This window comes from Coturnix japonica, chromosome 13 (assembly GCF_054131305.1).
Source record: "Coturnix japonica strain WE chromosome 13, WE-NBRP24, whole genome shotgun sequence".
Taxonomy (NCBI): Eukaryota; Metazoa; Chordata; class Aves; order Galliformes; family Phasianidae; genus Coturnix; species Coturnix japonica.
Window position 1 is genome coordinate 4,328,401 of NC_140675.1, and position 71,133 is coordinate 4,399,533.

At 46.1% G+C, this 71,133-nt stretch overlaps 2 protein-coding genes and 2 long non-coding RNA genes across 4 annotated transcripts; all 4 read left to right on the top strand.

Annotated features, from left to right (window-relative positions):
• The first annotated feature begins 20,711 nt into the window (after positions 1–20,711).
• Positions 20,712–33,659, top strand: LOC146758641 (myosin-binding protein C, fast-type-like). The gene is made up of 3 exons (XM_085514897.1): positions 20,712–20,733; positions 31,495–31,770; positions 33,412–33,659. The coding sequence occupies exons 1-3, from the start codon at positions 20,712–20,714 to the stop codon at positions 33,657–33,659; spliced, it is 546 nt and encodes a 181-aa protein (XP_085371023.1).
• A 2,060-nt stretch (positions 33,660–35,719) lies between these two features.
• Positions 35,720–41,725, top strand: LOC146758642 (uncharacterized). The gene is made up of 2 exons (XR_014934039.1): positions 35,720–35,868; positions 38,757–41,725. It is a non-coding gene; the product is annotated as an uncharacterized LOC146758642 (long non-coding RNA).
• Positions 41,726–44,788: 3,063 nt separating this feature from the next.
• On the top strand, positions 44,789–51,161 carry LOC146758643 (obscurin-like protein 1). Its single transcript, XM_085514598.1, has 4 exons — positions 44,789–45,061; positions 46,965–47,213; positions 47,437–47,549; positions 50,689–51,161. Exons 1-4 carry the CDS (start codon positions 45,037–45,039, stop codon positions 50,722–50,724), a joined length of 423 nt encoding a protein of 140 aa, XP_085370724.1. The 5' UTR covers positions 44,789–45,036; the 3' UTR covers positions 50,725–51,161.
• An 11,264-nt stretch (positions 51,162–62,425) lies between these two features.
• On the top strand, positions 62,426–67,524 carry LOC146758644 (uncharacterized). The gene is made up of 5 exons (XR_014934029.1): positions 62,426–62,845; positions 63,367–64,612; positions 65,758–65,916; positions 66,182–66,324; positions 66,807–67,524. It is a non-coding gene; the product is annotated as an uncharacterized LOC146758644 (long non-coding RNA).
• The last annotated feature ends 3,609 nt before the right edge of the window (positions 67,525–71,133 follow it).

Here is a 71,133-nt window from a genome sequence, read left to right on the forward strand (position 1 = left end):
ACATCTCAACCACAGAAATATAAAGCCTTGGTGGACACTGGTGCACAGTGCACCCTAATGCCCTCAAGTCACCAAGGGACACAACCAATATATATCCATGGAGTGACTGGGGGTTCTCAAGAATTGACTATGTTGGAGGCCGAAATAAGCCTCACTGGTAAAAACTGGCAAAAACACCCTATTGTGACTGGTCCAGAGGCTCCATGTATACTGGGAATCGATTACCTTAGGATGGGACATTTTAAGGATCCCAAGGGGTATCGATGGGCCTTTGGGATAGCTGCTGTTAACACAAACGGTGTTAAGCAGCTGTCAACTTTACCTGGTCTGTCAGATGATCCTTCTGCTGTGGGGTTGCTCCAGGTAAAAGACCAAGTGGTACCAATTGCCACCAAAGTGGTTCACAGACGGCAGTACCGCACCAATAGGGACTCATTGCTCCCCATTCACAAGCTAATTCGCCAATTAGAAAATCAGGGAGTGATTAGCAAAACTCACTCGCCTTTTAACAGCCCCATATGGCCAGTGCGTAAAACCAGTGGGGAATGGAGGCTGACGGTAGATTACCGTGGCCTGAATGAAGTCACACCTCCATTAAGTGCTGCTGTACCAGACATGCTAGAACTCCAGTATGAATTGGAGTCAAAAGAAGCTAGGTGGTATGCCACCATTGACATTGCTAATGCCTTCTTTTCCATCCCATTGGCTGCAAAATGTAGGCCACAGTTTGCTTTTACCTGGAGAGGTATTCAGTATACCTGGAACCGTTTACCTCAAGGGTGGAAGCACAGCCCAACAATTTGCCATGGATTGATCCAAGCTGTCTTGGAACAGGGTAATGCTCCTGAGCACTTGCAGTATATTGATGACATTGTAGTGTGGGGCCATACAGCAGCAGAGGTTTTCCAGAAAGGAAAACATATAATCCAAATTCTTTTGCAAGCTGGTTTTGCCATTAAGAGCAGCAAGGTGAAGGGGCCTGCCCAGGAAATCCAGTTCTTAGGTATAAAATGGCAAGATGGACGTCGTCACATCCCAGCAGATGTGATTGACAAAATCACTGCTATGTCTCCGCCCACAAATAAAACAGAGACCCAATCTTTTCTGGGAGTAGTGGGCTTTTGGAGAATGCATGTCCCAAACTACAGCCACATAGTGAGCCCCCTCTATCAGGTAACACGGAAGAAGAATAATTTCTCATGGGGTCCTGAGCAGCAGCAGGCTTTTGAGCAGATAAAACAAGAAATAGCCCGTGCCGTGGCCTTGGGGCCAGTACGGACGGGACAGGATGTGAAGAACATCCTCTACACTGCTGCTGGAGAGAAAGGTCCCACTTGGAGTTTGTGGCAAAGAGCCTCAGGAGAGACCCGAGGCCGACCCCTAGGATTCTGGAGTCGAGCATATAAAGGGTCTGAGGAGCGCTACACTCCGACTGAGAAGGAGATCTTAGCCGTGTATGAGGGGGTTCGGGCTGCTTCTGAAGTAGTTGGGACAGAGGTTCAGCTTCTTCTAGCACCTCACTTGCCAGTAATAAACTGGATGTTTAAAGGACAGGTTCCCTCCACCCATCATGCTACTGATGCCACTTGGAGTAAGTGGATTTCATTAATTACTCAACGAGCTCGAATGGGAAAACTCAGCCGTCCTGGAATTCTAGAAGTGATCATGGACTGGCCTGAGAGTAAAAAAATTGAAAAACCACCTACAGAAGAGGTATCACGTGCTAAAGAGGCACCACCATACAATGAGCTACCAGAAAACGAAAAGAAATTTGCCCTATTCACAGATGGATCATGTCGTATTGTAGGGAAGCATCGCAGATGGAAAGCTGCTGTATGGAGCCCCACACGACAAGTTGCAGAGGCCACTGAAGGTAAAGGAGAATCAAGTCAATTCGCAGAGGTAAAGGCTGTTCAGCTGGCTTTAGATGTAGCTGAACGGGAGAGGTGGCCAATGCTTCATCTTTATACTGATTCATGGATGGTGGCAAATGCCTTATGGGGGTGGTTGCAACAGTGGGAAGATGATAATTGGCAACGAAAGGGTAAACCTGTTTGGGCTGCTGAACTGTGGAAAGACATTGCTGCCCGAATAAGGAACATTGTTGTAAAGGTGCGCCATGTAGATGCTCATGTGCCTAAAAGTAAGGCTACTGAAGAACATAAAAATAACCATCAGGTTGATCGAGCTGCCAAAATTGAGGTGGCTCAAATAGACTTGGATTGGCAGAACAAGGGTGAATTATTCCTAGCTCGGTGGGCCCACGAGACTTCAGGTCATCAAGGAAGGGATGCGACATACAAGTGGGCCAGAGACCGAGGGGTGGACTTAACTATGGACGCTATTGCTCAAGTTATTCATGACTGTGAAACATGCGCCATAATTAAACAAGCCAAGAGGATGAAACCTTTTTGGGGGGAAGGGCGATGGCAAAAGTATAAATATGGAGAGGCATGGCAGGTTGATTATATCACCTTGCCACGATCTCGCAATGGTAAGCGTTATGTACTCACCATGGTGGAAGCAACCACTGGGTGGCTTGAAACATACGCAGTACCCCATGCTACCGCCCGAAGCACCATATTAGGGTTGGAAAAGCAAATCCTGTGGCGGCATGGCACTCCAGAAAGAATTGAATCAGATAATGGGACTCATTTCAAAAATTCTCTTGTAACCACTTGGGCCAAAAATCATGGCATTGAGTGGATTTACCATATTCCCTATCATGCACCAGCTTCTGGTAAGATTGAACGATTCAATGGGTTGTTGAAAACTATGTTGAAAGCAATGGGTGGTGGAACGTACAAAAACTGGGAGAACCATTTAGCAGAAGCCACCTGGTTGGTCAACACTCGAGGATCTAGTAATCGTAATGGTCCTAACCAATCCAGCTCCCTACGTACCGTGGAGGGACATAAGGTTCCTGTAGTACACATAAAAAGTGTGTTGGGAAAAACAGTTTGGGTCCTTCCAGCGTCTGGAAAGGGCAAACCTCTCCGGGGTACTGTCTTTGCCCAGGGACCTGGGTGCACGTGGTGGGTGATGGACAAAAATGGGAATGTCCAATGTGTACCACAAGGGAATTTGATGTTGGGGGAGTGCAGCCAATGATTTTTCCTGTAGATATATAGGTAGAGTCTCAGAAAATATTTCAATTAGTAGGTACAGAATAGTTCAATTAGGTATAGGACTTAAGATAGAGTGGATTAATGTTAAGGAAACACTTTTCTCTATATACCTTAATTAGGCATTCTGTAAGCAAGTTTTCCATCTGGACTCTATATCCTGCACTGGCCATGCATGTGTAGAGCACACATGGAAAGAAGTATAAGTCAAAAGGGAATCTGCTGTGGTGGCTGGGAAAGGATGAGTGCACCTTGATGTGGGGGACGCCCTACTAGCACTGCCTTTCCCCTCTACCGCTGACGTGTTTTCCTTTTCTGGCAGTTTTGCCATTTTCTCAAAATTAATAAATAGTAGGTTAGGTTATAGAGTTTTGTTCTCAACTTAGGGATTTGTATGGAATAAATATAAATTGTTGAGGAAAATAAGGTTGTTGATTATTCACAATTATACATATGAGTGTGTATGTATGTATAAACATAATGTAATGATGTAGAATAAGGGGTGGAATGTCATGGTTTAATAATTTTGTAATTTTTGCTATCAGTATTCCACATCATAACATCATTTAAAGCATGAATAATTTTACTGAATCTGCAACTTACAGAAGAAGACTACATCTCCCAGGGAACAACACGATGGGTCACGGGACCTGGACTCTATATTAACTCTGTCGCAGAACAGACTGATCTCTCTTTCGAGTTCTGGCGTTCAGGGGAGTGTGTGGGAGCCTTCACCGTCTCGCCTAAATTTCACAGTAGGCCTCTCGGTTACGGGACTCATTCTCTCTCTTATTTTGTCTGATTCGTTAGCTCAATTTTCAATTATATTATATTATATTTTATTATCCTGTATTTCGATATAGTATTTAGTAAATAAGTGTGCCTCCTTAGATCGTTGCCGCTGTTTTCTTTTCCTAATTAACCTTTTCCTTTCGGCCCAGGGCCCCTCCGGGGCCCACGGCCCCCTGTCACGGACGCAGGTGGATTTTTAGTTCAAACCGTGACATTGTGCTTTATTGACCCCCGGATCCAGTACATTTTTAACAGAACCCCCTGAAGTCCTGGTGAGATCCAGGTGCTGAGCTGGGCCGTGGGCTGTGCAGTGACATCACAAGCACAGTGAGCTCACAAGCGCTGCCTGGGGCCGCGGCTGCCACCAGTGAGTGCCAGAGCCGTGAGTGCTGCGCAGAGTGTGGACACGCTGTGTCAGCCCTCGTCCCGGCTGGCAGTGACGGTGGTGGTGGCTGCTGGTGCTACCTGCTCTCACTGACAGTGTTGCCCAGCCATTGTACTGGTGTGTTAGCTGGAAGGAAGGAGAACTGCAGCTGTTCCCGGGTAAGCCAGAACTGGAGGTTTCTCAAACGTGTGAGTGGTAGCACTGCATCCACTGCAGCTGCAGCAAGGGTAGATGATGGAGTCCTTCTCATGGCAGGAACACAAAATGTGTGCTGCAAGGTATATAACTGCTGGTGGGATGGAGAACAGCACTTGCTGGGGAAGTCATGGCACTTAGACACACATTGGATCCAGAGCTGGCACAGTTCTTGCAACCAGCTGCTTCCAAGGCATTGCCCTCCTTGAGAGCCCAAACTGCATCAAAAGAAAGCTGGGAAAATGCTTATTCCTCATGATTCTTCCCTTGTAGGCACTTCCTGTAGGGTTCCGGTCCGAGAGGACTCTTTGGGGATCCAAGCAGTCCGAGCACAACCGTCTCTTTGCAAGAGCAGGGAATTCCTCTGGAGATAACCCAGACGGGCTCTAAGAATTTTACCATGTCTCAGCAAAGAGGCGACTGCTACTTCTACTTCTACTCCACCTGCACTAAGGTACGGTTGACTTTCTTCTGCCTGGGTTTTCTTCCATTTCCTCATGTTGAAGAGAAAGGGGTGGAGCAGGGGAGACCTGCTGGTGATGTTAGGCTCATAGTGCTGCTAACAGCCTGGGCTAACGGCATGGACACATTTCAGGCCGTGCTCTTATTTTCCTGTGGTTTCCTTGTGCTTGCAGGGAGACAGCTGCCCCTTCCGCCACTGTGAAGCAGCTCTGGGGAGCGAACGAGTCTGCAGACTGTGGATGGAGGGCGGCTGCTCGAGGAGTAACTGCAAGTTCCGTCACATGAGGATTGATGTGAGTGTTTGCCTAAAGATGTGCTCTCCAGCTTAGTCTACAACACCACTTTTCATGGCTGTGGTTGGGCTGAATGCACTTCTGCAGGCTGGATATGTTTGCTGTGAAAATCTTACTGGTTTCTGTTTCTAGAGGGGACTGGGAGGAGGTAAAGAAGGCAGAGAATTCAGTGCCTTAGGTATATCACAGCGCGAGATGTTTGCATTAGGAGCCAAAAGCATTTTCTCCCCAGATGCAAAAAGCTCGCATTGCTCAGCCTCCTAAAGCTGCTGGAGTTGGGTGGTAGGAGAGAGTGGCACTCCCCTCCTGCCAGCAGGGCTCGTTTGTGCCCTATCAGGCCTTCTCCATCCTGGATTTCTCCAGAGCAGTTCATTCTGGCTGCTTGGAGTAGTGAAAGGAGGGGCAGGAAATGAGGGTACAGAGCTAAGGCTCCACACAATGGTTTCTGATGGCTGTTGGAGCGCGGCATCTCCCTGCAGACCTGATGTGCCTGTTTCCATGGCCCTTCCTTTCCTTCTCTCTGCAGAAGCAGCGCAGTTTGATTCCCTGCTTCTGGGAGAACCAGCCCGGAGGCTGCCAGAAACCACACTGCGCCTTTCGTCACCTGAAGGAACGTGGTGGGAACAGACCGACTGCACTGCTGAGCCACAGTGAGTGTCCGATGGCGTGAAGCATGAAAGGCTCAATTCTGAATGTCAGTTCTGAGCGGGTGCGGGATGCATGTCACCATTCATTGGGGAGGCAGGGGAGAGTCGTGATAGTGAAATATCCGTCTGTGCTTTGGCTGTCAGAGCAGCGCTGGGCTTTTTCTGGAGTGAGGAAGATGCACTGCAGGTCTGTGCTGACTGCACAGCATTTGGGCAGCGGAAGGCAAATGTAACAAACAGTGCTTGAAAATGTGAAGCTTGTGGTTGACTGTGCTCAAACCTGCCTCCAAAGAGACGCTCATCAATCATTCCTTGTTTCCTTTCTGCCAGAAGTTGACACCAGTGGCCTTCCTCCAAAGAGTGGCCTTGCAAAAAGTCTGGGGAACCAGACAGAGGTTGACAAGGCAACAGAGAGAGGTACAGATACTCAAGAGGCTCCTGGGTTTGATGCACTGTTTTTCTACTGAGATCTGACTGTTCTTTCCTGGGACTCTTCTCTGCAGTTGACATCCCAGCTTCCTCCCATGGCCTGGCTGGACGGAAACGCAAACAGTTGGAGGAGGAGAAGGGAAAAGCGGGGGAATTGCCCTGCAAGAAAAGAGTTAAAGGTGAGCACGAGGAACTCGTTACGGTGCCTCAGAAAAGCAGTGCTGTCATTTTGCATTGCTCTCTGTCAGACTTTTCCTTGCCCTGGATTATTACTGAGTGCAGCTATTGGGTTTCTTTGTTCCTTTGTATGCGTTGTTGGTACACAGAGATGACTGTGTTCAAAACATGGCTGAGAATCCCGGACAGGGCAATGTAATTCCACTGGCCAAATGTATTTAACTTTGTGGAAGGGTGGTGGGACTGATAAGAGAACTTGATCTCTCTTGAGGCACAGCAAGACAGTACCAGCTCTCTCTTCCTTTTACTTTAGGTGGGCGCAGGGTCTCTGTGAGGCCCATTGATTGGAAAAACACCTTCCCCCCAACGCGGAGACAGAAACGAAAAGCAGCAGAAATTCATCCATCTGCTGCTGAGGACGCAGATGAGCCCCCAGCTAAAAAACTACCAATGGTAAGAGCAGTGGCAAAAGCAGAAGTGGATATGGAAGGTTTACATTAACCTTGAAGAAAAGACAGAAATTCCAAGTGTTCTACAGCACTTCCGTTTCCCTGGAAGGCAGCAGATGTCTCACAAGGTACTTGTGGAAACTCTGACCCGTGCTTCATACTCTGTGTTGTTTCTTCCTAGGAGACTCTTGCTTCAGTCCCGCCCAAATACACCGTGCTCAGCGTCGAAGCCATAAAGCTTCCAAGCAGGTGATGACCACAACTTGTTCTTCCTTAATGCCCTTTTTCCATCAGACTTAAGTTCTTTCACACTGGGGGAAAATGGGGTGTTTGAGATGTGTCATGGCGTAATGCAACAAAGGAAGAGGTCATCTGAGATCATTGAAACTGCTTTGTCAAAACCTCTGCTGAGTTCATGGGGAAAAGTACCTCAGCCAGCAAGCAGGATTTTGCAGAGGAAGATTTCTTGACATGTTTACAGCCAAAGCAGTGAGGGTGGCAATGTGTTTCTGCTACAAAGCTCGGCCCCTGATTGCCAGACTCAAACTGCTCTACTTGAACAGATGAAAAAGGCACCTGCTGGTTTCCTTAACTCCAAAGGCAGCCGCAGGTTAATTGAATCACCATCTCTATGTGGGTGTGAGGGGTGGGAGGGTCAACTACAGACCTCAGAGCTGAAAGCACATCTCAGAAATGTCACGTAGATTGTTCTCTTCCTTCCCACAAGTCTGGAGCGGCTCCCAGGAAGCCACGCAGACCCCATGGCACAGCCAGAGGAATCCGACACTACATCATGTTCCTCACAAGTGGCAGAAAATTAGCAGCTGAGCTGCACAGGGGCGGGGGAAGCAGCCATCACTGAAGACAACAACCTTGAGGAGCTTATGATGGAGCTCATGGAAGAACTGGAAGGAGAAACTGATGTGATGATGAGGATGTGGATGAGCTCCTTCTGGAACTGTCCGACATGACGGCGTAACAGCATCGCCTGATTGGATAGTTTAAAACAACAACAATTAAAACCAACCCTGTTCCTTTCCAGCCTGTGGGTATTTCTGTGGGTATTTCTGAGACTCTGCACAGAGTCTTAAAGCCGAGTCAAAGCAGTGACAATCAGCACTGACTGCATCCTGTTCTGATTTCCTTGTGGCTCTGAGTTCAGGTCCTGCACCCGCCACCAGCTCTGGGTGCTGCTTCAGCATCGAAGGCACAAAGCTCCTCTGTAGGCACAGAACGGCGTCCATCCAGGGCTGAAACTTCCTCCTTCCTTCACCCTCAGCAAAACTCTGCCTTGGGCCCAATGGGAGCTCTGCTGTTCTGATTCCTTGGGCAACCCTTTGAGAAGGCAGTAACAGTGGGCTCAATAACTGAGGCTGAAGCACAGCACTCAGGGCAGGGGCTCATGGGGGAACACAACGACGGGGGATTCAGGAGCTGGGGGCAAAGCCGCTGTGCAGGGAGCGGCCCCAGCAGCCGCCGTGGCTTCGTGGTACCCCGGTGGTCGGGGCCTGGGCGGCCTCTGGCGGCGGCATTGCTGGCACAGCCCTTACGTTCCTTTCCATTCCCTCCCGTTCCCCATCCCATCCCATCCCATCCCATCCCATCCCCATCCCCATCCCATCCCACCCCATCCATCCCATCCCACCCCATCCATCCCATCCCATCCCATCCCATCCCATCTCATCCCCATCCCGTCCCTTTTCGTTCCTCCCCGCCCACCCAGCGGGGAGGATGCGGGATCATCTATGAAGGTGCGGAACCGGGCGGGGCTGCGGGGTGTCCGTGCTGCGGGTGCCATTGCCATTGCTTTGCCCCATGTTTGGCTTTAGCGTCCTTCTACTCCATCGGATCAGATCGGACCGCGCTCCGCCCGCAGCGCAGCGCACTGAACTCACCACACCAGGTCTCCGAGCCTCAGACTCACGGCCGCCATCTTACTGACACCGCGCAATGCACCATGGGACAGCACGGCACCACGAGGGGCGGGGGCGGCGGAGACGGTGATTGGATGGTAGCGGTCACGTGGGCAGGAGGGCTGTCCTTCTTGCTGCATAATCAAGTTTCTGCCAGCCTGTTAGACTTCCCCATGTAGATACCACTTGGGAGGTTTCACAGAAGGAATGGATATCTCGCATTCAAATTTGGCTTCTTCAGGCTCAGTCACATCCTCATCACACAGCTCCTTTACTAGATTAACAGATTGCTCTTTAAGAAGGATGGAACAAGAGAAAGCAGATATTTAGAAAGAATGTAAAAAACTCTTACATTATCACCCTACTTACTCACGTCAGCATTACTGCACATGAACACTACACCTATCACCTCAAAATGCCTTAAAACATCATTAAAAAATAATAGAAAGAAAGGAATGTTGTTAAGAAGTCAGACAATAAGACTGACAACCTGAAGAGAGCCCAGATCTTCTGATTCCCAGTCCAACATCCAAATCAAACCATGACCTTCCCATCCCAATATCAAACTCCTCGCATTACAAAATGGAAAAGAGGTTCAATGAAACACGAACATTGATAAATACTTTGGTTAAATACAGCAACTTAGCTCTGAACAACAAGTTTTCTCCTCGTAAAGGTCTCTGTAGCTCAAATGTAATGACTCAACTTAGGAGAAATTCCTTTTCCAGGATGTTCTTGCCCTTATCATTCTAACAGTGGCAAAGCTGGGGACTGAACTCTTGAGTAGTGTGCTAACTCAAATGTCTCCCTTTTCTTTATCACACTTAACATCATATATATACCCTAACATTGTATATATTAAAAAAAACCCAAAACCTGTGCTCTTCTGAAACAGACAGAGAAAATGAAGAAAAAGTCAAGCTATGTTTTTTATCCCTCAACGTTCAAACACAAATCTGAAGACTAAAGGTAGAAAATCAACCTCCTAAGAAAATAATCTGTTTTACTTAGCAAAAGTAAATCCCAAAAGACAAGCTGGATATTTTGTGGGCAGAAAGGTAGGTAGGTAGGAGTTTTTATTTCTGTCAAAGGTCCTGGAGGTGTTTAACTTCCTTGACATTAAAGCAAAGGATGTTAGCTGGTTTATAACATAATTTAAGCAAAATCATCATCAGAAGCATAGTTACCTTTAACTGTAAGATGGGCACGAGATTCTGCCCTTTATGCTACAAATTTGATTTCTGCTGCATCATTGACTTGGACACGTGTGTAAGTCAGCGAGTAGCTCTTTCCTGAAGCAGAGAACCACAGAGTCACTAAGGCTGGAAAAGGCCACTAAGGTCATCTAGTCCAACCGCCAGCTCATCCCTACCAAACTGTGCTCTTGAGAGCAAACCCACAACTATACTTGGCTTCCTTGAGCAAAGAGCTCTGAGGCACATGGCCAGGCTGAGCATCACCCATCTGGTTTCACAGCATCACTGCCTGTTCTCTCATGTCAATGAAACCACTCATTCCCCCACGTCCACATCCCCACCAAAGTGTAATCTACACATGGCTTCTACAAGGACTGACCGAATGCGGCCGCTGTCACCTTCAAAGTACCTGATGCAGAAGGATCACACTCATTGTCAGACAAAACCTCTTTGGAGAGGTGAACTGACTGCCCTGGTCACCCCCACTTTGGAAAGAACTGCACTCATTTCCTACCTGCTCCTGGCAGTGTGGGATGGTGGGATAGCATCACACTTCCCACACTAAGCTTCCCACCATGTCACTTGTTCCACCATAACCTCAGTCCCAAAACAAAAGGGGAACTCCCTTCTGAACTTTCTTCACTTCATTTCAGATGTCCTTTCTGCTTGATCTCCAACCCACAACCCACTCAGGAGAAAGATCTCCCTCTTACACCCTACCATCTTGCCGCATTCTGATGTTGTCATCAGCCTTCAGCTTGTTGTCATCTTTGTACCACTGGCTCTGAACCTCATCGTGTAAAATCTCACAGACAAAAGATGCACTCCCATATTCATTCACTTCCACATCTTCCAGTGGTTTAACAATCTTGATATCTCTAGGTGTGAAAGAGTAGAGATTTATTTGTCAGGATATTTCCAGAACTGAGTGCAGCATCTTTCCCTTACACATATTTGCATAGAAAATAAGTAGGATTATGTTTTATTCTAAACCATCATCCATTCCTGAGTCATTTCTCTCTTCAACACAGTCAATGCATTATTGCCCTTGAACTTAAAGATAGACTTACTAGCTACAATGGAGCTCCCTGCAAACACTTTTCACGGAAACCAGAATCTCATTTATTCTAAAACTCTTCAAGCAAAATTAAGGTTAGAAAAACAATAGGATGGAAGGAATCTTTAAGGTCATTTAGTTCCAATGCCCCTGCTATAGGCAGGGACACCTCCCTCCACACCAACTCTTCTTAACAGGATCAAGGCTTCTCTCAAATCATTCTCCTCTAAGCCTGTGCCTGTGCTTGGAATTGCCCTGGCCCAGGTGCAGGGCCTTGTACTTGGCCACACTCAAGTTCATGAGGCTGCCAAGGGCCCACCTTTCCAGCCTGTCCAGGTCCCTCTGAGTAGCATCCCTTCCCTCTAGCACATCAACAGCACCACTCAGCTTGGTGTCATCTGCAAACTTACTGAGGCTGCATTTGATTCCACTGTCCATGTTGCCTACAAAAATGTTAAAGAACACTGGCCCCAACACCACCCTCCACCTGGACACTGAGCTATTGACTGCAACTCTCTGAGTGTGACCATCCAGACAGTTCCCTATCCTGCAACTGGTCCATCCATCAAAACCATTTTTCTCCAGTTTGGTGACCAGGATGTCATGCAGGACGGGATCAAATGCTCTGCACAGGTCCATGTAGATGATGTCAGTTGCTCTCCCATTATCCACTGATGCTGTTACTCCATGATGAAAGGCCACCAAGTTTGTCAGGCATGGCTTGACCTTGAGGAAGCCATATTGGTTACCTCCAATCTCCTCATCTTTATTTTCCAAACTATGCCAAGGAGAACTAGACAGAACTCTACAATGTCGTGTCACTACAAACCTGTCTGAATCATTGGCTTCTCTGCATGCTCATCACTCGTCTCTCCTTAGCTTGTGTGCCCACAATGTATGGGGAATGTCAGCCACAAATCTTACCTAGGGGACATCTTTGCTTCAAAGTCCCTTGAACATCACACAATCCCTTTTAACTCTCTAGGTCTGCACTTATTTATGTCAGAATCAGACCATATTTCTGTGCTGCTATTTCCCTTTCCTTCTGAAGGGCCTGGATACAACTTAGATTAACCTCAGGAGCAGAGTTCCTGCATAAAACAGCCAGTACTGAAACAGCAACCCAACCTAGTTGCAGACTGAGAGAGAAAATGAGAGTTCACCACCTGTGAATAATGAGACTTCTCTTATTTCCCTGGGAAGTAATGCCCCCTTTTTTACTTTGACAGAGCTCCTTCCCATCCTAGAAGGGAAAATATCAAGTCAAATCTACATTAGTCCTTCCATCTCTGCACTGGGCAAAGGCAGCCTTCAGAGCTATGCTTAATTCACCCAATTCCCTAGAATTAATGGAACTGTACTTACTGGAACATATGCTGAAGCTTAAGCACAGTGCAGTGTTTTCAACATGTAGGAATGGCTATAGAACATGCATAAATTCTGGCTGACATATGACAGCTTAAAGCACTGCAGAGGACTGTTAACAAGCCCGTTTGGACATCACCTTGAATAAATGATGTTATCCCCAAGTAAAGAAAGGAACAGCTGAGCACCGGGGAGGTACACAAAGGGCCAGAGCAAATTCTCACACTGTCAGGTGCAAAGAAAACTGAGATTTCACCCTAAAACCCAGTTCACAACAAGGCTACAAAATCCTGGCTGAGAATTTCTGAATGCTCACCAGTTGTTTCCAGCTCGAAGGTCATCTTCTGGCCAGCAGCCTCGCAGATGTATTCTCCAGCATCTTTCTTCTCCAGCTGCTCCACAACCAGACGCCGTGTTTTGCCCACAGATTCCATTCTGAACTTTCTGGAGGAGGCAAGCAGTCTTCCATCCTTGGATCATTTTACTTAGACTGGATCCTGTGCTACTTCACAGCTGAGGGAGGCACTTGCTGCCAGGGCAGCACTCACCTCTTTCTGCACCTGCTCCTGGTTTATAAACACAGGTTTTGGCTCTGAGGGAAGAAAAGAAAAACAGAAGGACTGAAATGAGACCATCTTGCAGGTTTGTATGTACAGGTTGGAACAGGTTTAGGTTACCACTTGTGCCCAAACTAATAGCCTTCACTAGAGAATATCAGCTCTTCTGTTGAAACAAAGTGTCAAATCTAGGCAAGAAAGAACCTAGGAACTGAAGGAACCAGGAGGGTCCTTGAACACCAGTCCCATGGTTGCAAGTCACTATGCAAACATATTGAACCCAAAAGAACATCTGTCCTGCAGGCAACCAAAACCTGAGTTCCTTTTGCTTAAGACCCACTGTGAAAAATCAAAACACATAAACATGTGATAGTCAAACCACTGGCTGCCTTTTCATGACCCAGAACAGTACTCCTGGCTTCCTGAACAGACTCCTCATGGCCTCTACCATTGCCACAACTGTGACTGTCAAAGGCACAAAGGAAATATGCTCACCAACGCAGTCCTTTGTTCTTTGTGTGTGATTTGCAGATATCTATCTTACTTTGAGCTCTGGGAATAGTCAGCTCTACCAGGTCTCTTACTGTGAGTAGCAGACTCACCTATCCAGATGGAGCCTCCAACATAAAGGCATAGTAAAAAGGCAGTGTACTACTAGGAGAAGTTCCTGCTTCTCCTGCCATGAAAGACTGCACGTAGAACATGCACTCCAGCCTCACTGCACATACTTATCTTAGTCAAATGTTTCGGTGAACAAGACTTACAGTTTGGGATCTCAGGCACAGGAGAGATTTGAATAATATCTTGAATATTGCTTCCACTGTACATATATCAGTAATTATTATTCTACAGACAGACTGAAACAGGTCTTTGTGCCATACTAAATCCAAATACTTGCTACAAACACAGGCAATCAAGTATAGGGGAAAAACCTCAGCACAGACTACTGCACCTGGATCACTGTATAATAGAAACTAGATTTTACTTTACTGTTCTCTGCTGTATTTCAGATAACACCTGTCTCACCTGTGACATGAATCTTGAAGGTGAGTTTCTGGCCAGCAGCCTCGCAGCTGTACTCCCCTGCATCTTTCTTCTCCACCTGGCTCACCACCAGCCGACGCTGTTTGCCCTCTGACTCAGCCTTGAACTTCTTGCTCGAGGTGATCAGTTTCCCCTCCTTGTACCACTTCACTTCCGTCTTCTCCTGGGCCACCTCGCAGCTCAGCGTGGCATTTTCTGTTGGTGCAACCTTCATCTCCTTCTGCACCTTCTCCTTGTTGATAAAAGCATATTCTGGTTCTGGAATTTAAGGCAAATGGGCACATTTAAGACATGAATCTTTTCTACACAGCCTTCCCCAAATGCCCAAATTAGTCTTTGGACTGTACCGTTGAGGACAGCTTTCCCACTCACATTTCCTGACAGTGCTATGAACTGAATGCCAACATCTGAACTATATCAATTGCCAGTGAAGAACTTCCTCCCTGCCAGACCAAAACAGCTTAGATAGCCCTAAACTTGTTTTCATTTCCACCAGTATCATATTCCAAAATCTTCAAAAATTAAAAAACACCCCATTCCCGACTGTCCAGCAGCACACCAGCATACGCAGTCATTGAAAAGTCTCTTTCATACAAGGGGATAGGCATTAAATTGTCCAAACAAGCTGACAGCTGTAAGTTGCTTTGCCAGCAAAAGCCAGGTGAGGGTCAAGGTTAAATTCTGTTTGTGATTAAGTCATAGTGAGGAAATATATTTTTCTCACCTACTTATTTCTGAAAACAGTTCTAATATCTCCTGAGTTTTCAGAGGCAGTAATAAAATGGTTTCCCCTATGGAATCATAGAACGGTTTGGGTATAGAAGGAAGCTTTAAAGATCATCCAGTCCAACCTCTTGCCGTGGTCAGGGACATCATTCACTAAATGAGGCTGCCCAGGGTCCCCATCCAGCCTGCCCTTGGACACACCCAATGATGAGTCACCCACAACCTTCACTGGACAATCTGTTCTAGTGTATCACCACCCTCATCATAAAGAACTTTTCTCATGTCCAAACTGAGTCTACCCTCTTCACTTTTGAAACCATTGCCCCTTCTTAGGTTGCTACAGACCCCGGTAAAAAGCCTTGTTCCACTTTCTTATCAGACTCTCCTAATAAATAGAACGCCTGTCTTCCTACATTTTGGAAAGAAAAGCACCAGCTTGAAGCCTTTCTATTTTTAAGCATTTCTTTTGTACCTGCTATAGAGAAGAAAACAAAAGAAAATACTGGAAAACCTTTTTAGTTGCAGGTTTCTTTAATTTAATAGAAACCACCAATGCCGCCGTCTAGCATTGTGACCAAATGCTGTCTCTGAGACTATTTAGGAAGAAGCATTTGCAGGGGTGTGCTTGTGCCCTGAAGATATCTTTAATATTCTTTAATTTCCCCTGTAATTATTGACTTCTCATTTTGCTATCATTGCATCTACTTGAGATCCCCAGGGAAATTCCCCAATTATTTCCAGCCTGTCTTAAGCTGAGGCTACCCAAGTCCTCTGTGTTCATAGCTTCAGAAGGCAAACAGGAATGTACACAAATTAAACAGAATTTAAGCACCGTCTACATCACTGAATGCTGGGGTTAAATGTGTCAAACCACTTAACTTTCCCCTCCTTCTTTGTTGGGGGATTCAATACAGTCGAAACAATTTCTCTCACCTGTAACATCAATCTTGAAGGTGAGTTTCTGGCCAGCAGCCTCGCAGCTGTACTCCCCTGCACCTTTCTTCTCCACCTGGCTCACCACCAGCCGACGCTGTTTGCCCTCTGACTCCACCTTGAACTTCTTGCTCGAGGTGATCAGTTCCCCTCCTTGTACCACTTCACCTCCGTCTTCTCCTGGGCCACCTCGCAGCTCAGCATGGCATTTTCTGTTGGTGCAGCCTTCACCTCCTTCTGCACCTTCTGCTTGTTGATAAAGGCATCCTCTGCTTCTGGAACTGGAAAACACTGGGTAAAATATACATTAGATATGAGCAACTTGTGACTGGAAGACATTAAAAGTTGCTTCTATGTTGTATTGGACCATTTCCTGGAGCAACTCTGCTTCACAGTGTTTATCACACATTATAATGCATCCTCAGCACAGTCCCTGTGGTCATCCCATTCCTCTGGGTAGTCTTTACTATCAGCTTGGACTCCTAATTTTCAGATTTCTTCTAATGAAGACAATGACAGATCTTCATCTGTCTGTCTTTTTGATATTGCTCCACTCTGCACTGGATATCAGCCAAGTACAGCTCAATTATGAAGACCTCAAAATCAGGAAACCATAGAAATTTAAGAGCAGAAAACCATCTTTTGACTCTACCCTATGGTAATGATATAGCCCTTAATATGGTGAATACTTGGCCTACATTAGATTTTGTAGCTCGGTTTTATGCATAAAGCATGGTTTTGTACTCTCAGCAACCCCTGATTCTTCAGAGAACTGGCTGAGGTCATCTCCTCTTAATACCTAACACATATAGAAGAAAGTGTTTAAAGCCCACCTTACCCTTTGTGTCAACAAATGGAGTTAGCATCAGAAAGATATCAAGTGTAATTAGTTAGGCATACACATATCAGTTAAGGGGATTCAGTTAATCACTTTGCTAAGTGGGATCGATTGATACATTGAATCTTTTATTGATTACTTTAATGACTGTTTTATCTGATTCTCCTTTTACCAACAACTGGTTGCTGAGAGCATTCATGCTACTTCCTATTTGAGGCGTGGGAGAACAGATAAACCCTAAATAAATGGGCTTCCATTTCTATTCCATGGTTTGCCCTACAAAAGGCTGTAGAAGTGCAGAATATTTCTGACGCACTTACATCATGGACTTCTCTAGTGCTAGCCAGCTTCTAACAGCAGAGCAATTTTGAATAAGCTTCCTATGCTTGTTTGGGTCCCAGGAAAGATCCCAGGGTCCTGATGCTGATACCAAGACAGAGGCTCCAAGCATGAATGCAGGACTAGCAGTTGTGAGGGGGATTGACATTGCCTTTTATTTGCAGTGGAGACATGGAAGACCACTCATTCAGATCATTCATGCAAGCATATTCAGGCATACCCAGCTCAGGTGACCGGGAAGGCTCCTGCTCCCCAGCAGTCATGGCAAACCCTTCCAGGACCTGTCCCCTATCTCCTTCCTCCCCGCTGTCACTCTGTGAAGCCTTCTGCTGCCATCCCTTTCCCTTCCTTCATGACTTTCTCCTCTGCATGCTGTCTGAATTCTGAGTGGCAGCAGCTGCCCAGGAGGGTAAGTTCAGCTCAAGTTCCTGTGCTGCTGACCGTTGCAGTACGTGCAATCCCAGGATTCACACCACAGCTCTACCACCAGCACTGCAGTCCACTGAAGGCGAGGGAGCAGGGCAGCAAGCCAATGCAAGAATGCAGTTGATACACTCTACATTTGATCTCCCTGCTTGTATTGACTGCAAAAGCATCATTCTCTCCGCCCATCTTCAACAGCCCCTGTTCTGACTGATGATTTTCAGGGAAGGTTCAAGTTGGATGTTAAGAAAAACTTCTTCTGAAGAGGAATGGTGATGTGGTGGCACAGCTTTGCAGGGAGGTGGTGGGGTCACCATCCCTGGGAGTGTTCAATAACCGTGGAGATGTGGCACTGAGGGACGTGGGCAGTGTGCATGGTGGGATGGGTTGAGGCTGGATGTGGGGATCTTTGTGGTCTTTTCCAACCACAATGATTTGATGAAGATCAGAAGGGTTGCTTATTAGCAAGACAACAAACATGGCCTAGACCAACCAGGTGATGCAAAACTTCTCACAAATGCAATGGAGCTTTGGCCCACTTCAAATAAGGATTTCAGCATGCACCACAAATACTGAGATAATGAGATGGCAGAATCAGCCCTTTTTACTCTAGTTTTCTATAGGTTTCCAAGGTGTGCAGCACTTGTTTCTTTTAAGCAAGAAGGTCTAATCTGCATCCCATAATGCTCAACACTCAGCACCTAACATTCAACATGTCCTTAAAATGGGATTGTTCTGTGCTACCAGTGGAACCCTGGGGTAGAGGAACCCTGAAAAGCTTTCTGAGTGCAATGGTAAGAGGAGAAATTAAGACTCAGAAAGCCGTTGCACTTTGGGAGAAGCTAGTAAGATGAGGATTTCTGTAGTGAAAGAGCCAACCACTCCAAGAGTACTCATAATCCCTCCTGACTTGCACACCACATCATTTTGCAGTGAGGGCTGGACTTGCACGTCATGTTACGGTGGTACACATGAGAAATACAGCAACAGTAGCTAGGCAAGCACTCTCCACGTATGGCAGAGGAGGAGGTATCACATTACCCTGTGCAGCCATGAGCTCATCCAGTCTGAAAGAGAACAGAAAACCTTTGGTTTCTGAGGCAAACAGCTAATAATAGCCCTCAGCTAGCAAAATTCAAGTGTAAAAGCACTACATTTCTGGGTTTTCTCCCTACACCTCTGCAATAAGACGTGGGCTGGCTTTGGCTGCTGAGGATTAACTTGGTTGATTCCAGCTGTTGCCATAGTCTTTCTGTCAACGTTCATGTTTCATTTGCTCTGACAGATACCTCCCAAATCTACCCTTTCTGTAATCCACTCTTTGCTGAAACTGCCAGTTTCCTGAGCCAAAAGCATGAGCGACACAACTCACGGAACAGATCCAAAGGCCCCAGAATCACATCCACGTGGTGTGGGAAACGTAAAAGCTGATAGTTTAGAGTCTACACCACAGGCAGCAGCAAAACTGTCTACTACAGGAGCAGAGATATATTGCACACCAGGGACTGAAAGAGCAGAATGCCCCAAGATGGAGAGAGCAAAGACTGCAACCTTTACAAGGGAACAGAACGCAAGCTATGCCCTGCAAGGACACCAGGTCTGTGTGAGCAGAAAGGCAGTAGACTCCCAGTACAGTTGCTCCTCCACATAGCTGATCAAATGCCAAACCTTGACCAGGATTAAGCTCCAATGTGTTCACTGCCATAAGAAAGAAGAGGAGAAAACAGATTCCCTGTCCTAATCAGCTCAGAATACAAGACGAGAACTGTAAAGTTAACAGAGAACAAGATGACTTATGAGCAAAAACCAGCAGAGTGCAGCTACAAATAAAACAGAAGACAAACCCTCGTCATCAGCCAGCTCACTAATGGTCACTCAGAATGCAGCTGATGTGCTCAAGGCTATCTGGAGTCTAAGTTAAAATTTACCAGATCTTGTGCAAAATATACTGTCACCAGAGCAATCTCTACTGCATCTGGAGTGAAAGATCTACCTCCGTGCTAAACTCTCAGACTAATGAGAAATGTACAATTAGAAAGGTATCAATGGATTCATGACTGGTCATTACATTTACAGAACATGGAACGAATGGTCGTCAACGTGGGATTCAACAAGCCAAAGGCAAGTGCAATGCCTCTGACTAAAAGTTCTTAGGACACCGACAACCAAACCTTCTCAGTGCAGCCACAGTAGAGATCTGTAACTACTACTGTTGAAATATCAACTGGTAGAGCAGTGTTGCACATTGTACAAATCACAGTTGGACATCCATGGACAGCTGATGATAAAAGTAGTCCTAGGGGAAGAGCTGGATGAAACACTGTTAAAAACAAATAATCATTTTAGCTGCATGTTTGTAAGCATTTATTTACATCCTCCCCAAAACAGTTTCATGTCAGAATAAAGAGGACACGTTCACACAGACGTTTCCACAGCCAGACTATGAAATAATCAAAGAATATCAACCAAAATGTGTTTCCTACCAGTTACATGAATCTTGAAGGTGAGTTTCTGGCCAGCAGCCTCGCAGCTGTACTCCCCTGCATCTTTCTTCTCCACCTGGCTCACCACCAGCCGACGCTGTTTGCCCACTGACTCCACCATGAACTTCTTGCTCCAGGTGATCAGTTTCCCCTCCTTGTACCACTTCACCTCTGTCTTCTCCTGGGCCACCTCGCAGCTCAGCGTGGCATTTTGAGTCAGTACAGCCTTCACCTCTTTTTGTACCTTGTCCTTGTTTGTAAACATGTCTTCTTTCTCTGCAGGGACATCACAACAGTCACACCGTTTTGCTGTAGTCTGCTGCAGAGCTAACTCCAGCTCCCCGTTTTCACTATACTTGCTCTTCACATTGAGCATTGTGATGCCTCATTAAGACAGGAAAATACTTTCCCCTCTATTTTGCTTTGGGAAATGATAGGCATATCACTTCATATCATATCATATCACATCATATCATATCACAAAGCTAAACATTTCTCAGTCTGACAGCAGATTTGGACATGAGATTTAGAACACCTGCATGCACTGCTGAACCTCCTCCCTTCTCTTTTTTTCTTCTGATGTCTCTCTACATTTCCAGTAAATCAGAAGGGAACGGCCCTCTAGAACAGGTTGCCCAAGGAGACTGTGGATGCTCCATCCCTGCAGGCATTCAAGGCCAGGCTGGATGTGGTTCTGGGCAGCCTGGGCTGCTGCTTGGCAACCCTGCACATAGGAAGAAGGGGGTTGGAACTGGATGAGCACCGTGGGCCTTTGCAACCCAGGCCATTTATGAGTCTGATTAGTGGCATTTTCCACCTCATTGTGTCCTTCCAATTTTGTAACCAGATCTCTTCAAACACCTCCCCTTTTCTCACTCCTTGCATGCCCGGTGTGCGCTTGCACTGTAACCCTGCAGACACCAGCTGACTACAAGAGCTGCACAAGTTACCCTCCTTGCCTATTGTTTGTTGCAGTAATTCATTCCTGGATGGAAAAGCACATGTAGAAAAGTGTTGCTATGACACTAGATGACAAAGAAAGTCCTATAGCCAAAGTGTTTTGCACCAGAGAGGCTGTCAGTTGATCCTCCAAATGCAAGACACACAAAATGAAGCGTTCCTTTCTCTCCGGGATTTCAAGCATTTTCTCACCTCTGACTTTCACTTGGAATGTTGCTTTGTCATCTTTTGTTTCACAGCTGTAGCTCCCTTGGTCTTTCAGGGTCACATTTTTGACCATGAGCTTGCGGTGCGTCCCCTGGCAGATGATGGTTGTCCTCTGGTCCTGCTTCACCTCTGTTTGATCTTTCTTCTATACGACAGCTCCGCTTGCAGCTGACACCTCACACACCAGCTCCAGGTCTTCAGAAGGACTGACTGATATTTCTGGAGTCGTTTTGGGCTTGTTGACAAAATTAATGGCTTCACCTGAAGAAAAAAAGAGAAAGTGGTTTACATCCTGACTCAGGCTTATTCAGCACAGCAAGAAGATACAGTTAGAACTGATTGTAATGTCTCTGCTCATTACATTTGGGTGATCGAGTTTCACCTCTGGGTGTACTCACATACAAACGTCTGTTTGATTCTCCTGTGTAAGGAAAGAGTAAGTTCTATGCAGACAGTTCTTATTTCTTTTAATCAATTCTGTATTCTGCACATGTTCTTCTGAATCTAAAATGAAGGTAGCTAAGTAACGTGTTTGCAATACATGAACAAACCTATTCAACACTTTATCTCTAAGCTAACAAGCAGAGTTTGATGAGCACATAAGTATTTCATGCCCTTCATTCCATCCAGACAGAACCTGCCTGAGGAGCAAGCTGATGGCTGTCAGCTACAGGCAGACCTAGCTTAGTATTGCAGTTCTTAGAGCAACAACTGTTGCTTTCATTCACTGAATATACCAAGGCCAATTGCTATGCCAGGCACATTTATGGCATCAGTGATCAAATAATTCGTTAAAAATTGTAATAGACAGGAGCCATCTATTCTTTTAAAACTAGGTGACCAAAGAAGAACAGTCCCTCTAGAGTCAAGCTGTGAAGAACTAATAGCACCAACCAATATCACATAGATAGATTACTTCCCTGCCCTAAACCATCTTGTGACCATTTGGTGCTCCTAATTAAGCCCTCTTGATGGCATTTTGTCTGAGCCATGTGACATTTTGTGATAGGAGTTACTGCTAGTGTTCCCTTAACCCTACACCAAAGTAGGAGGTATCCATTCTCAGGGAATCATGCAGGCTTCCTCTGTATCTGATGCTCAGAGACAGCCCCAGAACTTTTTAAATCTTAGCTTAGCTCTCATCCAATAATGTTCATCAAACAGTGCAACTTGTCCTTTGGGGATGCCTTTGTTCTGCATCAACCAGTTCCAACGGAGTCTTCTTGGCTTGTTTTAGATCAGGTTTTCAACAGATAAAGCCAGGGTCTTTGAATAACAAAGTGAAATTGCAGAATGCATGATTCTCAACCAAACAGAACAGGAGGTGGGATGCAGGGTGAATACCTGAGCCAACACCACCTGCAAGCAATCCTTCAGTATCTTAGGAATCTCTAGCCATCCCAAATCCAGTGTTGTGCTTGATCTATCATCTCTGCTGAGTTTTTAGCTAAGCTGATGGTGAGCATCATGGTGGTGATGGGTGAGCAGTCGGACTAGAGGGTCTTAATCAACCTTAAGGATCCTGTGATCAGAGGAACGTGAATGTGCTGTTAAAGGTCACAAGAGCTGCACTGCAGCATGAGCATACACAGCGAAAGGCTTTCAGTAGAGCTTCAGTTCATAAATGAGGACTTGGTTATGGAAAAGAGGCTCAAGATAGAAACCAGAAAACAGACCTTAACGCCAGGTTCTGTGAATGCAGCCAGCTGAATTTCACAGATCTTGAATTTCAATGACAATTTCTTGTGTTATTTTACCCTCCAGCTCCACCCTGAACAGGAACATGTCAGTGACAAGCATTACTCCTCCAGGCTTGACCTGACAGTGCTTTACTTGTACTATGAGCTAATGCCAGGAAGAGCAGGAAAAGAGTTTCATCCACGTGCCTTCTCCTTCCTTAGTAAAACCAGTGTGAAACTGCAGCCACGTCAGGCTGAAGGAGACATCTCAGATGTCCTGCCTGGATGCAGGAGGTCACGTGTCAGAGGATGTCTGGCACGTCAAGTCTCATGGCAGTGCAGTGCATGACAAACTGCAACAACACTTTCCTGTGGGCTCCTTTGGGCACGAGGCCCAGCGGGTGACACACCTCTGGCTGCAGCTCTTCAGAGCCTCCCAGCAGCCACGTGATGCCCATGGGAGAGACACAGCTGACCCGCACAGCAGATGATTTACCAGCTAGCTCTGGTTTACAGCAAGAGAAGATACAAGTGGCGATGCTGAATGGTGAAATACTGCGAGTGTGTGGCATGGGTATAAGATTGGTGAGCCTGAGGATGTTCAAAGTCAGGCTGGACAGGGCTCAGAGCACCTGATGGAGCTGCGGTGCCCCTGTTCATTGCGGGGGGAGTCCAACTAGCTGACCCTTAAGGGTCTCTTCCCTATCTATGAGATACACGAAAGCTGATTCTGCAGTAACCAAGCTACCAACAGCAGTTATTTGTCTTACAGCTTGCCAACACAGGTTTTAAAATAACAGCATTGATTACTCATTTGATAGTCACATTACAGTGCAAAGCACATGGAAAAGTCCATCAGCTAATTCAATTAATTCTGGGGGCAGACCTGCCAGTATGAAATATTATGCTAACATGACAAAGAGAAGAAAAGCAAAATGAAGACTAGCTGACAAGCCTTGGCAGGAAGTTCTGCTCTCCATCAATTTAGTCCCATTATTCAATTCTGTTGGGAGCTGTCTCCATGTCTCTCTGGAGTTTGTTCTTTGAGAAGAAGCAATTAAGCTCTCCAATGCCAAAGTGCATACACTACTCTAGGGCTTTGTTGTTTCTCCATGGACCAACAAGGGTGACAAGCCAGCAGAATATGATGAAGAGCCTCATGCATACTCAGTGTAAAAAAGAAAAAGGCAATTGTTGCTGGGAAGAAGGTGCATTTGCATTTGTGTCATCTGCAGAAGGTACTGCAGAAATGGAAAGTCTTCCACTGGAGCAAACAAAGGGCTCTCATTTATTGCAATCAAGGCCCAGCGTGTGGATCTCAGAGATCAGACCTACACCCTGCAGCAAAACAGAGACCTGCGTGGGAAAGTTCAGTTTCTCTCTACATCTGTGTAAGAAAAAGCCCACCATGGAATGACAGCTAAGGAAACATCCCTGTGACTCTTCACAGGTCTCTTCTACATTTGGGATCACTGCTACAAAAAGAGCTGTTGACATCATCTCTCGTGGCCACCCTGAGAGAAGAGCAGGAAGGCTGGGATGCTCTTTTTCCTATCTTTCCCTAGATTTCCTCTATATTCATTTTAAGGACGAATCACAGGACAGAACACAGAAATCAAATGGCTCTACAAAGCAGACTGGCCAGTTCAAGTCAAAACAGCCACTGAAAACACCCCACATGCTGTCTGACAACAGCTGGACTGTTGGGGAGTCAGGTGAATGCAGTCTGCTGGCCCTGGGCAGGAAGAGGACAGCCCAGACTGTCACATACCTTTCACTGAAAGCTGATAGAGCATTTTATCCCCCTCACAGATGCACTGACAACTTCCAGCATCATCCATTGAGTCGTTGTGAATTTTCAGGGTGTGTTTCTTCCCCACAATGTGCAGTTCATATTTTTCACTGGCCTTGAGCTCCTTCCCATCCTTCATCCACTCCACGGTAGCACCTGTGTCTGAAAGCTCAGCCTGCAGTTTGGCTTCCTCACGCAGCCGAGCGGAGATCTTTTCTACATATTTGCTCTTATTGGTAAATCTCACTGCAGCACCTGTCAGGAGCAAAGGCCTCATTATTTCATTTATATCAGGCTAACGTGGTCAATGTTTGCTGCAACATCTCTGAAAAAGTATCACCTTCTGTTCCTGCACTCATCAATGGGTCAGTGCTGAGCAATTCAAGATATTTCATTTGGTCTTCTTGCCGGATTTACTAAGTAAAAATCAACCAAACATCTCCTGCTACTGATTAATAATGCTCTAAACATGCTTCTGCAGAGGTTTCCACCCAATGACAAACAGCTCCTCCCATCATGAATGTTTATTTGTTCTACTTTGCCATGCAAAGCTGATTGATAGAGATATTATTGGAATGATTGCTCCCCTACTTCTAAACTATTCCAGTGCAATCAGAAAGGCTGTCTGAACCTGGAGCTGAAAGTACTGCTCTATGGTGATGCAGTGGTAAACCTGCTGACTGAATGCACTGGCCAATAGCTGTGAACTGCAGACATTCATCAGCTGGCATGAAGCAATCTGGTTCAGATACCAAGCAGCTGGGTAAATTGGCTTACCCTACACTCAGTGCTATCATGTTTAGGTCATTACCAGGACTCACGTCAGTCCATGGGATGTAATTTCAGGTATTTGGTACAGTCAGTGAATGCCTGCAGCCCCAGTTCTAATCATCAGATCACAGCAACTATGCCTTGACTGTAAGAGGAAAGGAGAAGGATCAAAGCAAATACCTCTCACTCTCATCTTGGTGCTGACATCAACATTTTTGGCAACAAATTTCACTTCTGCTCCATCCTCGTTCTTGGTGACGTTCTTTATGATTAGGCTGGGAGTAGTTTGGGTTCTCTTGATGATGCAGGTCTCGCTTTCCTGTAAGACTTTACCACTGAGGTACCAAGTGCCGCAACACGTTGTTGTAAGGTCAATAGTAAACATGGCATCCCCTCCAGGTACAGCTTCACCAGTTGTTAGGGGGGATTTCACAGCCAGGACTGGGTCTGAGGAAGAACAACATGGATGTCTTAATGCTCTTTAGATGCAAGTCTGGTATCTCATTTAGAGATGGAAGATTAAATCATAGGGACATTTCTACTTCTCCCTTTGCATGAGTGCTAGAAGAAGCACTTCTATGCTTCAGATCTGTTACAGAAAGTTCTGCCTCTTGCACATGTGAGATATCAAAAGATAAGGATATTCATGTCTCTGTCACAGAAATAGAACTTGTATCACTTTAGTGGTAGCTGGAGGTTGATAGGAGATAGGAGAACTAGGAATAAAGGAAAGCCTTTGGTGTGTTAATGCACTACTATCCTTAAAGTCAAAGGAAGCATCTTTAGGGAACCAACACAGCTGCTCAGCACACACTGACCCATTTCCATTGGGGTTTTTGTGCTTACCAATGTGCACGCTCCCTGGGAATTCCAGAGACGGGCTCTGTCCATGTGCATTGACTGCAGATACTCGGAACTGATCATCAGCCTCTTCAGACAGATTGCTCACCGTGAACTCTGGGACGGGGACATGAGACTCGTGGCACCTCACCCAGGTGAAGCCAGTTAGTTTCTTGCATTCCACAATGCAGCCATCAATTGGAATGGGGCGGTGCATCTTCGGAGGGGACCATGCCAGCGTCACTGAGGTTTCTGTTTTATTTTTCACCACGGGGTCAGCTGGGGGCTGGGTGGGAGGTTTTCTGGGAGCTGAACAGAAATAAATTTCAGAAATATTAGCATAAGGTCATGTAGGCTGGAAAAGACCTTCAAGATCAGCAGACTCAACTTGCAGCATGACCTACTGAGTCCCACCATTAACTACTGTGCTACCTGAGGACATACATGACAAGCTTATTCCTGCAGGTATTTGCATAGTGAATATATTCACCCTCTGGTTGCTTTGGAACATTTTAGAGGTTAAAATCCCATCAGGCTTTTTCACTGTGTGCAGCCACTGATACAGGCAGGAGGCTGGGAATTACCTGATGGGCTCTAGTTACAGACTACTGACACAGTAAAGGATTGATTTCATTTAATTTTGGCCATCAGAAAGTTTGGTGTCTGGTTTAAGTCACCCAGTTATAATTTAAGACTCCAAATATAATCATATGGAGAACAGTGCATTTAGGAGAACTCATCTCATCTTAATAAACCTGAGTTTAACCACTGAGTAACTGTAATTCAGTGGTGCTGGTGGGAGAAGGGAAGTCCTAATCTTCCCAGATGGTGAATAGAGTAATGTTCACATGCAGACTGGTGCTGCAGCAGAGCCAGAAACCACTCATTTGGGAAACACAGCACCAAGAAAACAATGGGAATAGCTTCATAAAATCAGGAGCTTCACTCAAATTTCATGTCAGGTCCATTATTCTTCCTATTTTCAGGAAGAAATGATTTCCCTTTTTCTTGTAGTTTTATTTTCTTGATTTTCTCTGAGCGAAAAACATCTTCCTAAGATCCAACCTAAACCTCCCCTGTCTCAGTTTAAAACCATTCCCCCTTGTTCTATCACTGTCCACCCTCATAAACAGCCATTCCCCCTCCGGTTTATACGCTCCAATCAAGTACTCAAAGGCCACAATGAGGTCTCCCCACAGCCTTCCATTCTCCAGGCTAAACAAGCCCAGATCCCTCCACCATTCCTCATAGGAGAGCTGCTCCAGCCCTCTGATCATCACAGTGGCCCTCCTCTGGACCCCCCCCAACAGCTCCACATCATTCCCAGGCCTGGACACAGTGCTGCAAATATGGCCTCACAAGAGCTGAGCAGGAGGGGACAATCACCTCCCTCTCCTGCTGGCCACCCCTTTTTCAGTGCAGCCCAGAACACACATGGATCTATCTTTTCCATACAGATATTCCCATCTGTGTACATATATATACCACACCTACACCCCCACAATCTGCTACAACTCCATAGAATTTTCAAGGTTGGAAAAGACCTGGATGATCTTATGATCTTATGATCTGGATGATCTTATGATCATCCAGTCCAACCATCACCAATACTTCCCAGTTAAATCACATCCCTCAACACAACACCCAAACTTTTTGTGAACTTCCCAGGGTTGGTGACTCTACATGAGAGAAAAGGGCACTCAGATAAGGGATTCTGCATTTGCTATTAGCAGAGGTGGGATGAGACCGAGCACTGCCCCAGCTCCTGGGATAACGCAGAAGGGCTGAGACCTTCCAGCTGCTTCCACCCAGGGTCACACAGCAAAGCCGACCCTGCAGGAGTCTGCATCATTCTTTGCATGGCATTGCTAAGAGAAAGATCCCCCCCTACCCTTGGCTCTACACTCCAGCTGCTGTCTGCCATCTGTAAAGCCACCACAGCTCTCCTACTGGAGTTCCCATCTGCACAGTGACAGCTTGGTTTCTTCTTACTGTCCAAACAGCCACAGCCTCAGTGCTTCTAAAATCTCCCCTTTTCAGCTGATTTCCTCTTTCTTGTGGCTGGGCAATTCCTCCCTCTCACAGTCATCCCTCTGCCCCACTCTGTGCCCACAGACCCACAGAGGGCACACAGAGCCAGCCCTGTCCCAGCTGCTGCTGCTTCACATCTGACAGTCTCAGGAGCTGAGATCCAGGCCGAGACAGCACTGCCCAGACATGGTTTGTAGGACGTTTGTGATAGGAAATAGGGAGGTTTGTTATTAAACCTGCCCCCTAAGGAGGAAGGCAATGCTGCCTGCAGCCCCAGCAGGCATTACAAAACATCCCCATTTACAGGAGGGTTTTAAATAGCACAATTCAGGAACTACAACTGCACAAATTCCCGCATGCCCTGGAATAAGTTTGGGAATGGACATGGTTCTACCACCTGTGCAATGCCATAGAAAGAACAACCATCCACCTGTAAACCTCCATCCTCTCCCCTGCTGCACAAAGGGAAGCTCAACAGCAGTGCACAAATGTCCCAGCAATGTCTGAGCACTGCTCTGTGCATCCCAACCTGCTCATCCCATCCACTCCTGGCTGGGCAGCAGGATTGGGGTGGCACACTGCAATGGGCACAGAGGAACATGGAAGCCCCACACATGTGAGGAAGGGGCTGGCTGTGCTCCACACTCACGTTATCAGACGTGATTTGCCCTTCTGTGGGGAGCCTCTGCTCTTTCCCAGCTCATCCTCCAGCGTCTGGGACTCCAGGATCTCATTCAGGCTGTTGTTGGCTGCGGGGCAGCTCCATGAAGAGCCGCCCCTCCACCGACCGGCACACAACAGCCGCTCCCGCGCACTGCGGCTCAGCCAATCGGAGCTGACGTTGGGGCGGGGGGGCAACGCGGGGGGGGGTCGGCAGTGGGGGGTGGGGGAGGGGGTGGGGCAGCATTACCCCCGGACCCCGTGGACCCCCCCCAGCCAAAGTGCTGCTCTCCGACCCCCGCGGGCTCTTTGTGCAGCCGCTGCCCTCCAGTTATAGGACCCCCCCCTCCCCCCCTATATTGCGCTTTGCTCACCCCCAACTCCGGAACCCCCCCCCCCACTCACCACATCACCCCCTCCCCCCCCGGGTGGGGTTATGGGGGGTGGGGGTGGGGTCGACGATGTGCCGTAAGCCGCGCCGGGGTCGTGTGACAACCCCCCCCCCCCCCCCCATCAAGATGAATGGGGAACTGTGGGGGGGGGGCTCAGCCGTAAGGATAAAGCGGGGGGGTTAATGACGGGGGGGGGCAGCGCTATAGGGAACGCAACTAATCTAAGCCCCCCCCCCACATTAACACCCCATTGTGTGTGGGGGTGGTGGGGGTGGGGCACACAATAACCCCCCCAAAGGCCAAACAGCCCCAACCCCCCCCTCAAAGCCGCTGCCTTACGCTGTGCCCCCCCTGCATGAAGGGCCCCCCCCCATCGATTGAGCCCCCCCCAATCCCATCTATAGTTGAGAGCTATGCTTTTTGTAACCCCCCCTTTTAAAGCCCCCCCCCCCCAAATGTTGTGCACGTTGTGCTGCCCCCCATGAGCCCCTGACCCCCCCCCCCAAATAATGGGGTGTGGGGGGGTGGTCTCGGACGCCCCCTCCTTTAAACGATGGGGTGAGGGGGGGATTGTCACTGCCCCCCCCCCACCAAAATGGACACCCCCCTTTTAAAGGATGGGGGGGGGAGTGGGGGGGGGGGTGAAGGTGGTCTCGCCCCCCCCCCCCCCCCCATTAAAACGGACCCCCCACCCCTTTAAAGGATGGGTGGGGGTCAGTTACGGGCCCCCCCCGGCGCTGTGTGTGTATGTGGCCCCCTCCCCGTTTTGCCCCCCCCCGTGTCGGAGTGTGCTGGGAAAGGATCTCTGTGTGGAGATTGCTTCTCATAGAGGTAGTTCTATAAGACTGTTATATAGAGCTGTGCAGGGGCTGTAAATCTGTCTGCAGAGGCTGATGATCAGTTCCGAGTGTCTGCAGTCAATGCGCATGGACAGAGCCCGTCTCTGGAATTCCCAGGGAGCGTGCACCTTGGTAAGCACAAAAACCCCAATGGAAATGGGTCAGTGTGTGCTGAGCAGCTGTGTTGGTTCCCTAAAGATGTTTCCTTTGACTTTAAGGGCAGTAGTGCATTAACAGACCAAAGGCTTTCCTTTATTCCTAGTTCTCCTATCTCCTATCAACCTCCAGCTACCACTAAAGTGATACGAGTTATGTTTCTGTGACAGAGACATGAATATCCTTATCTTTTGATATCTCACATGTGCAAGAGGCAGAACTTTCTGTAACAGATCTTAAGCACAGAAGTGCTTCTTCCAGCACTCATGCAAAGGGAGAAGTAGAAATGTCCCTATGATTTAATCTTCCATCTCTAAATGAGATACCAGACTTGCATCTAAAGAGCATTAAGACATCCATGTTGTTCTTCCTCAGACCCAGTCCTGGCTGTGAAATCCCCCCTAACAGCTGGTGAAGCTGTACCTGGAGGGGATGCCATGTTTACTATTGACCTTACAACAACGTGTTGTGGCACTTGGTACCTCAGTGGTAAAGTCTTACAGGAAAGCGAGACCTGCATCATCAAGAGAACCCAAACTACTCACAGCCTAATCATGAAGAACGTCACCAAGAACGAGGATGGAGCAGAAGTGAAATTTGTTGCCAAAAATGTTGATGTCAGCACCAAGATGAGAGTGAGAGGTATTTGCTTTGATCCTTCTCCTTTCCTCTTACAGTCAAGGCAGAGTTGCTGTGATGTGATGATTAGAACTGGGGCTGCAGGCATTCACTGACTGTACCAAATACCTGAAATTGCATCCCATGGACTGACGTGAGTCCTGGTAATGACCTAAACATGATAGCACTGAGTGTAGGGTAAGCCAATCTACCCAGCTGCTTGGTATCTGAACCAGATTGCTCCATGCCAGCTGATGAATGTCTGCAATTCACAGCTACTGGCCAGTGCATTCAGTCACCATGTTTACCACTGCATCACCATAGAGCAGTACTTTCAGCTTCAGGTTCAGACAGCCTTTCTGATTGCACTGGAATAGTTTAGAAGTAGGGGAACAATCATTCCAACAATATCTCTATCAATCAGCTTTGCATGACAAAATATTACAAATAAAGATTCATTATGGGAGGAGCTGTTTGTCATTGGGTGGAAACCTCTGCAGAAGCATGTTTAGAGCATTATTAATCAGTAGAAGGAGATGTTTGGTTGATTTTTACTTAGTAAATTCAGCAAGAAGACCAAATTAAATATCTTGAATTGCTCAGCACTGACCCAATGATGAGTGCAGGAACAGAAGGTGATACTTTTTCAGAGATCTTGCAGCAAATATTGACCACGTTAGCCTGATATCAATTGAAATAACGAGGCCTTTGCTCCTGACAGGTGCTGCAGTGAGATTTACCAAGAAGAGCAAAGATGTAGAAAAGATCTCCGCTCGGCTGCGTGTGGAAGCCAAACTGCAGGCTGAGCTTTCAGACACAGGCGCTACTGTGGAGTGGATGAAGGATGGGAAGGAGCTCAAGGCCGGTGAAAAATATGAACTGCACATTGTGGGGAAGAAACACACCCTGAAAATTCACAACGACTCAATGGATGATGCTGGAAGTTGTCAGTGCATCTGTGAGGGGGATAAAATGCTCTATCAGCTTTCAGTGAAAGGTATGTGACAGTCTGGGCTGTGCTCTTCCTGCCCAGGGCCAGCAGACTGCATTCACCTGACTCCCCGACAGTCCAGCTGTTGTCAGACAGCATCTGGGGTGTTTTCAGTGGCTGTTTTGACTTGAACTGGCCAATCTGCTTTGTAGAGCCATTTGATTTCTGTGTTCTGTCCTGTGATTCGTCCCTAAGATATAGAGGAAATGAAGGGAAAGATAGGAAAAAGAGCATCCCAGCCTTCCTGCTCTTCTGTCAGGGTGGCCACAAGAGATGATGTCAAGAGCTCTTTTTGTAGCAGTGATCCCAAATGTAGAAAACACCTGTGAAGAGTCACAGGGACTAAATTGATGGAGAGCAGAACTTCCTGCCAAGGCTTGTCAGCTAGTCTTAATTTTGCTTTTCTTCTCTCTCTTTGTCATGTTAGCATAATATTTCATACTGGCTGGTCTGCCCACAGAATTAACTGGCACAGGCTGCCCAGGGAGGTGGTGGGATCCCTGGAGGTGTTCAGAACTGTGGAGATGTGGCCCTGATGGATGTTATCAGGGGGCATGGTGGGGTGGGTTGGGGTTGGAATCAAAGGAGGACCCCCATGTATTTCATCAGGAAGCACTACTGGTAATAAGACCTTTGGAGCAAATCCTGGTAGGGCCACGCTCAGCTGGTCCAGTCTGGAGGCTGTTTCTCCTTACTGCAGTATCTGCAGTGAAAACCAGCAGCTGCTTTTGTGTGGTTGGGCTCACATCCAGCAGTGGTGAGGGGACTACAATGATAAGAGACAGTTCCTGAAAAAATGAATGAAATTTGACTGTATGATAGGATGGAGTTAAATGTATTGACAGGATCTCAGTCATCCCAGTGTCCATCAGCTGGCTCTCGAGCTCCTAAGTACAGGCATTCTGTAGAACGTTGTTGAATTTGTATTATACATGCGTGTTCTTGGAACTGCAGAACAAATGCATGCATAATCCAGACTTTATTTTAGCAGCTCTGACTGCGCTGTCTCAACAGACCCAACTCAGCTGTGTGCGCTGTTTTGAAATGATATGTTAACAAGAAGTTGGAAAACAAGCTCAATTACCCTCAGTAAAATAGGACCGTGGACTTAGGCTTAAACTTTTGGCTAAGACAGTGGTGAGATTTTGAATCTTTGAAGTCAATTATTCCACTGTGTGTTAATAGGGGCCAGTTTCATCATCTAACTTGTGCACTCCAATTAATTTCCATAAAGGAATTCTGTTTTTCTTTTCAGTCCTATGCGATATCTCCATCTTTTAGGCTTGATTTCTTTGCCAGGGGGTTACAATGCAGTAATAGAACCCCCTCCATTGATTTCCTTCTAGTTTGCTTGTTCCAATTCTTTCCTCAGTTTTCCTATTTTAGACATTTTCTTGAAGCCTTGGGCTTCTTCCTTTGGCTCTGTCCCCTGTACAGTGTATGTCCTTCAACTTGTGGAGATAAGGTAATCTGGTACGTGGTTTATAAAAGCTGCCAATTTGCCAGCATCTGAATTAGAATCTAGCAATTAGAACTAGGATTAAACGTGCACGTTTGATCTTATGATAAATGAATGCCTCATGGTCACCAATGTCCCTGCAGTTCTTTACCATCATACATATTTTGTGTGTCCATATTTTGTTTCAGCACTGGCAAACTTCGTAATCAAAGAGACAACTGGAGGAGTAATCAGGGCCGTTGCTGGAAAGCAAGCTGAATTTGTTTCTGAGACCTCTGAAGCCAATGTCATGGTGAAGTGGTACAAAAATGGCAAAGAAATCACAACCAGTAAGAAATTCACAATGGAAGATAAAGGGAAACTGCATAAGCTTGTGGCTTCAGCTGTAACGAAAGTAGACGAGGGAACATCTGCAAAATTGGAGATGACACTCTGATTTTTGATTAGAAAGTCTCAGGTAAGTTTGTGAGGCAAACATGGGATCACAATCCATGTAAAGCACTTCAGACTTAATTCATTTGATTTGTCCAACCCTGTGGGTTTCCAGTATTTAGGACAAAGGTTGCATATCTCTATTGAAGTAATTCTGACCTTACTGTTGTCACTATGCAAATCCACAGTATGAGCAAATAATGTAACTGTGTTGTGATGAATTCAGGACAGCCTTAGCTCCAGCTCGGGCTGGAGTCACGACTTGAGCCCTGACATCTGGGCTTCATTCTTCTAGTTCATGAATTGCCTCAGCGCTTACATCATCTTTAAACCTATGACTGAAATGGTCCTAAGTTCTTAGCATGGGAATCCTGTCTCCTCTTTTGACAAATTAAACTCCACATTTGGAGAGTTGAGTGTCTCCTGCTGTACCCGAAGGACATTGTGATCTCTGAGGTGTCTCCCTGAGGTGCTGTAAGCACAGCCATTAGCTCATAGTACAAGTAAAGCACTGTCAGGACAAGCCTGGAGGAGTAATGCTTGTCACTGACATGTTCCTGTTCAGGGTGGAGCTGGAGGGTAAAATAACACAAGAAATTGTCATTGAAATTCAATATCTGTGAAATTCAGCTGGCTGCATTCACAGAACCTGGTGTTAAGATCTGTTTTTTGGTGTATATCTTGAGCCTATTTTCCATAACCCAGTTTTCATTTATGAACTGAAGCTCTACTGAAAGCCTTTCGCTGTAATCTATCTATGTGATATTGATTGATGCTATTAGTTCTTAACAGCTTGACTCTAGAGGGACTGTTCTTCTTTGGTCACCTAGTTTTAAAAGAATAGATGGCTCCTGTCTGTTACAATTTTTAATGCATTATTTGTTCACTGATGCCATAAATGTGCCTGGCATAGCAATTGGCCTTGGTATATTCAGTGACTGAAAGCAACAGTTGTTGCTGTAAGAAATGCAGTACTAAGCTAGGTCTGCCTGTAGCTGACAGCCATCAGCTTGCTCCTCAGGCAGGTTCTGTCTGGATGGAATGAAGGGCATGAAATACTTATGTGCTCATCAAACGCTGCTTGTTAGCTTAGAGACAAGGTGTTGGATAGGTTTGTTCATGTATTGAAAACACGTTACTTAGCTGCCTTCATTTTAGCTTCAGAAGAACGTGTGCAGAATACAGAATTGATTAAAAGAAATAAGAACTGTCTGCATAGAACTTACTCTTTCCTTACACAGGAGAATCAAGCACACGTTTGTATGTGAGTACCTCCAGAGGTGAAACTCCATCACCCAAATGTAATGAGCAGAGACATTACAATCAGTTCTAACTGTATCTTCATGCTGAATAAGCCTGAGTCAGGATGTAAACCACTTTCTCTTTTTTTCTTCAGATGAAGCCATTAATGTTGTCAACAAGCCCAAAACGACTCCAGAAATATCAGTCAGTCCTTCTGAAGACCTGGAGCTGGTGTGTGAGGTGTCAGCTGCAAGCGGAGCTGTCGTATGGAAGAAAGATCAAACAGAGGTGAAGCAGGACCAGAGGACAACCATCATCTGCCAGGGGACGCACCTCAAGCTCATGGTCAAAAATGTGACCCTGAAAGACCAAGGGAGCTACAGCTGTGAAACAAAAGATGACAAAGCAACATTCCAAGTGAAAGTCAGAGGTGAGAAAATGCTTGGAATCCCAGAGATAAAGTGTGATAAAATGTTTGCTCATTAAGACCGGGATGTGGTAGCATTGTGGTGGAGTGCTTGTTCATTAGGACCGGGATGTGATGGTGGAATATGGAGGCCACAAGGGTTGCAGAACACTCTAATTTTATGGGTAGATTGTGTACTCTGCATAGTTACAGGCAAAGCGGGCCCCGATGGATACAAAGTTTCACGGAAGGACCAACCAAGGAACGACACACCAAGTGGCACGATCACGACCGACCAATTAAAGGACAATACACTCGGGATGGACCTTACAAAAGAAGTTGCAAGGGACGGGAAGGTGCGGCAGTTGGAGGAACGAGGATTCCCCTGTCTCCCAGCGCTGTGGGTATGAGCCTGAGGGGGCGCCCCGCCTAAATAGGCGGCCTCGGCTCCTATCCTCCCGCCCTACTCCCGCCGACGATCCGAAATTTAAAACACAAAGGCAAGGAAAAACCGGTTAACCCTTTAAATTTCGTGCACGAAAGTCCGGACGAAGACGCAGGACAGGTGAGTATAGTCCGGTCTGGGTTGGGAATCCGGCGTGTGGCGAGTGTTGTGTGCTTGTGAAGGGGGGCCGGCAGCCGGCACTAACCCGAGCGAGTGTGGACCCCACAGTAGTGCGGTTCCCATTGCCCGCGAGGGCGTGGGCCACGACCTGGGGGAAGCGAGTGAATGCAACACTGAGTGAGGGCACGCCGAAGGGTGGGTACAGGGTATAAGCGGGACCCTTTCACCACCACAACCCCTAGGGCTACGGGCTCTATGGAGGGTTATTCTTTGGTATTCCCCTAGAGCTACGGGCTCTATGGAGGGTTATTCTTTGGTATTCCCCTAGAGCTACGGGCTCTATGGAGGGTTATTCTTTGGTATTCCCCTAGAGCTACGGGCTCTATGGAGGGTTATTCTTTGGTGTTCCCCTAGAGCTACGGGCACTAGGGATGATTACTATTAGGTGTTCCCCTAGAGCTACGGGCTCTAGGGAGGATTATTATTTAGGTGTTCCCCTAGAGCTACGGGCACTAGGGAGGAGGATTACTATTAGGTGTACCCCTAGAGCTACGGGCTCTAGGGAAGGATATTATAAGATCGCATCCTAGAGCTACGGGCACTAGGGGGAGCTACAGACGTTGAATAAAACAAGAGAGCAAGAAGTAAAGAACGAGATGGGGCAGTGTAAAACTAAACCATCCGCCCCTTCTAAACGACCATCCATTCCTAAGGACTCACCTCTAGGGTTCATGCTAAGTGTCTGGATGCACTATCCAGGAACAAGAAATAAAGATAAGGCAAAGATGATTTATTATTGTATAGAAATTTGGAGCGGACAACAAATTGGCCCGGCAGTATGGTGGCCTAAGTATGGTTCTAATGAAGATTGGGTACAACAGCAATTAAATTTTTGGGTAAACTCCAAAACCCCTTTCAATCAAGAAGAAAGTGACTATGCAGCAGTATGGGTCACTCGCCCAGAGGGTTTAGGAGTCCCCATTTTTAATTTGACACGAAAAGAAAAAGATGTCGAAAAACGTAAACCTCGAAGGGAAGAGGAGGCCTTAGTGGGACCCCCACCATATGCTTTACCACCAGCAATTCCCCTACCTTCTCCTCCTCAGTTGGATCATGGGCAGATGGATTCGAGAGAGGCGGAAGTACAAAAGATAGAAGGGGGAGGGCCTGTGACACGGGCAAAGGCACGACAAAATAACCTCTACCCTTTAAGAGAAATGCCCATGGGAGGTCCACAACCTCAGATGGGGTTTATATCAGTGCCCTTAAATTCAGGGGATGTTAGAGATTTTAAGAAGGAAATGGGTAATATACTAGAAGATCCCCTGGGGGTGGCAGACAGAGTAGATCAGTTCTTAGGGCCAAATGTTTATACCTGGGAGGAACTACAATCTATTCTAAGTATACTGTTCACAGCAGAAGAGAGAGGTATGATTAGGCGTGCAGGGATGCGCATTTGGGATGCTCAACATGCCCACGGGCCCGCTGCGGATATTAAATGGCCCTTACAGAATCCGCAATGGGACCATCAAAATCAACATCATAGGACTCACATGCAGGACCTGCGAACTATCATTATCCAGGGCATTAGGGAGGCAGTCCCAAGAGGTCAGAATATAAATAAAGCTTTTAATGAAAGACAAAAGAAGGAGGAAACACCCACTGAATGGCTAGAAAGGTTACGCAAGAATTTACAACTATATTCAGGATTGGATCCCGATACACCGATAGGCCAGGCTCTGCTCAAAACACAGTTCGTAGCTAAGGCTTGGGAAGATATCCGCAAGAAACTAGAAAAGATAGAAAATTGGCAGGATCGGGGGCTTGATGAACTTTTGAGGGAAGCTCAGAAGGTATATGTAAGAAGGGAGGAAGAAAGACATAATAGGCAGGTTAGGATGATGGTAACAGCGGTCAGAGAAAGTAGGGAATTGGAAAGGAAAATGGGGGGATGGACGCAAAATCGAATTCCAGGACAGCAAAAATTTAGGAAGCCTGAAAACAGGGAGGAGGAGAGAATATGCTATTATTGCAGGAAAAAAGGACACCTGAAGAGGGACTGCAGGGTTAGAATGAGAGACGAAAAGTCCTTCCAAGAAGACTAGGGGTGTCAGGGGCTCTATATATTGGGGACCCAGAAACAACAGGAGCCCTTGATAAAATTGAAAATTGGTCCCCAGGCTGAGGAGGTAGAGTTTCTAGTAGATTCAGGAGCAGAAAGGTCTACTATACAACAGATCCCCCTCGGATGCAAACCTTCCCGGGAAACTACCAAAGTAATAGGAGCAAAGGGAGAACCCTTTACAGTAGGAATAGTTAAAAATGTAATGATAGAAGCAGAGTCCAAAGTGGGGTTGGGTGATTTCTTGATACTGCCTGAAGCGGAGTTCAATTTGTTAGGACGGGATCTGATTATTGCATTAGGCATAGGACTAGAAGTAGAGAATAAAGAATTGAGAAATCATCCCTAGGTATGGGGTAACAGAAGTAATAGATTCAGATCAAGGACCACACTTTACATCAAGAATCACTAGAAATATAGCTGAAGCCTTGGGAATAAAATGGGAAGAACATACTCCCTGGCACCCACAGAGTTCAGGGCGAGTAGAGAGAATGAATGGGGAACTAAAAAAGCAATTGGCCAAATTAACACTAGAAACTAAGCTCTCATGGATAAAATGCATTCCCCTTGCCCTCTTAAACCTTAGGGCCCAGCCCCGGGCTGACATAGGAATATGCCATATGATGCGGGAACCCCTAAAGATCACCCGGGGGTGTTAGATAAGAACATTCAAGCTTATATCACGGAATTAATGAAGTATAAACAGGAATTGTGGAAAAAGGGACAATTGACTCAAAGACCCCCTCTTGACATTACCCTCCATCAGATAAAGCCTGGAGATTGGGTTCTGATAAAGACCTGGAGAGAAACCACACTGCAGCCTCGCTGGGAAGGTCCCTATCTGGTATTATTGACTACCAATACTGCCATCAGAACTGCTGAAAAAGGATGGACACATGCTAGTCGTGTTAAGGGTCCAGTACAAAATCACGAATGGAGAGTCACTAGTCCAGCGGGTGATTTGAAAGTAAAACTGTCACGAAACCCTCCGTCAAGGAAAATGAGAACATGAATTAACAATGATTGTATAAACGTATCAGTATAGAATTTAATGTAGAAGGGAATATTTTGACTATTGTGAATGCAACTGTCGGGATATGTTTTAGAAAGGTAGTGGACCCACTGCGAAAATAGGAATACACAAATTGGTTATTAGCCTTCAGAGTGGCCGTGGAAATTTTAATAGAAGGGGGTAAACCTGGGGGTGAATTTGGATCCTTACCAGCATCACTTAAGTGTATAACCAGTGGGAAAAAGAATAGGGTGCAGTACCCCAAAGACCCACTTAAAAGGGAAGCAAAACCAGCCCCTCCTGAAGAATACTCTTGCTGCCGAGAAGATTATACACCCCATGGCTCGAGGCAACCGAGTCGATGGGCGAGGCAGAGGAGATAAAACATGTGGAGGGGTCTGCTCCATTATGAATGAATCCAAAGATTTAGGATCCAGAAGATACCCCAAGACTGGAAATAACTCCCCCGAGCAATTAAAGACTCACTACTGCAGTGGGAAAACTGCCTATCTAAAACTAGCTCAATTGATAATAATATTAAGTCTCATTAATGAGGGTTGGGGTACAGAGGTACAGACACATGAGCCATTTAAGTGGTCCCTAATCAGATGGGAAGATCAGAAGGTGATAAGCACAGACGTGACCCCAGGCGCTCCCATCCTTAAAAGTCAAGTATGTGACTTAGTACCAACACAACCATGCCTGAATCGCAAGGCAATCTATGCTTGCCCAGCATCAAATCCAGGGAAAAGTTATTGTAATTACCCAGGGGAATATTATTGTGCATACTGGGGTTGTGAAACGGTTTCACTGGGATTTCTGCCAGGGGGGGGACAAGATGAATATATAACAATTAGTTGGGGTCCCTCAGGTTGTACACCTCCGACTTATGGGACTCACTCTGGTGAAGGAACATGCCAACATTTAGAGATAAAAATCCTTAAAACAGAAAACACAGTGTGGTGGATAGGAAAGACTTGGGGGGTACGAATGTGGGAGCCTGGAAGAGACCGAGGGGGCCATTTCCTTATTAAAAAAGAAAGAGTTCCGCCAGACCCCCCAATAGGTATAGGACCTAACGTAGTAATAAATAACAATCAGAATAAGACAGAAGCTGTTACTGTAGGCCCGACCGAAGCAAGCCCTTATATTACCGAATATGGCACCCTTTGGAAAATAATTCAGTCTAGTTTCAAGGTGTTAAACAACACCCACCCAGAATTAACTAAGGAGTGTTGGCTATGCTATGATATAAGACCCCCTTTTTATGAAGCAATAGGGTCCGTAGCGAAGATTAGGAGAAGAAATGGGACTAACCCAGCAGAGTGCCTATGGAAAAAGGGAAGGCCTAATGTTCCAGGGATAACTCTAGCACATGTTACTGGAAATGGTGTGTGTGTGGGAACTATACCTCTAGAAAAACGACATCTATGTAATAAAACTATAGAAGTACAAAGTCAGGAGAAACCCTCAGACTGGCTCCTACCCGCAGACAATGCTAAATGGATATGTGCCAAATTAGGGGTCACTACATGCTTATCGACTAAGATATTTAATCAAACCACCAATTACTGTGTACAAGTAATTATAGTTCCACGAATCATATATCACCCTAAAGATTATGTGATCAGTCAACAAGAAACCTCTGAACATCACCTGATTAAAAGGGAGCCATTCACAGCCCTAACCGTTGCAATGCTATTAACTATAGGAGGGGCCGGGCTGGGGACTGGAGTAGCATCTTTAATAAACCAGCCACAGGGACTGAAAACCCTTAGACAATCTGTGGATGAAGATCTACAGAAAATAGATGAAGCCATCAATGTGCTTACAAAATCGGTACGGTCTTTATCAGAAGTAGTGTTACAAAATAGAAGGGGGTTGGATCTTCTCCTATTGCAGCAAGGGGGACTATGTGTGGCTCTTAAAGAACAATGTTGCACCTATGTTGATCAAACGGGGGTAGCAATAGATACAATGGCTGAACTAAGAAAACAGTTAGAACAAAGAAAAAGAGCCCAGGAGTCTCAAAGAAGTTGGTATGAAAGTTGGTTTAATGGTTCCTCCTGGTTCACTACATTATTATCCACAATAATGGGACCAGTTATTATGATAATATTAGGTTTGACCTTTGGACCCTGTATTTTAAATAGACTAATCGTTATCGTTAAGAACAGGCTAGAGGCAGCCCACCTAATGGTAATTAGAGAAAGATATGAACCCCTTGATGGGAAACCAGAAGAGGATGCTCTAGAATGGAGTCGACAAGAACTAAAACGGTTTAATGAGCAAAACAAAATAGTACAGTAAAAGAAAAGGGGGGACTGTGATAAAATGTTTGCTCATTAAGACCGGGATGTGGTAGCATTGTGGTGGAGTGCTTGTTCATTAGGACCGGGATGTGATGGTGGAATATGGAGGCCACAAGGGTTGCAGAACACTCTAATTTTATGGGTAGATTGTGTACTCTGCATAGTTACAGGCAAAGCGCGCCCCGATGGATACAAAGTTTCACGGAAGGACCAACCAAGGAACGACACACCAAGTGGCACGATCACGACCGACCAATTAAAGGACAATACACTCGGGATGGACCTTACAAAAGAAGTTGCAAGGGACGGGAAGGTGTGGCAGTTGGAGGAACGAGGATTCCCCTGTCGCCCAGCGCTGAATTGCCTTTTTGTTTTACCCGCTACAATTAATAAAAGTTTCTAATTGGAACATTATCGGCTCATTGCTTATAAATTGATGACATAAAGGAACGCTTCATTTTGTGTGTCTTACATTTGGAGGATCAACTGACAGCCTCTCTGGTGCGAAACACTTTGGCTATAGGACTTTCTTTGTCATCTAGTGTCATAGCTACACTTTTCTACATGTGCTTTTCCATCCAGGAATGAATCACTGCAACAAACCATAGGCAAGGAGGGTAACTTGTGCAGCTCTTATAGTCAGCTGGTGTCTGCAGGGTTACAGTGCAAGAGCACACCAGGCATGCAAGGAGTGAGAAAAGGGGAGGTGTTTGAAGAGATCTGGTTACAAAATTTGAATGACACAATTAGGTGGAAAATGCAAATAATCAGACTCATAAATGGCCTGGGTTGCAAAGGCCCACAGTGCTCATCCAGTTCCAGCCCCCTTCTTCCTATGTGCAGGGTTGCCAAGCAGCAGCCCAGGCTGCCCAGAACCACATCCAGCCTGGCCTTGAATGCCTGCAGGGATGGAGCATCCACAGTCTCCTTGGGCAACCTGTTCTAGAGGGCCGTTCCCTTCTGATTTACTGGAAATGTAGAGAGACATCAGAAGAAAAAAAGAGAAGGGAGGAGGTTCAGCAGTGCATGCAGGTGATCTAAATCTCATGTCCAAATCTGCTATCAGACTGCGAAATGTTTAGATTTATGATATGATATGAAATGATATGCCTATCATTTCCCAAGGCAAAATAGAGGGGAAAGTATTTTCCTGTCTTAATGAGGCATCATGATGGTCCCTGTGAAGGGCAAGTATAGTGAAAATGGGGAACTGGAGTAAGGTCTGCAGCAGACTACAGCAAAATGGTGTGACTGTTGTGATGTCCCTGCAGAGAAAGAAGACGTGTTTACAAACAAGGACAAGGTACAAAAGGAGGTGAAGGCTGTACTGACTCAAAATGCCACGCTGAGCTGTGAGGTGGCCCAGGAGAAGACGGAGGTGAAGTGGTACAAGGAGGGGAAACTGATCACCTCGAGCAAGAATTTCAAGGTGGAGTCAGAGGGCAAACAGCGTCGGTTGGTGGTGAGCCAGGTGGAGAAGAAAGATGCAGGGGAGTACAGCTGCGAGGCTGCTGGCCAGAAACTCACCTTCAAGATTCTTGTCACAGGTGAGAGAAATTGTTTTGACTGTATTGAACCCCCCAACAAAGAAGGAGGGGAAATTTAAGTGGTTTGACACATTCAACCCCAGCATTCAGTGATGTAGACGGTGCTTAAATTCTGTTTAATTCGTGTGCTTTTCTGTTTGCCTTCTGAAGCTATGAACACTTAGGACTTGGATAGCCTCAGCTTAAGACAGGCTGGAAATAATTTGGGAATTTCCCTGGGGATCTCAAGTAGATGCAATGATAGCAAAATGAGAAGTCAATAATTACAGGGGAAATTAAAGGTTATTAAAGATATCTTCAGGGCACAAGCACACCCCTGCAAATGCTTCTTCCTAAATAGTCTCAGAGACAGCATTTGGTCACAATGCTAGATGGCAGCATTGGTGGTTTCTATTAAATTAAAGAAACCTGCACTTAAAAAGGTTTTCCCGTATTTTCTTTTGTTTTCTTCTCTATAGCAGGTGCAAAAGAAATGCTTAAAAATAGAAAGCCTTCAAGCTGGTGCTTTTCATTCCAGAAATGGAGGAAGACAGGCATTCTATTTATTAGGAGAGTCTGATAAGAAAGTGGAAAAAAGCTTTTTACCAGGGTCTATAGCTACATAACAAGGGGCAATGGTTTCAAAAGTGAAGAGGGTAGACTCAGTTTGGACATGAGAAAAGTTCTTCATGATGAGGGTGGTGATACACTGGAACAGAAGGCTGTACTGACTCAAAATGCCACGCTGAGCTGCGAGGTGGCCCAGGAGAAGACAGAGGTGAAGTGATAAAAGGAGGGGAAACTGATCACCTCGAGCAAGAAGTTCAAGGTGGAGTCAGAGGGCAAACAGCGTCGGCTGGTGGTGAGCCAGGTGGAGAAGAAAGATGCAGGGGAGTACAGCTGCGAGGCTGCTGGCCAGAAACTCACCTTCAAGATTCATGTCACAGGTAAGACAGGTGTTGTCTGAAATTCAGCAGAGAACAGTAAAGTAAAATCTAGTTTCTATTATACAGTGATCCAGGTGCAGTAGTCTGTGCTGAGGTTTTTTCCCTATACTTGATTGCCTGGGTTTGTAGCAAGTATGTGGTTTTAGTATGGCACAAAGACCTGTTTCAGTCTGTCTGTAGAATAATAATTACTGATATATGTACAATGGAAGCAATATTCAAGATATTATTCAAATCTCTCCTGTGCCTGAGATCCCAAACTGTAAGTCTTGTTCACCAAAACATTTGACTAAGATAAGTATGTGCAGTGAGGCTGGAGTGCATGTTCTACGTGCAGCCTTTCATGGCAGGAGAAGCAGGAACTTCTCCTAGTAGTACACTGCCTTTTTACTATGCCTTTATGTTGGAGGCTCCATCTGGATAGGTGAGTCTGCTACTCACAGTAAGAGACCTGGTAGAGCTGACTATTCCCAGAGCTCAAAGTAAGATAGATATCTGCAAATCACACACAAAGAACAAAGGACTGCGTTGGTGAGCATATTTCCTTTGTGCCTTTGACAGTCACAGTTGTGGCAATGGTAGATGCCATGAGGAGTCTGTTCAGGAAGCCAGGAGTACTGTTCTGGGTCATGAAAAGGCAGCCAGTGGTTTGACTATCACATGTTTATGTGTTTTGATGTTTCACAGTGGGTCTGAAGTAAAAGGAACTCAGGTTTTGGTTGCCTGCAGGACAGATGTTCTTTTGGGTTCAATATGTTTGCATAGTGACTTGCAACCATGGGACTGGTGTTCAAGGACCCTCTTGGTTGCTTCAGTTCCTAGGTTCTTTCTTGCCTAGATTTGACACTTTGTTTCAACAGAAGAGCTGATATTCTCAAGTGAAGGCTATTAGTTTGGGCACAAGTGGTAACCTAAACCTGTTCCAACCTGTACATACAAACCTGCAAGATGGTCTCATTTCAGTCCCTCAGTCAATACTTTTTCTTTTCTTCCCTCAGAGCCAAAACCTGTGTTTATAAACCAGGAGCAGGTGCAGAAAGAGGTGCGTGCTGCCCTGGCAGCAAGTGCCTCCCTCAGCTGTGAAGTAGCACAGGATCCAAGCGAAGTAAAATGGTACAAGGATGGAAGACTGCTTGCCACCTCCAGAAAGTTCAGACTGGAATCTGTGGGCAAAACACGGCGTCTGGTTGTGGAGCAGCTGGAGAGGAAAGATGCTGGAGAATACATCTGCGAGGCTGCTGGCCAGAAGATGACCTTCAAGTTGGAAACAACTGGTGAGCATTCGCTTTGGGAGCACTAAGCAGCTGTTTATGTGGCTGAGAGGAGGACTGGCTGTCTTCTACCCTGTGGGCATGGAACAGCCACAATTCCCCCTGAGGGAATATTTGAATATATTAATTCCTTTGGCTATGTTAGAGCTCATCATGAGGTCAGCTGATGTTCTTTAAATGCTCGGAGTCTAGCAATGTGGGGAAGTGGACTGCTATTTGCTGTTGAGCTTTAGGCTAAGTAGCCTGATTTTAGAGGACCTGACTTCCCCTTTCCCTTCCCCTCTCCTCCCCTTCTCCCTGGACTGAGCCTGCATGGTTTGAGAATGATTTCAGATCAAGGTAAATGAGGAATAGCCATGTGAAAACCTGTTGTTTTACTGCACTATAAGAGACACTTAGTCAAAAGACAAGTGTGTGTTCCAAGCTTGAGATTGCAGGAGATCCTAGAAACAACTCAGCTGCTTAAACCTGTAGTCTGGCTGAATATTTTATTGTCAGTTATGGTCATAAAAGGTCATGGGTAAGTTGGTCCTTCTTGTGATATACTTCTAGGCTTTCATCAGGGAAAAGCTTAATTAGTCCAAATAATCATAGCAGAAAGCACACCAAGAGCATGAGAGTGAAATTTATACTTTCTTGACGTGAAGGAAAATTTTACCTGGTTCTGCCATTCCCCAAATGTTTGTTTCCTTATGACAAGAAGAACTTTGCAAAAGTAATTTTTTTTTTTTCAGTCTTGTGTGCAACACAAAAAGGGGTAGAATCTAGGAGGCCACCTGAAATGTTTTTTCCATCTGGAAGGATCCATTTAAGAGCACCCATGGACCTGGTTATGAACAAGTTTTCTTCTTTGCAAAGGCTGTTGCTTAATTAGCAGATACTGTACCTGGGAGAGTGTGAAAGACAGAACTGTTTTTCTTTTATTGTCTCAAAGTTTGCTTTCTTGAGGCCTTTCTGATGATAAGACTCTGACAGGCAACTGCTAACTATCCAGGAGGGTGAATGGTGGGTGTTATCATGCCATCCCTGCTTAGGACTGCAAAGATAAGCAGGAACAAGACAAGCAGTCTTTTCCAGGGGTGCTGCTGGGAGGAGCAGACCCCTGCAGAAGGTGGTAAATCGTGTGTGGCAACAGAGACCTCCAACCCTTGCTGGCTTATCTGTGGGACAGGAATGTCAGAAAAGTTAGTTTTAAATCATTTTACAAAGAAGTGTTTGTTAAGAAGAAGAAAAACCCCCACCGAAATGGGGGATAAAAGGCCCTCGCTAAACTGGGGACTTTGGAGACAAACTCCCAAAGACACCTTTGACGGAGAATTCCCTGAGGGGAAAACTTTGTCGGAAGAACCCCGGGACCGGCTTGCTGCGGAACTCCCTGGCTGTCTCCCATCCCCTGCGGCGATCAGACGAGTTCCTGAGATCAATGGACCTACTGTGTACCTCACTGGACCCACGGTGGTGACTATCTCTTTCGCTCTCTGCAAAGACTCCTTGCTTACATTTCCTACTTTTTCTATCGCCTACCTTCCCTTCCCCATCTCCCTAAAAATAGCTAGGACAATAATAAACTGGTTGGACCAACATTTGAACCGTTGCTTCTTAATCTCACGCCGGGTATACACATATCAAAGAACCTTGCCTCCCTCCTACAAATTGGAGCGAGACAGAGAGGAAGAGGGAAGTAACTTGTTTTGGAAGTCCTGATGCTATTCAAGCATTCAAGGCCAGGCTGGATGGGGCTTTGTGCAATCTGGTGTAGAGGGAAGCATCCCTGCCTACAGCAGGGGGTTTGGAACTGGATGATCTCAAAGGTCCCTTCCAACCTAAACCTTTCTCTGATTCCTTTGATGATTCTGTTTCTCAGCTGCTGGTGTGAGATCTCCAACCTCTCCCCGTTGTCTTTCAGTGCAGCAGATGAAGCTGGTGAAAGGTCTGCAGCCCCTGGAATTCCCTGAGAAGGGAACTGTCACCTTTTCGGTGGAGGTGTCCCATGAGGATGTGGAAGGGACTTGGCAGAAGGACGGCGTGCAGCTGAAGCCTGCACCAAATATCACGATGGGTGTCCAGGGGAAGAAAGAAGATGACCTTGAAGATGCAGGACTCATTTCCTTTAAAGCAGAAGGCATTAATTCATCGGGGAGGCTCACTGTGACAGGTATTGGTTGGTGCAAAGTGTCATTATCTGCTCTTGTCCCAGATTACTTGAACAGCAGAACCAGCTTTCCTTCCAGCTGCAAAGAATGTTATGCACTGGGCTATTGCCACCAGAGTATCCGTGAAATATCAAGAGGATTGTTGTAACATGATTGTATCTAGCACAAGTAATGATAATGTGCTCAAATTCCAACTAAATCCACATCCTTCTTTCTCCTTCTCAGAATTGCCTGTGAAAATCAGCAGACCATTTGCAGACATTAGCGTCATTCAGAAGGACAAGGTCACGTTTGAGTGTGAGCTGTGCAGGCCCAAGGTGGACATCAAGTGGTTCAAGGTATGGCATGTAATGGTTTTTTCATTTCTGACTTCTCTGGAAATGAATGAGAGCCTTTAATTTCACTTCCAAGGGATGCGAGTCTGAGCTTTTGCTTGATAGCTTTTGCACTGCTCTCTTTTCTTTATGCTCTTTTATTTGCCCAGATCAGCACTCTTTGTTATTATGTCCTGAGTTCATTTATCAAGTTGAAATTGAAGTTTGTTTTGGTTTTATTGTGAACTTTTTAGGTCATGCTGCACAAAATATTGTTGGTTGAACTACAGTACAGTCTTGAGCTTCAAGTCTAACACAGAAATTCTCAGCCGGGATTTTGTAGCCTTGTTGTGAACTGGGTTTTTGGGGTGAAATCTGAGTTTTCTTTGCACCTGACAGTGTGAGAATTTGCTCTGGCACTTTGTGTACCTCCGCGGTGCTCAGCTGTTCCTTCCCTTACTTGGGGATAACGTCATTTATTCAAGGTGATGTCCAAACAGGCTTGTTAACAGTCCTCTGCAGTGCTTTAAGCTGTCATAGGTCAGCCAGAATTTCTGCATGTTCTATAGCCATTCCTACATGTTGAAAACACTGCACTGTGCTTAAGCTTCAGCATATGTTCCAGTAAGCACAGTTCCATTAATTCTAGGGGAGTGGGTGAATTAAGCATAGATCTGAAGGCTCCCTTTGCTCAGTGCAGAGATGGAAGGACTCATGGAGATCTGACTTGATATTTTCCCTTCTAGGATGGGAAGGAGCTCTGTCAAAGTAAAAAAGTGGGCATTACTTCCCAGGGAAATAAGAGAAGTCTCATTATTCACAAGTGTGAATATGAAGATCAGGGAACATCCACATGCTGAGCAGCCTAAGACAAGTTTAGGTAGTTGGCAACAGGAGTAAGGGGGCTCAGGAGGACACTGTAGAGTAGTGTGAAAAATGAGCAAAGAGAGTTACTAATTGATGCCTCTTGGAAAGTAGTCCAAGAGTGGTCCTCTTCATAAACTCTCCTCTTGTGTGTGGTTTTATCTTTCCGTGCAAGTGGCTTTTGGTTTGATTCAATTGCAGTGTAGATCTCTGCATTCCTGTCCAGTTTTTTGTTTGTTGTTTTGGAGGAGAATTAGCACAAAGGGAAGCTGTTGTGTTAGAGTGGACCAGGGTGCTGTATGGCTTGTCTCTAGGAAAACTGCACAGAGAGTTGTGTGCCATGAAATATTTGTCTTCTGTGGTCCGTGTCAGCAGTGTCAGAGTTAACACCTGTCTGTGGCTTTGTGCCATTTAGTACATAAACCCACACTTGGCAAGTCAGAGAACACTACCCTGTGTACTGAGCTATCAGCCAGCATCTGGTAGAGGCTGGGTAGAGCAGGCAGGCCTCCTCTAAGTGACAGCCAAAGGGCCTGTGAATGCCTCACCATGTCCGTGCTTCCCTCTGTAACAGGGAAGGTGATTCTCACAATTGGGGTAATAAACTGTTCCTGATGCAATGAGGTGTTCATAACAAGTGATGTGTAGATCTCCCTTATCTCATAATGTCTTTGCCTGCCTGCAGTGAATATGCAGGATACAGGATCATATACCAGCTTCTTTGAATTACTGCTCATGTCAGGAGATAAAATCTGCCTATTCTTTGAACTAACACTGGCGAGGGTTAGTTATTCTGGCTACCGAGAGAATGGCACAGCAGACTAAACTCTTTCTTTTCCTTCTTTGTCAAATGCCTTTTCATCCAACTGCGTGTCCCATAGATATTCAGAGCAGTGTTGGCTGAGGGAAGTGGAAATATTTATCTCCTGTGTGTATCTGCCACCCTATTTAGGCATGTCCCTCCTAGCAGAGTGCAGAGATTGGAGGAGTTGGATTAGACAGTGGTTTCCCTTTTGCTCACAGAACCACTTGTTCTGTGGTCTCCCAGCTACCCTGTGCTCAGTGGCCTATGCAAGATGGAGCGGAAAAGGCACATTTTATGAACAAACAGGAACCTTTCTGGTCAGATTAATACCTGTGCTCTTTTAGAGAGATTTAGGTACTAGAGGTTTTATGTACTGGAATAGGCTCCTCAGAGAGGTGGTTGAATCGCCATCCCTGGTTGTGTTTAAGAGCCATTTGGATGTGGTACTCAGGGATATGATTTAGTGTAGGGTTTCTAGAGTTAGGGTACTGGTTAGGCTGTGGTTGGACTTGATGATCTTCAATGTCTTTTCCAACCTGGGTAAATCTATGATTCTATGCAGGAACTCTTCTCCTGATGTTAATCCAAGTTGTATCCAGGCCCTTCAGAAGGAAAAGGATATAGCAGCACAGAAATATGGTCTGATTCTGACATAAATAAGTGCAGACCTGGAGAGTTAAAAGGGATTGTGTGATGTTCAAGGGATTTTGAAGCAAAGATGTCCCCTAGGTAAGATTTGTGGCTGACATTCCCCATACATTGTTTGTGGGCACACAAGCTAAGGAGAGACTAGTGATGAGCATGCAGAGAAGCCAATGGTTCAGACAGGTTTGTAGTGACACGACATTGTAGAGTTCTGTCTCGTTCTCCTTGGCATAGTTTGGAAAATAAAGATGAGGTGATTGGTGGTAACAATATCGCTTCATCAAGGTCAAGCCATGCCTGACAAACTTGGTGGCCTTTCATGATGGAGTAACAGCATCAGTGGATAATGGGAGAGCAACTGACATCATCTACCTGGACTTGTGCAGAGCATTTGATCCCGTCCTGCATGACATCCTGGTCACCAAACTGGAGAAAAATGGTTTTGATGGATGGACCAGTTGCAGGATAGGGAACTGTCTGGATGGTCACACTCAGAGAGCTGCAGTCAATAGGTCAGTCTCCAGGTGGAGGGTGGTGTTGGGACCAGTGTTCTTTAACATTTCTGTAGGCAACATGGACAATGGAATCAAATGCAGCCTCAGCAAGTTTGCAGATGACGCCATCTGCAAGTATTTGGAGGTAACCAGCTGCAGTGAAGTGAGCGATTTCAGTGCCTATTTCTGATGGTGGCAGTGAGTTCAGAAGTCACACTGAATTGATGGTACCTGTTTCCATTCTGACAAAGGCTGTAGTTGCAGCTGACTTCCCGAGGCTGCCATACGTGGTGGTGACGCAGCCTTGGGCTTGTGCGTTTGCATGACTCCCACCTTTCCTTTCTGTGTCTTGCAGGTCAGCTGGTGCTGGAAGCGGCCGGTATCTGAGTAGGAATGAAGGTGAGTGCAGGAGCAGCTGCTGAGGGGAGGAAGGAAGTCCATGCTAATGAGCTCTGAAGCATCTGCAGGTCCGGTACCAGAATAGGCAGCAGTGATGCAGGGGGCTCCCCAGCAGGAAGCTGTCTGATCCAAATGCTTGCTGAGAGTTTGGAAGCCCAAACCCTTATGGTCTCTGTAAGGGTGGCTAATAAAAAGATGTTAACCAAGATGGTGGTAAATAGTCAAAGGTTATTAGCAAAGGGAAACTCACCAATATCGATACCTTGACCAGAAAGCTGAGGCAGTCTCAACTGGGGAGCAATCTCCAAGAGATGCTGCCTCAGTGGTGGTCAGCCTTTAAATGAGGTCTCAGAGGAGGTGGAGTCAAGGTCCACCCCTTCTGGGAGCACAGCTAGATTACTCTCACCTGTGCTCCCGCAGCTGACCCAACACTTGCCTCAGCTGATTAATCAAAGGTTCAAGCTGTGATTTCCCATACAGTCTCAAAGCTGAAGGCAGCATCTCCTTGATCTGATGGTGGTGTGCCTGAGTGAGGGAGTGATCCAAGCTGGATGCAGAAGAGTCATCTTAATTTCTCTGCTATTTTACTTCAGATGACACCTATTGGGTGTTGGTTTCTTAAAATTTGGATCTAGGAGGTGGCCTCTCCCTTTGCTTCTGGTGAAAGCACAGAAGTGCAGTAGGAGTAGAAGACAAAGAGGTTTTCTTCGTGACAGGAACACCAATTATTTGATTCAAATGTGTAACTGTGATGAAGATGGTGAAGAACAGATCCGCCTCAAAGACATGCTTGATCACATAAGGAATGAGCATGTGATCCAAGACAGCCAGCGCGGCATTAGCAGGGGAAGGCCATGCCTAACCAATCTGGTGGCCTTCTATGATGGAGTGATGGCATTTGTGGACAAAAGGAAGGTAACAGATGTCATTGACCTGGACTTGAGCAAGATCTTTGACATGGCCCTCCACCACATCCTTATCTCTAAACTGGAGGGATGTGGATTTGACAGGTGGACCACCTGGTGGATAAGGGATTGGTTGAAAGGCCACAGACAGAGGGTGGTGATTCATGGTTCGATGTCCAGGTGGAGGCCGATAACAAGTGGTGTCATCCAGGAATCTGTCTTGGGACCAGTGCTTTTTAACATGGTTATCAGTGATACCAATGATGCAATCGCGTGCACCCTCTGCTGTTTGCTGTTTGCACACAGGTGCACACAAAGGGGTGTTTGTGGAAGGTGTAGGCACGTAGGTGTTCCCAGGGGTGGTTGGCACACGTCTGTGAATGCAAAGGAGGGCACACGATGCAGTGCGTGCATGGGGGTGTGCAAAGCAGGCAGGGTGGCACACGGGTGTGTGTTTGCACATGGATAGGGGAAGGCTGGGGTTACAGGTTGACCTGTGCTGAGGTGAGTGGGAGCTCACGGTGTTGCTCAGTGGTAGATTTGTTCACACTGAGTGCTAACAGGAAACTCGCACACCCTTTTTGTTTCAGCTGTGCCAGTGCTGTGATCCCTTGCTGCTGGGGTCGGGTGTTGGAATGATGGTGTGCGTGCCAAGCTCCCATCTCTTGCAGGAATCAAGTGTAGAGCAAAAGGGATGTTTGGGCCAGGTGACTGTAAGAAGGCTGGCTGCTTTGGATGATGACAGCTGATGGAAACAGGTGCTCTGGGGACCGTTCAGCTTTTAACAGAAGACAGGGGTCCTGCAGCAAGAACGACTAGGTTCTCAAATGGCTTCAGAAGTGCACACCGAGTACATCCCCGCAGACATTTACCGGTAGGCGGCTCTTGCAGAAGAAGATTCAAGCAGCAGAACCTTTTGCTCAGCTACAGCACACAAATGCTACAAAAGCAGGAACAACCCGCAAGCTCTGGGTCTGTTTGTCTTGCAAAGGCATGCACTAACTGCGTTTGATAGTACCCCCCATCCTTGATTTCCTTCCCTGCTTCTTGTCTGATGGCACTGCTGAGCCAGGAACAAGCTGCCCAGTGTGGCAGAGCATGGTGCAGAGCTGTGCTGGGACCTCCTCCCCTTCCTCTGCTACAGATCAGTGCCCCACACGTGCCATCGGGATGCTCTGGCACAGGATGTGCCTCCAACCCAAAGCTCCTTCCCACCTCCCAAGGAAAAACAAAGCAACCCAAGCATCTCCAGCAAAGCTGCCCAGCAGACAGCAGGGAATGCAAACAGCTTCTGACTGCTCCCCTGCACTCCTGTCCTAAGTAAGAGACCCTACGAGGACTGGCTGGGAAATCAGTGCATGACACATGTGAGTGTGCACAGGATTGTGCAAAGCAGTGGGGTTCCACGAGTTTGTGTGTGTGTGTATCTCTGCTGTTATGAAAGCATGGGAAGACTTACTGAGTCCCAGATAATTACTTATCCTCAAATGATTTTTCCTGGCCGAATTTAGAGCCACTCACAGGTAATCGAGACCAACAGGCTGTTGTTGCACAATCAACAGACACAATCTAGATGATCAGCTGAGGAAAATAAAGCATCATGCCAAGGGTACTAGATAAGGGAGCAGCTTGAGATCTGCACATTTATGTGATACTCATGGTGTTAGACAATATTTGCCTAGAGAGGTCACATTGAATGAAAGCAAAATATAAGATGAATGAAAATATACACAGGAGAAGAAACCTCTGAGGCTTCTGAAGTGTTATGACCAGAAGACATAAACTCTGTTAAAGCAAATGTTTCTCTCTCTTTTTTGTGTTCTTCCAGGCAGGCCTTGATTACCGCCTGAACACATGCTGTGGAAGCCCAGCTTATGCAGCACCAGAGCTAATCCAGGGCAAAGCGTCTATTGGCTCAGAGGGATGTAGAGCGGTGTTTGTTTTCCCCTCTTTCCCTTCCCTCTCCACAGAGCATTTAAAGGCAGTGGAGCTCAGGTAGGCTCTCTTGGTTTCCCTTCTGAATTCTGCTAGGTTGCATCGCTTGGTAGCTCTCAGAAGCTGTCAGTGGCCACAGACTAGAAAAGTGCAATTGGTCTCAGTTCACACAGCTGGCTGGTTTGTCTCTGGCTAATCCTGAACTGCCTCAAGCGACTGCTTTGGGGCTCTACAGAACAGCAACTTCAGAGATCTCTTTCTATTACTAAGTGTTTGAAAGAGCAATTTGCTCTGTTAATTATCCATCATTTCTGTGCAGTCTGTTTTGTCAGACTTGTCTTTAGCTTCCAAGTTGTATGTGAAGAATTGTTTCCGTTGTAATGCACAATGTACTAAAAATTGAGAGATGTTAATGCAAAGAGTTTTTCCAGCTTTGATTTCATGTCTGGAATTTTGGAACCCACTACTTGCAGTTGTTAATCTGTCCAAACTGGTCTGGTTTGGAATGCCCTCATCCTTCTTGAATCGCTGTTAAAGGCGGAGCAATTCCTACAAGTGCCATGGCCCCACTGTTGTTCTAATTCTTGTTTCTTTGTTTTCCACACGCTGCTTTTCAAGCCTCCTTTTTCTTTACAGTCAAAGTGAGAATTACACCGTGAGGTGTCTGAACCTTGTTGTGCCTCTACATAAATAGAACAGCAGCAAAGCCTGACAGGTGACTGTGCTGACAGCTCTCGTAGCCAGTAACACGTAACTGTGCTAAATCCCTTGTGATGGCTTTGATTTCATTTTTGCCAGTGAAATCCTTGTAAAAGGAACTGCAGCAGTGTGATGAGCTAAGGTGAAGATGCTGGTTTTAGTAGTGCTCTAAGCTGAGTGGAAGGGCAATTGAATTAGGGTTATATGCTTTCTCTGGGACGATAAGGCTTTTTTTCCTGAGGGAAAGAGCCAGCTTTTCATGGGCTATATGTGGGCTTTGGCAAGGGCAGACAATCCAGTCTGTCAGTAAGCCATTTGTGGTGCTTCAGGTTTGTAAGCTTGTCTTTTTGTTTTTCAGGCGGATATTTGGAGCATGGGTGTACTGCTGTATGCTCTGCTGTGTGGGTTTTCCCTTTGGATGATGACAATATGATGGCACTCTACAGGAGGATACCAGTGGGTATCAGTGGTGCTAGAATACACTGAGAAGGGAAATAGCTGAGCTTGACAAGAGGCCTTGCTTTTCGGATGGCAGAACATGCTGAGCTGTGGGTAGAAAGGCCTGTCTGCTGAATATTGTCCCTGTTTTTGCTGTTTTGTCTACCAGTATTTTGTGGATTTGGTTCTACGCTTGGTTGGCCTATGTGGCACTGTAGCCTAATTCTGTACCATGATAGCATACAGAATTTAAGGAGAAGTATTTTCTTGCCAATGGGCTGGATTTTTTGTATCTGGTTCTTCAACTGGCTGCTCCCTATACTATCTGTAGTAAAAATACAGACACATCATTTGATTTCCCTGAAATGAATGTTCCTAAATGCCAGCCCTTCTCATGTCTACGAAGAGCAAAGTTCTGCATTTGCTATTAGAATTTCCTCTTCCAGAATCAGGAGGTAATGTAGGACCCCACAGATTGCCTTCAGAATCCAACAGTTAGTTCTGTTTCCTTTCGGAGAACTTAATCAGAATGCAGTATAAAAATTGATAATCTCATGGGTATTAAGTTACAGGCTTGCTATTTCTGCACTGAATTTGTTTTTATTTTACATGGTTGTGATCTGAAAGTTGCTTGAAACGCAGGCACCTCGGCACTGTTGTGTAACTGAATTTCACACATTATAGATCTTGAAATATAAAACTCTGACTTGTTTTCAGTCTGCTGCTTGAGTCTAATCAGGGTCATAGTGTCTGTGTGAAGTGGAGTATGTGGGGAGATTGTTGCTGCAGATCCTGGGAAGTTGCTGTGTATTTGCAGACAATGGCTGCTGTTGGTCACTGGGTGCCACTGTTGCTCTGAAGAACAGCTGTGCTGTGCATGCAGCACAGCATGCTGTGCACGCCATGGAACTAGGAATCAAGAAGAGATAGAAGCGTCACTTCTGCTCTAGTAAAAGGTCTCATCTGCTGACAGGCTTTTGTACTTGAATTCAGAACTCAGGACCTGTTGCCACAGAGGGACTAGTTGCTGAAGTTGGATGACTCTTCCTGTTTACTCCTTGTAATATGTAGCCATAACACTAACTATTTAAAAAACATCTGAAATCATGGCTAATTATTGACTGCTGCACAGCAGAACACTACCACGGTGAGATTGGGTTGTGAGATGACTTGAAAGCTGTTTCCTCAGTATAGGTCTTATTCATGCAGCTGGGACACCTTGATGAAGACTGTGTAACAGCTTTCTGTGTTTCACAACAAGAGAAGAGAGAGTAGATCAGCATTAACGTCAGACGTAATAAACGTATGTCAGTAATTCTCTGTATTTAAGCCCGCTACTACAGTAAATAACCTTACTGTATTAACAGACTCTAACACTCACTTATTCTCAAACATGAAATATTTCACACCTTTCAGAGGTAAGGTACCACTGCAGAACTTCATAGTCTACCTAATAACTACATTTCTGAAGTTCACATTTATTCCTTTTTTCTCCTTTAATTGTGTTTTCTCAGCCTTTCTGTTATATTCTACCATGCTGAAATCCTTATGAATCTCTGAAAGTCCAGGCAGACTCAAAACAGAAACTGATGGATGAACAGCAGATGTCACATGCTGGCTTAACTCCCTGCTTTGAAATATTTCACTAATAGGTGGAAAATATCAACACGTCAGGTAGGACAACCAAGCAAATTTGGGGAATTACAGTTCACAAATACTTCAGAAAATGAATTAATTCCAGTAACTTTAGAAAATAAATGGGAAAAGCTGAACTGAGTGCTGCTAGAGATGCTGTATAAATGTCAATAATGACATTCCAAGGTGTAGAAGAGATTTAAAACATGATGGGTACTCTGGCATTAAACTGAATCTGAAAGTTGTCTCTTGCAATTGAGTTGTCTTTCTATTAAATAGAAAGTGGTAGAATTTGAAGGATTGTTAAGATTTCCATATAACCTTAGTAAGACTAGATATAAAATATAAGTTTTATCTAGGCGAGATCGTTTGTGGAGTCACTGTTACTTCTTTTTTAGGTACAGGGAATAAAGAGAACAATCGACCTACAAGGGAAAACCGTTCTTCCGTTCACGTCTGTGATATTTTCACAGTCTTAACTCAAAGGACTTCTAATGCCTGATAAGTAATTCAAGCTTATTATACTACACTGAGTCTGTCAAGCATTGTACCCACGGTTCTCATAGAAGTCAAAAAGCTGCTGAAAATCCAGCTGAATGTCGATGCTCCTTGGAGCTGGGCTGGAACTTGCCCCCAGAAATGGGAGTCCAGCTGAAATGCTGTGCAAACTGAATTAGTAGGAGCTTTGCCATTCACTTCAGTAGAGAGATTCTGGCACCAGCTTTAGTTTTCACTTCCAGCAATTGTACAATACACTAACTTTCAAGCAAAAACGAGCGTAGTCTGCTTCTTTATCTCAGACATATTGTGTGAATCAGCTGAGGCCTGAAACTACCTTAATGTGATCAGACGTGAAGGTTGCACATCAAGGGGAAAATATGGCAGACATGCAGAAATTTTCTTTGTACTGACAATGTTTCTGAAGAGATCTACATCCTCTTGTTTTCTAGCAGAATTACGACCAGTTGTGGCAACCTATCTGTTGCTTCAGTCTAAGAAGGCTCGTGGCAAGCACATTCCCTTGAGATTTCCATCCCAAAGAGGACGTGCCAGTACCACAGAGTCAGGAAGCCTGGGGGTAAGTTTTAGAGTTCAGCACAAGGTTCTGGTCAAAATGCTTCTGTGTGCTGAAGCTCTGCCCGGGTAAACAGTCTGGTGGCCTAAACATCGGTGAGGGAGCATGTGTGCAACCAGTCTTGGTCATCAAATCTTGTTCTATGATAAGGCCACCGACTCAGTGTATGAAGGAAAAGGATGTAATCTTTCTAGATTTCAGGGAGGCCTTTGATCCTGTCCCTTTGGCTGCATGTTCCCAACCTTCCATCAGGAAGCCAGGAGTACTGTTCTGTGTCATGAAAAGGCAGCCAGTGGTTTGACTATCACATGTTTATGTGTTTTGATGTTTCACAGTGGGTCTTAAGTAAAAGGAACTCAGGTTTTGGTTGCCTGCAGGACAGATATTCTTTTGGGTTCAATATGTTTGCATAGTGACTTGCAACCATGGGACTGGTGTTCAAGGACCCTCTTGGTTGCTTCAGTTCCTAGGTTCTTTCTTGCCTAGATTTGACACTTTGTTTCAACAGAAGAGCTGATATTCGCTTTGGGAGCACTAAGCAGCTGTTTATGTGGCTTAGAGGAAGACTGTCTGTCTTCTACCCTGTGGGCATGGAACAGCCACAGTTCCCCCTGGAACAACATCAATGACCCACACCACTAATTGGATTCTCCTTTTTAATGTAGTGGTAGTGAGGTGAAAATGTGGCTGTGGAATATTTTTACTAAGGAACTTCTATATAGATTTTGTTCATCTTTGCGCACCTCATCACCTGATCTGTGTCAGTGAGCAGAAGCTGAAAGCAGGCATGGGATGTTCTGAAGAGCAGAGAAAGAGATAGGGAGGAAGGTGATTAAGACAATCCCCTCTGCTGCTGTGTGTCCCAGAACTGCCCAGTTCTGTGGCAAAGTGTTGTACAAGATGAAGAGGCCAAGAGATTGGGAGTAGAATGAATAGAAAAAATGCCTTACTTAGGCCATACTCAGCGTATTAATACTTCTCAGTTAGTTTTAGAATTCTAGAAGTGAAAGGTAAGGAGGTAGAAGCCTGCAAGTTGTGTCCTTTTTTACAGCTGCTCTTTTCTTATGGGAGGATGAAGTGATGAAGATTGGTCTATTCTACAAGCTGTTCCAACCTTTACTCTTGGTCTTAATGCCCCTTTGTGACGTCATAATGCCCTTTGTGACATCATAATGCCATTTGAGACATCATAATGCCCCTTTGTGACGTGATAATGCCCCTTTGTGATGTCATAACACCCCTTTGTGATGTCATAACACCCCTTTCTGACGTCATAACACCCCTTTCTGACGTCATAATGCCCCTTTCTGATGTCATAATGAGCCTTTCTGATGTCATAATTCCAAATTGTGATGTCATAATGCTTCTTTGTGATGTCATAATGCCATTTGTGATGACGTAATGCCCTTTGTGACGTCGTAATGCCCTTTGTGATGTCACATTGCTCCTTTGTGACGTCATAATGCTCCTTTGTGATGACATAATGCTCCTTTGTGATGTCATAATGCTCCTTTCTGACGTCATAATGCCCCTTTGTGATGTCATAATGCTTCTTTGCGATGTCATAATGCTCCTTTGTGACGTCATAATGCCCCTTTGTGATGTCATAATGCTCCTTTGTGATGTCATAATGCCCTTTCTGACATCATAATGCCCCTTTGTGATGTCATAATGCTTCTTTGTGAGGTATCTGTGGTGCCATTGATAATGAAGTATGATGAACTGGAAGGCTTTCAGTAGAATTGCAGCCCTAACATAAACAATGACATGAACTCTGGAATTCTGTGTAAAATCATTACCTAGCTTGTGGTCCGGCTCTTCAAACCAAAGGCTATGAGGTGCTGCTCTTGTTGACACAGGCTGTGAAAGATGACTTGAGCTCTAAGAGTAATTTCCCTTCTGCTCTTGATATGAACGTCAAATCCACAATTAGAATATTAAGAACATAATATAAAAGTTTTTTCTGCTGGACTGAGGACTGGGCAGTAAGAAACCGGATGAGGTTTAACAAAAGCAAGTGTAGAGTCTTGCACCTGGGTAGAAATAACTGCATGCACCAGTACAGGCTGGGGGAAGAGCTGCTGGAGAGGAGCTCTGCTGAGAGGGACCTGGGCGTCCTGGTGGACAACAGATTAACCATGAGCCAGCAGTGTGCCCTTGTAGCCAAAAAAGCCAATGGCATACTGGGGTGTATTAAAAAGAGCGTGTCCAGCAGGTCGAAGGAGGTGATCCTCCCCCTCTACTCTGCCGTGGTGAGGCCTCATCTGGAATATTGTTTCCAGTTCTGGGCTCCCCAGTACAAAAAGACAGGGATCTCTTGGAAACAGTCCAGCGGAGGGCCACTAAGATGGTGAAGGGCCTGGAGCATCTCCCCAATGAGGAGAGACTTAGGGAACTGCGTCTGTTTAGCCTTGAGAAAAGAAGGCTGAGAGGGGACTTGATCCAGGTTTATAAATACCTGAGGTGTGGGAGCCATAGTGGTGAGTCTGGTCTCTTTTCAGTAGTGCGTGGGGATAGGACTAGGGGTAATGGGATGAAAGTACAGCATAGGAAGTTCCGCACAAATGTGCGGAAGAACTTCTTTACAGTGAGGGTGACGGAGCACTGGAACAGGCTGCCCAGGGAGGTGGTGGAGTCTCCTTCTCTGGAGATATTTAAGACCCGCCTGGACACCTACCTGTGTGACATGGTGTAGGGAGCCTGCTTTGGCAGAGGGGTTGGACTCGATGATCTCTAGAGGTCCCTTCCAACCCCTACGATTCTGTGATTCTGTGATTCTGTGACTTCCATTAGCTGTTAGCCATAGTTTGGAACTTGCAAAGCAATTATATTGGAGCCTTGCTGGGCAACCTGCTCCAGTGTCTCACCACACCCACAGTAAAGCATTTCTTCCTAATATCCAATCCTAATCTACCTTCTTCCCATGTAAAGCCATTTCCCCTCATTCTGTTGCTACCTGCCCTTATAAAAAGTCCCTCCCCAGCCTTCCCTGTAGGCCCTCTTCAGATACTGGAAGGCCACTCTAAGGTCTCCTTGGAGTCTTCTCCAGGCTGAAGAGCCCCATCTCTCTCAGCCTGTACACATAGTAGAGGTGCTTTCAGCCCTCTCTGATCACCTTCATGGCCCTCCTCTGGACCTGCCTGAACATCTCCAAGTCCTTCTTGTGTTGAGGGCTCCAGAACTGCGTGCAGTGCTCCAGATGGGGTTTCAATGAGAGGAGTGTGGAGGGGCAGCACCACCTCCCTCGACCTGCTGGTCATGCTTCTATGCTTTAAGCTTATGCTTTAAGGTCCTATATGCTTTAAGGTTTAGATAGTGCAGTCGCCTCACCTCTTCAGGTTTATCTATGAAGGTCCCTTCCAAGTGAACCGTGCTGATCCAGACAGTTCGGACTGCTCATTAAAATGTTTTATTAAGTTGGGCTGGTCCTACGAAGTAGTATGACTGCAGTAAGCAGTGTACATGGTGCGCTGTGAGTACTGCACACATTCCTCTTGGCAGCTTGTGGAACAGACATTGTGCATTGTTTGGATTGTGTAAGCATTCCTGTTGGTCTCTTGTGATGCTTACCTTCTTAGAGCACCTTTCCTCGTTTGGCTCTACATATTTTGGTACCTTACTTGTTCTGTTTGGCTTAGCAGGGAAGGTCTTCTTCTGAAGCATCCTCAGTCTTGGTCTGGGCAGCATACTTAGAAATGACATGGACGTTACATGAGTGGGTGGTCAAAGGGGGGAAGAACTCACCTTTCTGATCTGTTTCCTTTTAGAACACAGTCCTGGAGAGGATTTGCTTTCCTTGTTTCCTGGAGACTTGGATTCTTAGATGGTTTTGACTGCAGCTATTTCTGATGTTAATTCCTTTCTCTGTACTTTAGTAGCCAAGTACACGTGGAGTGCTTTGGGAATTGTCTGAAGTTGCCAGGTTGCTTGTGATCACATATGTAACGTGGAGTTATGTGTTGTGCCAGTGATAATTCAGTGTGATGAACTTGAAGGCTTTCAGTAGAATTGCAGCCGTAAAGTAAACAATGACTTGAACTCTGGATTTCTGTGTAAAATCATTAGCTGCCTTGTGGTCTGGGTCTTCAAACCAAAGGCTGTGAGGTGCTGCTCTTGTTGACACAGGCTGTGAAAGATGACTTGAAGCTCTAAGAGTAATTTCCCTTCTGCTCTTGATATGAATGTCAAACCCACAATTACAGTATTAAGAACATAATATAAAAGTTGTTGCTGCTGGCCTATTGGCTTCCATTAGCTGTTAGCCATAGTTTGGAACTTGCAAAGCAATCTTATTTAGATTTTAGTGATGAAATCTTCTGATGAAATCTTCCTTTTAATTCTGCAAAAGAATCTCAATGGAACATTTCAGTCTGAAAAGGCTCTGACATATGAAGATGTGCCAGACTGTAGCCATGTGCCAGATGTGTTTGGATCCATGGAATTTTCTGATGTAGCTTCAGTGTTTGAAGAATCTCCACTAGATCTAAATACTCAGAGAACAAAGCAGGTGTGTGAAGATGTAGTGCTTGTTTCTTACAGAAAAAATACAGCACTTAATCCAGAAATCTGCTTCTCATTGTATCTAGTGCTTACTCCATATTTAAGTATCTAGTGGACCTTGACCAAAGGGAGATACAGATTGAGCAAAGAAGTATGTTAAGCATAAATTTTGGTGCCTTCTACCTGTAGGCCATGGTTGGTTTAATGAGAATCCTAACTCCAGTGTTTGGTTTGCACAGAAACAGCAAGCAAGGGAACAAGTAAAGGAGTCAGTGAGGATTTTAAAACACAATGGGAAGCGATGAGGCACAGTTCATAAGATTCTGGAGTTAGGCTAAAGGTACACAGACCTTTAAGGTACCGAAAGAAGTTCAGTCTTACTGTGTTGGACAAGAAAATCCACAGTGAAGTGATTGAAATTTTGCAGCCAAACCAAGTGATAATTCATAGTTATGTTTAGATAAGCTGGTGAGGGTTAATTGTAAATGGGGAATTGACATGAACAAATAAAAAATGGCATTTGAGAGTCTATAAGAAACGCACTTATTCTAGGAAAGAATCAGAGGTTTTAACTCTTTTGTTCAATAGACAAGTAGTGTATGATGTTTTTATAAGCATTGTGTCTGACCTTCTCAGCTGTTAGAATTTCTTTGACAGTAACTTCTCCGGCTGTGATCAGAAAACCTTTTGTTCCATCTCTGGCAGCATTCGAGGCATGATACTCAACTGGGTGATATGGAATTCACACTGTCAACTCCAGTGACAAGAAAAGTGGCATCTAAGAAGCGTGCAAACACAGAGAATGTTGATGCAGAGTCAGCGTTAAGAAATGAGCTGCCCTTTGCATTTCCTGCTCCTGCTCTTTTCAAAGAGTCAGACAGAGAAGCAAGTAGAAGGCATACCCTTTCAGGCGCCTACTTCCAAAGGTATGTTGTATCTAACAAATGAAAACCTAGAACATGTGTAGCTTAGGAATTTTTTACTTTAAATATGCATGCAATCCTTGTAGGTCCTGATATTCTGAAAGATTTCTGTGTGGGGTTTATTTGGTCACAGCACATACAGCCACCAGCCTGTACATCTAACAGTGCACTGCAAGCAGTTTAACCATCTATCAGGGCACGGTACTCGTCTATTAATGATAGAAGTTCTCACAGTTTCACAAGGATCATGCCTTGAGATGCATTCAGATAATGAGACAAGTGCTGTGCTCCTAAATCTAGCGTGTGCTTCTACTTCCCATTGAGATCTAGTAGATAATTTCTTTAACATTCATGATGAGGGTTTTGTTTTTATTTTTTTCTGGTCTATTATTTTGAGTGAAAGAAAAGGGTATGCTTTTATTTAAGCGTGCTTTTGATTGCAACATGCTTCTATATTAAATGTAACCTACTGAATTCCTCATGATAGCATACCAGTACTTGTGTGTATCTGTTCTCCCTAACAGAGTAAGAAGAGACTCAGTGAACCTGGACAGTGTTACCCAGGGTTGTGAGAACAGCTAAATGATTGTTGAGAACTGGTCAACTCGTGAGCCTGAGACCTGGCATCCTCCATCCTAGGGTGGAACTTTACTGGAGCATGTGGATGCCACCAAAACAAAAGGACTGTGTACAATAGACTGAGAGTTTGCTGAGTTTCTTGGTTGACAGAAAGCACAACTAACTCAGCAGCAAGTGACATATTTGGGATAGGAGATGACAGCTGGACTTTGAACCTTAAGGACTGCCAAGAAAGAAGCCATCTGCTCAACCCCTGAGCTGCAAACTGCCAAGGAACTCCATACGTTGCCAGGAATGACAGGAGGGTGCCGACCATGGATACACAGCTACGGACTGATGGTAAACTTCAAACAGCTTGAAGTGAGTAAGGGATAGCCAGGGTGCACTGGTGCTCAATATTCAGGAAGCCTATAAATCTACAGTGGGCCAAAGAATACCAGTTTTAATATATCATGCAGTGTTTACTGTATTGGAGGCAAAAGGTGGACATTGGCTCTCACCCCAAAGATTCCCGAAATACCAGGCCATCCTGGTAGAGCAGGGTGATATAGAAATAATTGTAACTACTATTGCCAGCCCAGTATCTTTCCTTAGCGGAACTCCCCTGGTGGAGAACCAGGATGACATCACTGCTTTGAAACAACTGAAGCTGCACATTGCAGCCGGTCGGTCGGAGCTGAAGGACGAACCCTTAGAAGATGCAGAAGACGCCTGATTTACCAGCAGCTGCAGTTTTGTGAGACAAGGAGGCTGTAAGGCAGGACATGCAGTAACTGCTACTGAGCAGGGAATGGAAGCACAACCATCAGCCGTGGGGACTTCACCTCAGAAGGCTGAAATAACTGCCTTGACGAGAGCCTTAATGATATGGATGGATGCTAACTATGTGTTTGGGATGCCACATGCTCATAGTACCATCTGAAAAGAGCAAGTATTGCTCACACACAAGGAAAAGAGCGTGATGTAAATCTACCAAGGGTAGAGTTTGATTTTGAGTTGGATTTTCTGGGCTTTGAGACACGTCTTCCAGATGCACACTGTGTTATTTCTGATGTGTTGACTTGTTGAGGTCCAGCCTTAAATGAGGATTCAAGTAATACCATAGCAGGAATGGTTTAGATTGGAATTGGAATGCAGAAGGTTGGAGCCCGCAGGAGCAGGGAATCAATCATCTCCCTATGCTTGGCACTGGTGAGTCCTCACCTTGAGTTTTGTGTTCAGTTCTTGGCCCCTCACTGCAAGAAGGACACTGAAATCCTGAGATGTGTCCAAAGAAGAACACTGAAGGTATGAGGTATCTAGAGCACAAGTCTCTTTGCAAGCACTATCTTAGAGGCAGCCTTGATTTCTCCTGCCCCAAGCTTTGTGCCACAAGAGCTCTCCTGCTTCTCGCTGTGATGTGAGACCATATGGAAGGCTCTGCAGAGGTCCTTCCTTTTCTTGACTGTATTTTGTGTGGCTTTGGACTTGTTTTCGTCTTTCCCAAAGCCCTCTGCCCAATTCTGTGTCCTGCTCTGCAGCCTTGAATTCGATTCAGAGCAGGTTCCCGAGCTCAGTGTCTGAGACATTCACAGCGTGAGCTCCCTGTGCAAGATGTATTTCAGGGAGCTCCCGAACCCTCTGCTGACTAAGCATCTCTATGCCAAATTCTCGGTAAGCTCAGGGCAGTGTCTTGGAAATGACACGTACCTGTTCCCTGGGCGTCCTGGCTAGTGGTTGCAGCATTGCCCCAGCTCTGAGGTCTTCTTTCTGTTAGCCCCATGAGGCATGTCTTTGCCACATCCTGCCTCTCACTTGATGGCACTTGTGGTGGTGCCAGGAGGTGCTTATTTAAGCTATTCACAATGGTTGTGAGAATTCCCTTTCCTTTGCTGTTCCCCTGCTATTGATAGTATGGGGTTAATAGCAAAGGGGACTTGGAGTCAAATGCCTGCTGCGAGGAGCTGCACTGCGCAATCAGGCTGTAAAGCCCCCCAGAGCTTGCACTGCTTGGCCTTGATGGCACAGGCTCTGTGTATAATCAGGAGGGGTGTTAACTCTTTGAAAGGGCTGATAATAGCAAGACAAGGGGAAATGGTTTTAATTTGAAAGACGGAAGATTTACGTTGGGTGGTAGGGGGAGATTCTTTACTAGGAGAGTGCTGAGGTCCTGGAACAGGCTGCCCAGGTACGTTGTGGATCCCCCATCTGTAGAGGTGTTCAAGGCCAGGTTAGATGTGGCCCTGGGCAGCCTAGTAAATGTGGAAGATAGGTGGCCCTGCCAGGCAGGGAATGGAGCTTCATGATCCTTGAGGTCCCTTCCAACCCGGGTCATTCTGTGATTCTGTGTTCCCCAGATGCCTCTTGGAAGTCATCAAGTCTGCCTCAGTGCTGACCACCAGTGCACTGTCCCCATGGGACTTAATAAGACACTTGGTGTCTCTGGCTGGGATCTGCTCGGTGATAAACATGCACGTGAAGAACTTAGCGATAGAGTGGGCTCCAAACCTCTTAAGGTAAACTTCTTTTTCCATTTCAACACGATGCTTAGTTCTGCTCTCCCCCAACCCCAGGGGCACAATTTCTAGATGACAGTTTCTACTCACTTGTTTAGCTGGGACAGCTGTGTCCCTGATGATCCAGGATAATTTCGTCAGTGGCATCGCTGTTTGCCCACTGCGGAAGTCTCCAGAGCCCAACCTGACAGTTTTTGGCTACAGAAATTCAGACTTGGGGAAATGACCTTGGGGAAATGACTTGTAAGATCTGCCTTTTCTTCAGATCCCAGCAGAGCCAATCTTCCTGCGCCATTGAAGCTGCCTGCATGGAGCTGCAGACTCAGTCAGCTGTGGTGGAATTCCTCATCAGCCACACAGATGTCATCTTCTGCTCCGAATCCACACCAGTCGTGGGAGAGTGAGCAGGTGAGTGTCTTCCTCCATTAGCTTGATCTTGATCTGGCACCTTGATCCAATCCAGGTCTTCTCCAAGACCTTTGAAAATTCTATTACTGTCGAGGAGACAGCAGGCTTCTGGGCTTAGGTTAGAATATGGTGCCCCATTCCTGGATCCTTAGTGTGTCCAAACACAAGCCTTACTTGGAGAAAACCATCACTGCTGTTAAGATTTTTTGCCAGCAGGTGAAGCTTGATTGAAATGTGGCAGCAAAGCTTTCTGGAATCCCAGCCCCCTAGTTTTTCTAGGATTTTTGTTTGCCTGTTTTTGATACAGTGAGCTGCTCTTAATTGTGGCTGTGTCCTTTGCCACGAGCATACCACTGAGCACACGGTTATTTTGAGCTCCTCTTCTTCCAGTGGCTTGGATGAGCAATTCTGAGAGATATGCAGAACTGGGATGGCTGTGCTGTTGCTTCCTCCGCCGTCTCACCTGTGTTTTTCCCTTGCAGGGCACAGTTCTCTGCCTGGGCCCAAGTCTGTGTGGGTCTCTCCATCCACAAAGCTGCTCACCGTGCAGGAGGCACAGGCTGAGAGGAGAGGCCAGAGCAGCTCTCCTGTTGCAACACGGAGCAGCAAGATACAAGTGGAGGAAGGGCCTGCAGCTGTACTGAGGAACTTCAATGCAATCATTGATTTTCCATCTGAAAGATAAAGAAAGAGGAATTCCCTTTCCAGCCCCTACCATCATTGTTCGGATGATTTTTATTGGTTTATTTTTTGTCCATTATATCTTTGAGGATTCAACTAACACACAGTTGCCCTATGGCCTCAGTGGAGCCACACAAGGTGCCTTTCCTTCCTGGTTGGGCAGGCAGTCACAAGATGCAGAAAGCCATGCTGGCGTCTATCCTGTTCTGTGCTGGCTGTACATGGAAATCTTGGGGTTTTCCAGATTTCAGGGCCATGTGCCTGAAACCAATTGTGCTTCTCCTGTAAGCAGAGCTGTTGGTCAGACTTGCTGGCACTAGAAATTAAAGGTGGCAGTGAGCTGAGGCCGAGGAGGTGTTAACGTAAGAGTCAGGGATGCTTTTGAGCTTCCCTTATAACTGTACGGTTCCTCAGAAAGCAGTTACGCCTGCCAGCTCCTTTCCTGTCCGGCTGTGGAGCCTTTGCTCACATGCTCCGAATCTTGCTTGAAATCATTGAGAGGAATGTAGCCAGCAGGACTTGAGGGCTGAGCTGTAGGAATGGAAGCATCCTCTGCTGTTTGAAACAGAGGGTGTTTCTAGGCTGTGTTTCAGCAGAAAGCAGGCAGTGGCGGGAACAGGCAACTATTGGCAAGGCCTCGGTGCAGCTCTTCCCTCACCCTGCACCACGACTGACAGCATGCTCTGTTTTCTCTCCAGACTGAGTTCTCCCAGTAAGAGGGCAGAGTCACCAGCTGGCAGTTGGCGTTCCTGCTTCTGCCTGGGCAAACCATCCCCTGTGGCCAAACACCAACTGCAGAGCAGTGCCAGGGAGCCCTCTGAAGTAGAAGTCTTGGTCCTGGCAGGTAAGGGTGCAAATCCAGCTTTCAAAACACTGCTTGTCAGCAACACAGGTAGAATTCATGCTTTCAGTGGGCTTGTACCTCCTTCTGGCATTCAAGCCTGTGCCTGACATCTTTGGTTGACTCCTGTCTTTCCCAGATGAGGCTCACAAGCTGCTTGAAACCTGCTTGACAGGCAGCACCAAGCCTTTGCCTCCTTGGACAGTGAAAGTTTACACTAACTGCTGTGTATCTACTCTTTCCAGGTGAATCGATCCCTTGCCAATACAGGAACCCACCAGCAAGTTGCAATGATGCACGTTGTGCTTCCATCAATGGAGTGCAGTTAGGATGCATGAGTCACTGCAGTTCCAAGGACAGCCTTCCACGTGACAGCAATGATGGAGAGAAGGATGTTTGACCTATTCAGTTTTGGGCCCCTCCCTGCAAGAAAACCTTGCGGTTCTGGAACATCTTCAGCTGCGAAGGTAGTGAGGGGTCTGGAGCACAAACCTTACGAGGAGAAGCTGAGGGAACTAGGATTGTTCAGCTTGGAAAAGAGCAGGCTCAGGGGAGACCTTATAACTCTCTATAACGTCCTGAAGGGAGGTTGTAGTGAGCTGGGGTTTGGCCTCTTCTCTCGTGTGATCAGTTATAGATCTAGAGGGAATGGTTTTAAGCTGTGCCAGGAAAGATTCAGGCTGGACATTAGGAAATATTACTTCCCCTAAAGGGTATTCAGGCATTGGATAGCACTGCCCAGGGAGGTGGTGGAGTCACCGACCATGGGAGTGCTCAAGAAACATTTGGATGTTGTGTTGAGAGGTATGATTTATCCGGGAAGTATTGGTAATGGTTGGACCAGATGATTTTGTAGGTCTTCTCCAACCTTGATAATTCTGTGATTCTGAGCTGAGAAACTTTTCTTGCTCAAGTCCAGCTTCCAAGCTTAACCACCTACAATGAAGTTGATGTCGTTTTTCTGGTAGCCCTCAAGACAGTGTCCGCATTTACCCAAAATCAGGAGGTAACCAGCTGCAGTGAAGTGAGCAATTTCAGTGCCTATTTCTGATGGTGGCAATGAGTTCAGAGGTCACACTTAATTGACGGTGCCTGTTTCCATTCTGACAAAGGATGTAGTTGCAGCTGACTTCCCGAGGCTGCCATACGTGGTGGTGATGCAGCCTTGGGCTTCTGCGTTTGCATGACTCCCACCTTTCCTTTCTGTGTCTTGCAGGTCAGCTGGTGCTGGAAGCGGCCGGTATCTGAGTAGGAATGAAGGTGAGTGCAGGAGCAGCTGCTGAGGGGAGGAAGGAAGTCCATGCTAATGAGCTCTGAAGCATCTGCAGGTCCAGTACGAAAGGAGGCAGCAGTGATGCAGGGGGCTCCCCAGCAGGAAGCTGTCTGATCCAAATGCTTGCTGAGAGTTTGGAAGCCCAAGCCCTTATGGTCTCTGTAAGGGTGGCTAGTAAAAAGATGTTAACCAAGATGGTGGTAAATAGTCAAAGATTATTAGCAAAGGAAAACTGACCAATGTTGATGCCTTGACCAGAAAGCTGAGGCAGTCTCAACTGGGGAGCAGTCTCCAAGAGATTCTGCCTTAGTGGTGGTCAGCCTTTAAATGAGGTGAGGTCTCAGAAGAGGTGCAGTCGAGGTCCACCCCTTCTGGGAGCACAGCTAGATTACTCTCACCTGTGCTCCCGCAGCTGGCCCAACACTTGCCTCAGCTGATTAATCACAGGTTCAAGCTGTGATTTCCCATACTGTCTCTAAGCTGAAGGCAGCATCTCCTTGATCTGATGGTGGTGTGCCTGAGTGAGGGAGTGATCCAAGCTGGATGCAAAAGAGTCATCTTAATTTCTCTGCTATTTTACTTCAGATGACACCTATTGGGTGTTGGTTTCTTAAAATTTGGATCTAGGAGGTGGCCTCTCCCTTTGCTTCTGGTGAAAGCACAGTAGTGCAGCAGGAGTAGAAGACAAAGAGGTTTTCTTGGTGACAGCAACACCAATTATTTGATTCAAATGTGTAACTGTGATGAAGATGGTGAAGAACAGATCCGCCTCAAAGACATGCTTGATCACATAAGGAATGAGCATGTGATCCAAGACAGTCAGCGTGGCTTTAGCAGGGGAAGGCCATGCCTAACCAATCTGGTGGTCTTCTATGATGGAGTGACGGCATTTGTGGACAAAAGGAAGGAAACTGATGTCATTGACCTGGACTTGAGCAAGATCTTTTACATGGCCCTCCACCACATCCTTATCTCTAAACTGGAGGGATGTGGATTTGACAGGTGGACCACCTGGTGGATAAGGGATTGGTTGAAAGGCCACAGACAGAGGGTGGTGATTCATGGTTCTGTGTCCAGGTGGAGGCCAATAACAAGTGGTGTCATCCAGGAGTCTGTCTTGGGACCAGTGCTTTTTTACATGGTTATCAGTGACACCAATGATGCAATGGAGTGCACCCTCTGCTGTTTGCTGAGTGGTGGGGCTGATGCAGTGGAAGGAAGGGATGCCATTCAGAGGGAGCTCAACCGAGAGGTTGGCCTAGGTGAATCTAATGAGGTTGAACACAGCAAAGTGCAAGGTTTTGCACTTGGGCTGGAGGAATCCCAGGCATCTGTACAGCCTGGGAGGAGCAGTCCTTAAGAGAAGCCCCGCAGAGAAGGACCTGGGGGTCCTGGTGGATGAAAAACAGAACGTGAGCCATCAGCGTGCTCTTGCAGCTCAGAGAGCAAATGGTCCCCTGGGCTCCATCAGAAGAGGGGATGGCCAGCAGGGACAGGGAGGCGATTGATCTTCATGATCCTTGAGGTCCCTTCCAGCCCGGGCCATTCTATGATTCTGTGATTACACTCGCTGTCAGAAATAACGGCAGCTGTACAGAAGCTTGTTTTTTCTTTCTTTTTCTGGCTTTGAAGGAGAAGGGGTGGAGCAAGGGGAGACCCACTGGTCATTTGTCACCTCATGAACAGGATGGATTCTGCATTGACTGTGAAAAACCTGGGCTAGTAGCATGGGCATGTTTCAGGCTGGACTCTTCTTTTGCTGCTTGGTTTCCTTTTGGCTACAGGGAGACAGCTGTCTAAAGGTGTGTTTTCAAACCCACTCTCCAAAACCGTGTTTCATTGTTGCAGGTGGTTCAGTGAGCTCTTGCAGTGCAGATGCTGTAGTTTGCTGTAGAATCTGAATGGTTTCTGTTCCTAGGGGAGGACTGGGAGGAGGTAGTGAGAAGAGAATTCAATGCCTAAGGGGAGGGGAGATCGGGGATTGGTGGGAGAGGGAGCCAATAGGAGGGAGAGA

Bases quoted from the DNA above. Each gene is read 5' to 3' on its own strand.
- LOC146758641 (XM_085514897.1), top strand. From the start codon at position 20,712: ATGCCCGGTGTGCGCTTGCACT. The intron at 20,734-31,494 runs GTAACCCTGCAG...TGCTCCTGACAG, and splicing joins GCCCGGTGTGCGCTTGCACT to GTGCTGCAGTGAGATTTACC. The intron at 31,771-33,411 runs GTATGTGACAGT...ATTTTGTTTCAG, and splicing joins CTATCAGCTTTCAGTGAAAG to CACTGGCAAACTTCGTAATC.
- LOC146758643 (XM_085514598.1), top strand. From the start codon at position 45,037: ATGACCTTCAAGTTGGAAACAACTG. The intron at 47,214-47,436 runs GTATTGGTTGGT...TCTCCTTCTCAG, and splicing joins GGGGAGGCTCACTGTGACAG to AATTGCCTGTGAAAATCAGC. The intron at 47,550-50,688 runs GTATGGCATGTA...TGTGTCTTGCAG, and splicing joins TGGACATCAAGTGGTTCAAG to GTCAGCTGGTGCTGGAAGCG.